Below are 72,089 nucleotides of genomic sequence, written 5' to 3'. Positions count from 1 at the left end.
ATATAATGAGGGCACTCACCGTAGATCGAGAGAGGCACTTGAAAATGTCACTTATAAATCATCTGTACGACCATGCATTATGGCTCAAGGCAGGATCAAAACCGTGTCGATGTGCTATATTAGTGCCCTTTTGTGGGGCAATAATCCTCATTACTGTCATTCACGACTTAAGGGCGTAAGTCCCCTAGTTGATAAGCATAGTAGCATACACATGCTTTAGCAGTCACGCAAAACAAACACTGGCAAATTATTATTCAATAAATCATTGTCAAAATATTTCCATGAATTGAGGTTAAACAAAAATATTCCAACAATATGAGCGACAGTGTACAGGTATATACGCACCCCTATACGCATGCTTTCATAGGTTATTATCTAACTGTAACTTAGTACGCTTTGTCTACAACTCCCTGACTGATCATTCTATGTTATGATCGTTTTCTAGGTTATCTGTTTGATGTCACCCAGTCGTTTACGAAGGTGTTCATCATCGTCGGCTTCATCCACGCCGTCATGACCGTCCATCTCTTCATCGTAGCGATCCTCATCAAGAGACGACGGATAAGAAATAAGCTTTCAGTTTAAAAACAAGTGCGATTTAGGGGAGGGGGTTCAACCTCCCCACCTTCCCCGTTTTGGAAACCCACGATTTAGGACACAAGTTTAAACATTAATTTGTTTCCTTCTAGGTATTTGTTTTTATTCTTTTTTTATTTATTCATTTTTATATTGATTACTCTAGTACCTAGACAATTGTATTTTTTTATTATTCTTTTTGGTTGGCTTTGCTTGCATGTCTTCAAGTTGTTTCAATTCGTCTGCGCCGATCTTTTGCAAAATCCTACATCCGCCTCTGCTTTAAACGTCTTTTTAAAATGTAATTTGCTTTTTTTGTTGGATGAACAATCTTTACTCTGTCATCTTCCAAACAAATCTTAATTTCATTTTATTTACTCTTTTGTCCTGGCACTCTTTGTATTGTATATAATTTCGAAAGTGCATTTTCTATTCGTCATTTAGTGTAGATGTTGGAAACCGGTACCCCTAATCACAATCTTGAGTATCTGTAATGATATCAGGAATCATGCCTCCAACATTTGTACCTGAATGTTGGTTTTTTCCTTCTCATTTGTGATAGAGAATACGGAAATGGCGGGAGGGGTATTTACACTTTGGGATTAACCACCCCCCCTTAAGTTTGTTTATGTGTGTATTATGTGTGTATGTTTTAGCACCCCCCCCCCCCCCTTGTGGATTTTTTTTTTGTTCAAAAGAGTAAACAAAATTATGCCAATGGCTGACCTAAACAAAAGTGACCTTACCTTTCCCTACGTAGCATAATGTCAAATTTTCAAATTTCGAGACCAAAAAAAAAAAATAATAACCACCACCATCAATAGGCATTGTATAATTTATGGTTATTTTCCACTTTATTTTTTTTCTCGATATATATCATGGAATTTAGTTTTGTTCAATTTGAGCGAGAATCAAAGTGTCTAGTAATACTGTTTCCGGTAAATGTTCTTTTGTATTACTGATTAAAATGAAGTTTGTCTGGTTCTGATTAAGTGACAAATTGTTTGAATGGATCTAGTTTTACTGTATTCAGAACGTTTTTGTGTTTTTTATTTGGAAAGAAAAGGTTTGATTCACCGGAAAAAAAAGGAAAAAGACAGATTTTTCGAACAACCTTGAGTCGTTGATGAAAACATTTATCATCACAGACAGTCTTTTAGCTGCTCGTAAGAGGGATGTAACGGTGTTACGGTAAATAGAGTATTTTTGTTTTCATTCGGATTCCGTTTGTTTGAGATTCGCAATAAAGAATTTGTAATCCTTGGAGATGTAAAGACTTTTTTTGTAATTTGTTCGAGTAGATTGTTAAGGGATGAGGATAGTATACATATATAGTATATTGAATGCTACATTAGCACTATTACTGACATTGTTGTACCCCTGGCACCAGTCAGTATGTGCTAAGCATTCTCTGAAACTATCGACATTGTTTTCTGAAAATTGGCGGGTCTTTGTTCAGGCAGAGCGTTCTATAGGAGGGGTAGAAGTGAACATACATATCACATAATATTATCCCTGAGTTAACCTTTTGTTCAAGGAAGTTGGTGAAAATATTGTCAATAAGGGTTGATTAATCAGTGAATATTGGGTCGTTTTTTTTTTGTTTTTTTTTTTTTGGGGGGGGGGGGTACAAATGTTTTTGAGAGCAATAGAGCATGAAATTATTGACATATATTACACGTATTACATTTTCAAATATTTAGGTTGTAGTCTCCCATAATGAAACCAGTTTTATTTACAAGAGAAGGTGCAGATAATATACTTTCCAGTAAATCTAGAAATTTATTAGGATCGGCTCGGGGTGGTTAGTAAATGTCTCCGATAACAATGTTTCTTTTACACATAATACATTTATCATTGTGTCATTGTTTTAACATCGAGACGAAATTCATACTACAGAAAGTATCTTTTTTTTATTATTATTTTACTACAGAAAGTATCTTCCTTTTACCCTCGTTTACTTCACTTCTCACAAATTGATAAATCGGGATGATTTCTGTCAATGACATGACCACATATAACATTTCAGATGTTAAATTTAGTTCATATTAATGACTAAATAACTTTTATGCCAGAATTAGAGTAGCTTTTTGTTTCTCTCAAGAGCCACAAGGCCCTCTTGGCGACGGCGTAAGCTTGCGCCCCATCGTCGGGGTTCCATGGGGCGAAACCTCTAGACGGTCTCAAGCTGTAACAGTTCAGAACCCTCAGGAAGCCTTTCTGAGCGGTAACACCTCTTATACATGCCATTGAAATTTGCACTGCCCCCATTGCATTATTTCGTGAGAAATCAATACTCTCCAACACACGCACTCTCCCTCCTGAAAATAATCTGATATAACAAAGGGTTGTCTTGGATGGGGTTGCTTTAGAACCCCTGTTGAGGTCCAGGGGGGGGGGGGAGAAGTTCCATGACGCTCTCGAGTTATAAGTTATAGCAACTCAGAGCCGTGAGCAGAAGTAAGTCTCATCTATGCTCTGAAAAATTCTCTCCTTCTGTCACGCTCTCGCGTACACACTTTTGTTTTTGTTTTTGGTCAATAGTTGTTGTAAATTGATTCCAAAACAATACAAATCATTTTTTAGAAATAAAGTTGTTTTTCATATTGACATGATTCAATACATTTTCAACACATAGATTGTACGATCGATGAACAAAATAAATGAAATCAGTTGTAACATAAAACAATAACCACATCCAACCAATAACAATACTACCGCCACCATGCGACACACGACACACACAAACACAATTTGGTATTTCAATTTGGGGGCCCCTTTTTATAAGCTCTGCTTTCTCCGGGGTCACCAAACCATTAATGTGTTTTTCTCAAGTATTAATGTAACTTATTTTGATTGTATATATATATATATATATATTGATGGTTGAACAAATAAATGAATTGAACTGAATTGAAACACACACCACCCGACCACACTCCTACACATATACGTGGCACTGTTGCTAGCCACCCCAGAATACCCCCAAATTGGAGCGACAGAATAATATAAATAATCTATTAAAACAAATAATAATAAAACGAGGCTGTAATATGTAACTGCAGTGTTAATAATCCATTAAAATATTCAGTTGTTCCCACTTCTGTACCTCCCTGAAAGATTTCAAAGGAAAGTTAGGGAGATGTTTCTGCCTCCTCCTCTAAATCCTGAATGGTCAAAATGAGAGCTGACATCTTGTCGTCGTTTCTTGATGAGGATCCATACGATGAAGAGATGAACGACCATGACGGCGTGAATGCAGCCGACGATGATGAACACTTTCGTGAATGACTTGGTGACATTAAACAGATAACCTAAGAAATGATCATAACATTATAAGAGGCATTTGTCAAGGATTTGATACAGTTTAGATCATTACCGATGTAAACATTCGTATGGGGGCGTGATCATAACTTATATCATGTAACTCCTATGTATTTCATTGTTTTTTTTAACTTATGCATTTCATTGTTTGTTTTTTTTTATTTTTTTTTAATTTCTTACTACAATTCAATTATTTTGACTCCCATAACAGCCACCTTAACTTTAAACAAGACCCAATAACCCATGTTTGATCTGTTTTTAGGAAAAACGACTTTTCCATATGTTTTGTACACAAATCACGAAAATGAGCGATTTTCGAGCTGACATGCAAAGACAAAAGGTCACGTGACCTTGTAACCGTAGGTCCGATTTTCAAAACAAAAAAATCTAAAGTTGCGCAAGACTCGAAAGAAAAAAAGTCAGCGAGCGGCGGGGCGCCATCCATATGCGTTCCCGAGCAATCGAAAAAATCGTGGAGGGGGGGGGGAGGGGTCTCAATGCCCCCCCCCGGCCTTATTAGGGTTAAAGTGCGAAAATAACGAGTATTAGTTGTCGACTTAAGAGCTAAATACCCAGAAAGTAATAGTATGATTTTTTTCAGACCATTGTACCGAATGGTCGTACGTTGTTTGCTGCGATTCAATCAATATGATTTTGGCCATTACAAAAAGTGGTTTATTGATGTAGAAAAATGTTCATGTACCCTTCACAGCTCATTTTATGTATGTTATTATCAAAGAAGAAAATAGGCCAGTCAGTCACTCAATAGTGTCTGACAATGACGTCTTGCAAATAAACGGTTTCCCTTGCATAATTTGGATATTAGGACACTGCTAATGTTTAAATTTCACAGATAGGACATACATGACAAATTCAAAATACCTGCAAAGTTCTACATATTTTGATGTTGGCTGTAAAAGGGACATAGTATCTTTCCTGTTAAATGATACTTTATGACTAAGCAGCTGCCATTTTTAATATGATTGTTAAAATCACATTGTACAAAGTCGCCCGACCCATTGATTTTATAAAGAAAACGAAATGAAAATAACAGTAAATTTACTTCTTTAAATATGAAAAACGAAAGTAATTCATTATTAATTGTAATTGGTTTGTTTTACTTGAAACACATATTTTTGTCGTATTATACCAGTCAAGCTTGGCAAAATATGTGGTACTTTTAGCAGAATGGAGATGAATGTAACGATAGACGTGTTTTCCCGTCATTCTCCTTAGAACATATTTTGCTAAAAATAAAAGAGGCACTGTCCAGTGACTTAAGTTTTGATAGGGTGCTGAATGATAGTTCTATGGGATGGTGCATAGGCCTATATAATGATAAGTAAATACAACAAAGCGACAACACGATGGTTGATCTTCGGCAGAACGAGTGTTTCAACAGGACCTTATATGTTGACAAATAATGATAGAAGGTACTTAACTAAGAATTACAAATAAGAAAACATATCAGGTATTCACGTGTAAAATTAAACACTGTTTTCAGAATTCCTTGAACTAGGCAGTTGAAGCTGACTTGCAAAGAGGTATATAGCTCATTCCGCAACTTCGCAGCACCCGGCATATTCTCCTGCGTTCAAACTTCCCTTAAAATGATTATCGAACCGATGATAATTTCCGAAATTAGGTTTGCGTTGATTTAACGTTATTCAGTTTTTACAAAGAAAAGAGACGCGTTCCTCTTTCGAAATAGTAGTAGGCAGGAGAGAAGTGTAATAGTATAATTTGGACGGTTCTTCAGATGTATTTTCAGAGCACACAGTCTCGTGGCAAATTAGTTCCTAAATATTTCATGAGCTACCCTTCAAACAGGCCTACATGAAATATCCTCATGTTCCTTTAAATCATTACTAAACAAATTGAAGTATAAATATGAAAGAATATTAGTAGAAAACTAAACAAACAATAAAAGACACTTTCATCTGGAATCCCTCTCAATTTATGACATTAGGGACTTTTTGCACGGCGACGCAAGTTCTACTACGGGGTACTTAAATGAGATGTGACCGTCTCCGTACTGGCTACCGTCGCGATCTAATTTGCTTTAGGGAGCTTTCGCAACTGGTGTCGTGGCGTTATGTGCCTTAGCGAAATCGCGTCTCCACCGGTGATATGTGTCTCCTAGATCGGCGAGATGAGTCTTCGATTGGCGAATAGTGTCCACTCAATTTTAATATTGACAATCATTTTCAGAAAACCTTAAATTAAAATGTTTCTCGCAATATTTGTATGTTTTAATGTTTGAAGTGTTATTTTTTTATGGTGAGGCGTTGCAAGAAAGTTGAGTTTCAATCGATTGCAAATATTATCAGTTGCAAATTTTGCAACTGATTTATCAAACGCATCTTTCTGTTGCAAGAAGCAAACTGATTGGCGTTATTTTTTTTCATGAAAAAGACTGGATGGCCGAGCCTAACGATTTCTCAATTTTAAGAGCAATTCGCAAGCCCTAGCACTTGTCTGTGATCTTTGTGATTATGAGCAGAGTAAGTGGAAAAAATATTCACTTTCGATCGTATTTTCGCTTCATTGCGTATGCTTTATACAAAACTAAAAATATGTTTTGGTTGTTTCTGGAATGAATGTGTCTTGAAACATAGAAGAATATTCTGTATATCGCTGGTCGAATTTCGAAGTCGCGAATACTCTTCTGATACACATTTCCGTAATTATTGTCCCACATTTAGCTATTTGTGTTAAGCTTAGATCAAGTATTTTGTTCTATTGATTCTGAAAGTTTCATTTCATTCTGCCAAATAAACATTCTCTGCTTTCTGAGTTTTTAACAAATGCAACAGCTGTGTCCCTGGCTTTGGCATGTGCAAGTCGCTCCCTATATGGACCTGGCACAACATGACTTGGTTCAATCTCTCCTGCTTCATGGTATTTCTGAGCCATGTTTTTACACTTCTCTTAGGGCACTGAAAGATCTCTCTGCTTGGCAAGAACTTGCTGGTAAAACAAGCAGGAGTCTCAGAAGTTGCTCAACATTTGGGAACATCCCCCTAACTTCCGGAATCATGCCCTGAAATTCCTTCCTGCATTCTTCCACAGAAGAATATTTGAACTGATGTTGGAGGAAGACCATTTCATACCTAAGACCATCCCACAATTCAAACTTGTCAATTAGATCATCCTCTATTGATCCACATAGTAGAATCGATGCCAGTCTTGTTTTTTTCTTCTATGTCAGTTGAGGTGAAGTAGATCCTGAAATTGGAAAGGCACTGTCTATTAGCTTGAAGAACTCTACACGATACTTTTCTTCTTGTGATTCTGAAACATATTGCTGCGATCCCTCAGTATATCTAGCTGGACTTCTTTCTTTGCGTGACATTAGGGGAGCCAGCTTCCACCGCTCGATTTTCTTCATAGCTTCTTCAAACAGTGCGTCCCAGAAAAAACAAAACCGAGAATTATCGATGTTTTATCATAACTTAATCACAATTATAAATAACAAATGACACATATTTGAAAAAACTCCTCTTTCATTTGATGCATTTCTTTGACGCATGAGTGATTACAAACAATTTGAAGAGAGGAAACCAAAAAGTCATATGGCGGACGGTATCTGCATTTCGAAAAGAAAATCACATTTGTATAAGATTCAATTTCTCGCCTTTCATATGACACCTCAATCAGGAAAAATGGGCCAAGAATAACAAAGTTCTGTTTGTTTAAAGTAATGCTTGCCTTTCAATAATTTGGTTAAACGAGTTCGTTTTCACTGGCTCCCTGCCGTAGCAACAAACGGAGTTGACAAAACACTTAACTCCGTTTCGTTGACGATTAGCCATGCACAAACAAGACAATCGAGGAATCAAATGAATTAAAATCCACACTTGACTAGTGTGGTGCATTTTTTCTGATCATTTTTATCCTTATTATCTTTTGCAGCAAAAAAAAATATGTGAATTTTTCTTCGAAATTCAGATACCGCCCGCCAAATGTCTTTTTGGTTTCCTTCCTTCAAATTGCTTTTAATCATTCATGCGTAAAATATGCATCATCTGAGTAGCATCAACTGAAAGAAGAGACTCTAAGCTTTCCAAAGATGTATCATTCATTAATTATGGTTGTGATTAAGTTATGATAAAACATCGATATTTCTCGGTTTCGTTTTTTCTGGGACGCACTGTACAACGTGAAACGAGCAAAAATAGCAAAAATAGCAAATAGAGCAAACAAATTATTTGTTAACAAAGAAATATGACGCGATAGTCACTTTAAAATATTGAGGTCATTGAACGACTCGGAGGTCACTCGAACGAGACTGTAGACATGAACAATCATGATACAGTAATGTATACAATAATAGCAGGCCAGACACAACTCAGTTTACAACATGCATTGTAACCCACGCACGCCTGCTGCCAGAGATCCCTAAGGCAAGATAAAACCCATCATCATAATTTACAGAGCGCAACAAAACATTTCTTTAAATAACAACAATTGAAATTCCGTTCAGGGAGCCTAACAACAAAAGCTGTTTTTGATTCACAGAGCATCGTAGAGACGACGAACAAATAGGAACAGTAATACAACGTTAAGCGTGAGACCGTTTCCTTCTATCTCTAACCGAGGATAATCAACTGTTATAAGATTTTATCATGAGTCCTTGAAAAATTAATTAATACTGCTTCTCATATTATTATTGAATAGCAGCAAAGGCGAACGATTGTTGCTACTATTCAGAAATCGTTGCTTGGTTTGCCTTTTCTTCAAAATTACCATGAGATATCAAGCTACATAGAAATATGATCGACAAAAGAGATTGAGAATTTTCAACCTATCCGCTCCGTAGCTGCAAATATATTATGTACGGTTTTCGTTACGTGGTCCTATCTGGCTTCATCACTTGAACCAGGGAAGTGAAAGAAAGAAGTGGAAACTATTCAAACGCATTCGTGAGTTTGAAAGCGTAACAATGGGTTGTGTAACATTCCACCTGGCTTTGAAGTTCCTTGCACCAGACCGCGCTTCCACTGCGGGGAATTTCGGAGGCCAGGCACCAGTTTTGCATTTATAACAACATATTAAATTACCCGCAAAATTTAAGTGTAAATTATTAACTTAGCTACGGATTCAAATGAAAATGGTACCTAAATGTACTTGGAGGATAACTCTATCAAGACATATCATTAAATCCCTAAATAAATATTCATACTTCAAACAATACAACTTTTAAAAAATGGGACATTCTTTCTCACTCACCCTGTATATATATATATATATATATATATATATATTGATGGTTGAACAAATAAATGCATTGAACTGAATTGAAACACACACCACCCGACCACACTTCCACACATATACCACACACTGTTCCTAGCCACCCCAGAATACCCCAAATTGGAGCGACAGAATAATAGAAATAATCTATTAAAAAAAATGAATAAATAATTAAAACGAGGCTATAATATTTAACTACAGTGTTAACAATTCATTAAATGATTCACTTGTTTCCACTTTTGTATCTCACTGAAAGATTTCAAAAGGAAAGTTAGGGAGACGTTTCTGCCTCCTCTAAATCCTCAGTCGTCAACATCACAGATGGTATCTTGTCGTCGTTTCTTGATGAGGATCGCTACGATGAAGAGATGAACGACCATAACGGCGTGAATGAAGCCGATGATGATGAACACCCTTGTGAACGACTTGGTGACATCAAACAGATAACCTAGGAAATGATCATAACATTATAAGAGGCATTTGTCTAGGATTTGATACAGTTTAGATCATTACCGATGTAAACATTCGTATGGGGTCGTGATCATAACTTATATCATGAAACTCTGTAACTATTTAAGGCTTTATGATATGCCTGACTAAGTAGGAGCAACTTCCATTGACGCATCTTTCTCAGTCTATTGTCTAACAATAATTTATAACGGCAATACATACAATGGGGTATTTAACTTAAGTTGATTTATCAAATGTTCATTATGTTTGAAAAGAAAAAGCTGGCTATGAATTACGCACCTGTAAATGTTCCGGCACATATCGCCCCTAGTCCTCCCGCGAAAACACTGAGAGCCACGGCCATGTTGAAATTCCGATCATCAAAGACTGCATCTTTGTATAAGCTGGACATGATAGCATCCTCGATGAAGAAGGAGAAACCTTGGACAAAAGCCAAGGTAACACGCACCGCGTAAGCAGCACTGATAAAGTCCAGTAGAAATGATGCCGTGCCGATGAGGCCTATAACGATGTAGACGACATAGACATTGATGCCTTTACCGACTAGGATGATGAAGATGGTCCGACCGATGATGCCACCTGTGCCGCCAATTGTAGATAGGAAGATTGCTTTGGAAGAAGGGATTCCCAGATGTTCAGCATGGGGGACCAGAAACAGCATCCACGAATAAATGGAGAAAATTATCAAGAAATGAATCGGGATGGTGAAGAGATAAAGTGGTTCGTTTAATAATCCACAGAACCGTTTGCTGGTTTGAAAAACGGCGCTTGTCGAAGATGAGCGCACATTCCGTGATGTCTCCTGCTTAATTACATTACGTCTCTCGGTTTGAATCAAACGCCTTTCCTCCGAGACGCACTCTTCAATATCCTCTTCTTGTTCCTCCTGCTCCTCTTTTTCCTCATCTTCCTCCTCCTCACGATAACGGTTACCTTCTGTTTGTTTTGCGGACTCTCCTTTAGGAAGACACTTTTGTTTCTCTTTCACTTTATCATGAATGTTGTCTTTATTTGTAGCGGCGTTTAATAGTGTCTTGCGTATCGTTGCACCGCACGCGACAAGGTTAAGAGCGATACCTCCAAGGATAAGAAACGCCCCTGCATAGCCATACGCTTCGAAGGACCATTCCATTACAACAGGGAGCAGCATTGACCCGGCGGTGTAGCCATATGACGCGATTGTGTTCATCAAAACGAATTGTTCTCCAAAGAAATCATTCAGTGCAAGGATGGTTGGCATGAAGGACATTGACAAGCCAACACCTGTGAAAAGAAAAATGATGACAAAGATATTGATTACTACTGCACAAGAAGCGTAGGACGGCACTGCCCCATTTCCATTAAATTTTTGTGTCCATGATCTTTAGGAGTTTCCTGCCCTGGGTATACAAGTTTATGTCTGTTTCTAAGTGCTGTTCAACCTCTGGCACGTTTGTCCGTTGAAGGCTTCCAGAAGAGCATTTGAAGAACTCCGTTTTAAAAGGTACTTCATCCATAAATCCAACTTCAGAGAAAAACACCATTATTTAATTATCAAAGTTAGCCATGTCAGTTTGCAATCAAACTTTGGCTGATTTTACTATTGTATGAACAAATTTGAAACCACTCTTTTAACAAATCTAAATCTGCACAGATATTTGTTATGAAGTTATGAGTTTGTTAATTGTTGTGGAGGTAGTACCTTTTGGAACCGGAACTCATGCATACTGTTTGTAACTTACAATGCAGAACTTGAATGGATATAGTACACTTTGGAACCGAACTGATTTGTAAATTCCATTTTTTCTCTTTTGGGAAGTGTCCGTGTATGAGGCTACTGGAAATGTGTACATTAAAGGTCCTTTGTCCCATTTGCAGGTCAAAAAATGAAAAAGTTAAGTTCCAACGGCATTCGAAAGATAATACTAATTTAGAACTTCCTTAAAAAGGGGGGCTTGAAAATGTCTTTAAGTGCGGAGTATTAGTTGCCGAATGAACTTACGAGCTAAATAGCCAGTAAGTAAAAGTCTGATTTGCTCAGACCATTGTACCGAATGGTCGTACGTTGTACGCTGCGATTCAATCTGTTTAATTTTGGCCATTACAAAAAGTGGATTATTGATGTAGAAAAATGCTCATGTACCCTTTACCGCTCATTTTATGTATGTTATTATCAAAGTAGAAAAAAGCCAGTCAGTCACTCAATAGTGTCTGATAGTGAAGTCTTGCAAATAAACGGTTTTCCTTGCATAATTTGGATATTAGGACACTGCTAACGTTTAAATTTAACAGATAGGGCAAACATGACATATTCAAAAGCTACCGTATGTATGGCTCTCTACCTACACCCTTCAGGACACAACATGAGCTGCATAGCTAAACTACAAGATATTTAGCTTACCTGATAATGCGAGACAGAATCCAACAGTTACTCTGTTTTTGATGAAAGCGCATGCAATAATACCTGATCCACACAACACTCCGCCTAACATAGCGACAACACGATGGTTAATCTTCGGCAAGAAGAGTGCTACAACAGGACCTAATATATTGACAAATAACGAGATAAGATACTAAATTAAAATTGACAAATAAGAAAACACATCAGGTAATCACGTGTAAAAGTAAACACTGTTTTCAGAAACGTTTACGAATTCCCCATTATTGAAATGTCAGAGTTATACTTACATGAAACACGATTATATTCTAGTGCTGCCCGAAAATTAGGGCGACGATTACCCAAACAAATCAGGAGTAATATCAAGGTGGAGGAGAAGGGATACGACGAGGACGACGAGGACGACGAGGACAAAAAATGAGAGGCATGTGGGGGAGGGGAGGTGGGTGGTTGCAGCTCCGACCCCCTGCATTACCCCGGTTATGTTTTTGGCAAGATATCAATTTACATTCGCCACTTTCTAAGCAGGTAAAGTTATTGGGTACCCTGTAGTTTGAGAATTAGAAGAACAAAATTTTTCGTCATGTTTTATTTTACTTGACTTAACCATTAGGTCTATAATTACAGTCCAACCAGAAATCAGGGAACAACAGGAACAGCAATAAAAAATACTACTACTGTTGAGTTGACCTGTGATGATTATGATGTTTATGATGTTGATATTATTACGATTATCATTTGAGTTGTTGAAGTTGTTGTTAGTATTGCCATCGTTTGTATCATTTTATTACCCTTATTATCCTTATTATCATTACTATTATTATCATTATTGTTTAATTAATACTGATACTAAAATTATGGAGATGATGATGATCATTATCATGATAGTTACGTAGAAGTACAATTATCGTTAATACCATTACTTCTACATCTACCACTCGTACTACTACTACCAACAATGTGTATATATATAACATTTTACTTACATCCGAGATACATCAATGCAGCAGGCAAGCTACATATCAATCCGACAGTAGCATAATCTGACTCAAGACGCTCGACCATTGTCGGAATAAAAACACCGAAAGATTTCGCGATGCCAGTTTCAATAAAAAGTACAACGAATTTGCCAACAACAATCCCGTAGCCTGAAGACCACATACTGAATCTTTCTATGACTATTGTACCCTCAATGCAGAAGTGTGATTTCAAGTGTTTCAAAGTTACAAGCAGTATACGCCTGTATTGCGAAAATTGACGATGAACTTGCAATATCAACAACATGCAAATACAAGTCAATACAAAGAGGATGCATGAAAGCATATCGGTCAAATGATATACACTATTGGCTTCATCATTGTAAGGCCCCATTTATTGAATAGTCAGATCATAAATTTGCATCAAAGGTTTTTTGTAACGGTTTCAAGTAGTATTCGACCTCAGAAATAACATACTTAAAAGTATACCCAAATCGAAGGTTCAGAAAGCTGAAGAATTTGCTAACAACAATAACATAGCCCCAAGACCACATCCTGAAGCTAGCTATAACAATTTTACCTTCAATGCAGAAGTATGATTAATCCAATCCAATCCAATCCAAAAAAGTATTTGATTTAGGCCTAGTGCCCTTTTTTTGTAATTACAAAGCGCTGCAAATATCGCTTCACATGCTTGGGCCACTAACACAAGATGTCGCTTTAAAAGCACCAGTTCAGCAAATACAATCCATTGTTTTTTGGCAAAATGAGTAGGACTTCAGAAGCTCCTTGAACTAGGCAGTTGAAGCTGACTTACAAAGAGGTATATACAGTGCGTCCCAAAAAAAACTATACACTTTTGAAATGGCTGCTGAATAAAAAAATATATAATTCTGGGGGGGGGGGAAGTTTTATATGTATGGAAAGCTCATAAACTCAACTTTCATATGACACCAAAAAGTCCGAAAATAATTCATGCTTGAGTGAGCACTGCTCACTTTTGTAAAGTGTATGAAAATTTGGTTGCGCAGGAATTAGCCTTCCAATTTGTGAGAGCTCAATCCTTTGGTGCTTACAAAATGGAGGGTGATATGATACATTCATGATTTGCTGAGTGAATTTCATGGTTTATTAAACCAAAATTTTATGCACGAGTGAACAGGAATTTCATTTTTTTATTGTAGCATTGTAACTTTCTCTGGTAGACTCAGTGGTGTGTTCATGGGAGTCAGGATGGGGTGATGGTACATGTTGTAATTTCCATCTTACACACTCTTATTTTTTTTTTTACATCTGTGGCTTTGAATAAAAACCTTCAACCCACATTTCAGTTATTGTAAGATTAGTTGAACATCTCATTGATTTACCTAATAACCAGCTGGGGATTATGTAAATTGATTATTCAAATACGGTTTGTTGAAAAAGGAATATCACAGATGTTGGCTACTTATTCTTCAGGTTACCCATTTACCATTTACAGAAACTCAAGTGCTAAAATGACTGGTTGGTTGGTTGATAGATTGAGTGATTGACTGAGTTATTGATTAATTATGATTGATTTATTGAATGATTAAATTGATTGAAATACTGAACGGTGATTGAATGCTTGATTGATTAATGGATTGACCGATTGACTGATACCGTACATTGTTGATTAAGTGATGTAAGCTGAATGTTGATTGTCTAATGAATTATCAAGATATGCAAAAGCACACCCAGGCAGAGAGAGAGAGAGAGAGAGGGGTAGGGGCAAACGTGTCCTCTTGACCCTTATCCCATCTACCCAACAAAGTCCTACCCTACATTTCACCTCCCCTGCACCATGTACCATCACCCCGTCCTGACTCCCATTAACACACCACTGAGTCTACGGTAATAACAAATGCAATTCCTGTTCACTCATGCATAAAATGTTAATCCCATTAACCACAAATTTCACCCAAACCCAAAATCACCACAGTTGATCATAAATTGGTCATATCATCCTCAATTCCGTAAGCTCCAAAGGATTTACCTCTCACAAATTGGAAGGCCAATTCCTGCGCAACCTAGTTTTCATATCATTTACAAAAGTGACCAGTGCTCACTCAAGCATAAATTATGTTCAGACTTTTTGGTGTCATATGAAAGTTGAGTTTATGAGCTTTCCATACATATCAAAATCTTCCCCCAGAATCATATATTTTTTTATTCGGCAGCCATTTCAAAAGTGTATAGTTTTTTTTGGGACGCACTGTAGTTCATTCCACAACTTTGCAGCAACCGAGATCAAATTCTCCTGCGTACAAACGTCCGCCAAAAATGATTATCGAACCGATAATTATTTTCAAAATCTGGTTAACATAGTAAGCAGGAGAGAAGTCTGACATTATCATTACGACGGTTCTTCAGATGTATTTTCACAGCACACAGTCTCTTTGCAAAGTAGTTCTTTAATATTTCATCAGCTTCCCTTCAAGCAGGCCTACATGAAATATATACATGTTCCTCTAAATCAATACTAAACAAATTGAAGTATAAATATAAAAGAACATTAGCAGGAAGGTGAATAAAAGAAAACGACATTTGTACTAAATCAGCCCCGAAGTATAAAGCGGTAGGCCTTATTGCGGAAAGGATGGTGAACTTGCCGTGCAGAGCGTAGTATAAAGTGTGCCTAGTTTTACCGTAACGTCAACGAAATGCAAAAAGAAACATAATGCTTGAATGCATTTATTGGACAACTTTTGTGAATCATGAGCAAGCTATCGTAAGTCACAGTAGATATTTCTGTGTTATTTTTTAATCTTAAATAAGAATCAGTGTAATATTGGAGCCAAAGTGGACATATGAAGACGTACAGAGTGAATAACTCGTTGCATTTCTCATTCATCGTGGTCCGGCCGAACCGAACCCTTCCTCCCGTACAGTCCCAATAGGATGATCTTCAGTCTATGTATAGAGGCGGTCAGAGGGGCCAGTCTCAATCTCAGCGGAACAACCACGTATCAGAGATCTTACTTTTGTATACAAGCATTTCTATGTACAAATATTATCATAATCAACTAAAGTTTTCAAGAGAAGGTTGAATTCTGGGAAGAGATGAAAAATAATTTGAAAGCGTTATCATTGTTACATGGATGAACACACTGGAAAACTGGTGGGGGGGGGGGGGGGCAAATAAAATTAAACCATGACTTATTTTCAATTAAAAACAAATGACTTATACATTTTCGTGATATCACACGATTCTTAACAAAATGCGCGTTTCTTAATTTCTGTTGCAAACTGACACATTCCCAAACAGCCTGGAAGAGCATATGTTTTTTTTTAAGTCACTAATGGGCCTTAGTGGCCACTAACAGTAAAGCCATGCCCTGACACTTGCGCGAATTGTTCCCGCATTGCACCGCATTGAGGCGTGCCAGTGCTTGACATTAGAGACTTTTAGATTTACACGGCGAAAACGTGGACCGCCACGTGTGCCATCCTGTAATGTGACATCCTTCCTTAACACAATGTCACACGCGGCAGTCCACGCTCTCGTCGTGTAAATCTAAAAGCCCCTATTTAGTTGCACGAATACCGTGCATCGTTCGTGCAATGTTTAACATCATGAATGACATGTATTGTCCCGTCACGTTTACGACATACTGACGTCATACTTATGCCATAATTACGCCTTACTTTTGTATTGTTCACGCCAATATTCCCCGGCCCCCTACTCGGTGTTATTTAGGGTACGCATATGCATGTTCCCCAGAGGCTGCAGAGCGACTTCCAAAGTGGGGGGACACCAACAAAAACAAAAAAGGGCACTTTCTGGGAAAAAAGGGCACCTACAAAAGGAAATCTCAAAGCGAAAATAAACAATTTTTAGACATTAGTATTTACCCCTCAAATTCGATTACATTATCAGGGATGATTTCAATATTTGTTTCTCTTTATATATCGTATAAAATATTGCTTTTTAAAGCATCATACCTTGCAGTTGGGTGTGATGGTCGAAAAAATCATTTGCGAGCGAGGAAAAATATAAGATTTGTGAGGTCACAGTGCGAAAACTACATCTTATAAAGAGGAAAAAACCAATCCTCTTCGGGTTATAAATAAGCACATTTTCATGACAGCAAACTGAAAAGACCTTTGATAAGTAACATAATTATAACATCTATAAATGTGAGCGAGCGTAGCGAGCGAGCTTTGGGAGAGATTGCTCTTAGTCGCTTGAAATTAGGGGCACGTTTAATGATGAGAGGAAAGGGGGACACTTATCGAAGGGATAAGACACTTATTAGAAAATAAAAGGAGCACGTGTCAAAGTACAAAGGGTTATTATCAGAGGTGAAAATGGGGCACTCACCAGGGATGAAAAGGCACTTATGAGCATGGAAATTGGGCATTTGTCGACGGAAAAGAGGCAGCCATCAGATTTTGATAGGGGCATTTATGAAAAAGGGATAGGTTCCTCATAAGAAATGAAAAGGGGCACGTATCATTGTTAAACAAGGTTAATTATCAGAGGTGAAAAGGAGCAAACACCATATATGAAAGAGGCACTTATGAGAATGAAAAAGGGGCACTAATAATAAAGGGAAATGTGCATTTGTTGAAAGAAAAGGAGCACCGATCAGATTTTGATAGGGGCATTTATTGGAGGTGAAAGGGGGCTGTTATGAAAAGCGGAAATTATGAAGGAAAAAGAGCACTTATAAGGAAGGAAAAGGGGCACGTGTCAAAATAAAAGGGGTGTTATTAGAGATGAAAAGAGCACTAATATTAGGAGGAAGAGGGGACACTTATCAAAATAAAACGATTGTCTCTCAGAATTGAATAGGGTCATTTACGAAACATGAAAAGGAGCACTAGTAGGAGAATGAAAAAGGACTATTTTCATCGGTGAAAAGGAGCATTTATGAAAAGGCGAAGGGCTCTTTGTTAAATGGGGGCACTTATCATAAGGAAAAGGGACACTTATTATAAAGGAAAGGGGGCACATGTGAAAATATAAGGTGCGCTTATCCGAGTTGAAAAATAAATAGTTATTAAAAGGGAAAGGGGCACTTCTTACAAAGGAAAAGGGGCAATTGTCAAAGGAAAAGGGGCAATTGTCAAAGTAAAAGGGGATCCTCTAAGATTTGAATAGGGCAGTTATCAGAGGTGAAGGAAGCGCTTAACAAAAGTGAAAAGGGGCGCTTCTCATATTCGAAAAGAGGCACTTACTAAAGATTAAAAAGGGAAATTAGACACTTATTGCAAAGGAAACTGGGAACTGGTCTGGGAAAAGAGGTACGTGTCAAAATAAAAGGGGCACATATCAGAGGTGGAAAGGAGAGGGGGTACTTTGAAAATTAACAGGGGCACAAATCAAAGTAATAGGGGCACTTTTATGTAAAAAGGGGCGCTTCTTACAAAGTTAAAGGGGCACTTTTTGGGGTACTTGAAAAAGTGGGAGGGGGGCACTGTGCCCCCCTTGCCCCCCCCCCCCCCCCCCCGGGTCCGCCGCTTCTGATGTTCCCTCCTTTTGAAAACATCCCCCTAAGTGTAAAGTCAGTACGGGCCGGATTGTTTGTATACTACGAGCTAGACTGTGGTGCGTGAAAAGTACCCCTTTACTGGACATTTTGGGAACACGCATGGTATCCCTCCGTTCACGGAGTTGGGAGGGGGGGGGGGGCACAACTTATTGGCATGGACTTTGTTATTGAAAACAAGATCAAACACGTCATCATAATATACAGAGCGCGATCAAAAATTTCTTAACAACAGTTGAAATTCCGTTCAGGAAGCCTAACAATAAAAGCTGTTTTTGATTTTAAGAGCTTCGTAGAGACAATGAACACATAAGATTAATAATACAAAATCGTTAAGCATGAGACCGTTCACTTCTATCTCTTCCCGCAAAAATAATCAAAAGAATCAATCGAGGGGAATCAACTGTTAAACGAATTTATCACGACTCCTGGAAAAATTAATTAACACTGCTTGCTTACCAAACTTTGCAGACACTGTTGTCACCTGTATGGATACATGTGTCTGCAAAGTTTCATTGACGTAGGTATAAGGATCCTCATTTGAGGGCAAGTTGAAGTCATTTCGCAATTGTCTTGAAATCTGCATATTTGGAGGACAATTTTCGCAATGTCGGTCAGAGTTAGGTATATTATTTGTTTGCGGGTTGAAAAGGGGAATATCTGTTAGCCTCTATATCCAAAAAAGGGTACGGGTTTGGCCAGAAACGATGAAGATACGGCCTCTGAAAGAAAGTCAATTCCCAGAACTTCAGAGGGCGCTATTTTATTTTTTTGCATAGACATTAGAGCGTTTAATTCAGCATGGCTTTGTGCAATTATAAGATAAAGATACTTCCAGAAATTGAGACAAAATGGAAATTATATGAGAAAGTTATGGCTGTTTTAGAATTTTAGGGGTAAATTTTTCAAGAATTGTAGATTTTTGACGGAATAGGAGTTAAGATTTAGAGGACTGTGTTAGAAGTCTGTGCGATCTAGGATAGTGGAGATAGGAAGGAAGAAAGAAATAAATGCCTTAAAACAGACGAGAAACCTAAAAAATAGCGCATGGACGAAAACGAAGAAATCAGTGACCTTAAAATGATGCTTGAGACTACGCCTACGAAGTTTGAAAGAAATGAGGGACCTACGAAGGGCTCACAGGCACTGCGTGCCAAACCATGCAATGGGATTTGGGTGCATGATGAACACGTCATGACGCGTGCTGTGGAACAAACAGCCGTACGTACTAACACAATCACATCCGCTCATACAAACACAAACACAGAAGTGGGAACAAGTGAAGTTTGAATGAACTTTTAACACTGGGCTTTTGTGTCTATTGTAGCCTCGTTTAAACGATTTTAAACAAATGTTTAAATAGATTGTTTATGTTTGTCTGTCGCTCCAATTAATTTGGGGGTATTCTGAGGAGGCTAGGAACAGTGTGTGGTGGAAGTGCAGTCGGGCGGTGTGTGTGTGTGTGTGTGTGTGTCGCATGGTAGGGAGGGATGGGGGGGGGGGGAGGGATCGAGTAGTAGTGTGTTTGGTTGGATGGCATGCCATGTATTTTATTTCTAAGATTGATTTGTATTGTTTGAAATCAATAAAAAAAAACATTGAAGAAAACAAATCATGCAGAGTATAAAATGGCGTCTAAAATAGCCATCTTGACAGGTTTTAACAATCTGGCTCACTCGGAATCGCACTGCAAGATTTCAAGGGGAAAAAAGAGACACAAAGGGGGTGAATGGCGTTCTGAAAAATGACGTCATAGCTGTTATAATTTTGTGGGAACCAGGCATACAGATGCTCATTACATGTACAAGGTGGCTTAAAAAAGGAATTTGTCAAGGGGGGGGGGGGGGGGGGGGGTTCAATTTTTTTTTTGTCCCGAAATTTTTTAGGTCACCATTAACAGAATTCTAGCCTATGGCCCGGGTTCAAATTCAGTTTGCTTTAATTTATTAGACCCGGCACCTCATATTTATTGGCATGGACTTTGTTATTGAAAACAAGATCAAACACATCATCCTAATATACAGAGTGCAACCAACAGTTGGAATTCCGTTCAGGAAGCCTAATAATAAAAGCTGTGTTTGATTTAAAGAGCTTCGTAGAGACAATGAACACAAAATAATAATAATACAAAGTCGTTAAGCATGAGACCGTTCACTTCTATCTCTCCCCGCAAAATAATCCAAACAAAAGAATCAACCGAGGGGAATCAACTGTAAACGAATCTATAATGAGTCCTGAAAAAATTAATTAATACTGCCTGTCATATCAGTATTTAAGAGCAGCAAAGGCCAATGACTGTCGCTACAGTTGAAAAATTGTTGCTTAGATTGCTTTTTCCTCAAAATCACCGTGAGATATCGAGCTACATAGAAATAGGGTCGACACAAAAGATATTGTTTTGAAAACAGTCAGAAAACATTAGAACTACAATGAATAAAACATAATGCAAATAAAAATAAGACTAGAATAAATAAGAAACAAGTCCTTCTTACCATATTAATCATCCAGTACCAAAATACACAAGCAAAACAAATTCGAGCCAGATGCATATAATGGTAAGCTTAAATACAATTAGTCATGAAAAATTGTCAATCTCTAAATGTATTGCAGAAGATAATCAGGATAATAAGGATCAGAATGATACCGCTACTACTAGGCCTACTTCTACATGTAGCATACTACACTACTGCCATTAATGACGATGCTGATGCTGATAGTAATGATGTAATAATAATTGTAATAATACTATTAATATTAATCATCATCATAACCATGATGTTCATATTCATCATAACGATAATAATAATAATGAAAATAATGTTAATAATATTAACGATTATAATAATGCTAATGATAATGATGAAAATGACGATTATAAAAGTAATGATCATGTTAACAATAACAGTTATAATAATTACAAAAATAACATTAGTATTAAACACCACGAACAATAATAATATTCATAATAATAATTATTAGTGTTTTTTTTTTTCTCTTTACCTCTTCAGAGGGACTTTATTGTTCCATTTCAAAATACATATATATTATTTACAAAACAAGTAAAATGAAACATGAATTATATACAAGATCAACATAATATCTTAAAATAATCATTTTAACATTTCTAATACTTTCTTAACTTCCTCAATATCGAAGTATTTTATATTTTCTTTGTATTTCAAATAACATTTTAATAATGAAATAAAATTATTTATTAACCTCTTTGGATTGGTTGGTACTTCTCCAAAGTTCCGCTTTACGTAGTCTTTGTATATAACTAGTTGAGCATAATTTATCCAAAAATTAAGTAAAGTATATTTTCTGTTATCTATTTTATATCCAATCAATAACATTTTCATATCAATTTCAATTTCTATTTTAAAAATGAAATATATAATTCTTGAGATAACTTTCCAGAAAACTCTTAATTTCTTGCAACGAAATATAAAATGTTCAATAGTTTCTTTTTCACGACAAATTTCACATTCGTTAGACTGTACGATTTTCCATATAAAGAGATTGTCTTTAGATGGCAATATTCTATGAATTAATTTAAAATTATATTGTTTGATCTTATTGTCTCTTATGTTATTAAATTTGAACTGAAATACATCTTTCCAAACAAATGTTTCTGGTAGGCCTAAAATATTTTGCCAAAAATAGAAACCAATTTTTTCTTTTTTCCTTTCTAGCATTAAATTATAATAACTTTTCGCCATAGTAAATTCAACGTTTATAACATCTAAAGTTGTCTCAATGCACATTGTTTCATTGAGACTTGGAGCTTTGTTTAAACGTAAATTTTGTGACCAATATTTTGGGAATGCTTTTTTTAATTTTGACATTTTAAATAAAAACAACAGATTCTTTACATCAAAATGGTTATTGAATAGAGAGTTATCTATCCATGTACCTTGATTTATAACATGTTTGATTAGACAAATTCCTTTTTTTATCCACGACGGGAAATACAGAGGTTTATTATCAATTACAATATTACTATTATTCCACAGTATTTCATTGGGAATATCTTTTACTTCAAATTTATTTACATATCGAATTTCTGACCATGTGCAAAGCAAATCCATATAAAACATTGGTAAATTTCTTTTTTTACATATCATTTTCATGTGTTTAATATGACAATTATACTATAAACATAACGGCATCCCGCCAACTCTTTCAGTCCAAAATGAAAATAATGTCTTCCATATTGCATCATCTGCATTAAAAAACTTATATATCCAAGATAATCTAAGTGAATTAGCTTTCAAAATCAAATCAACCATACCAAGCCCCCCTTCTCTTTCTGACTTGATACAAACATTCCGTTTTACTTTTTCACGTTTAGAATTCCATATAAATGTATATATAGTCCTATGTAAAGCCTTGCATATATGAATAGGCATTGAGACAGCTGTGCCTAAATAGACGAGCTGAGGAATTATCAAACATTTTATAATTATTATTTTTCCATAACAGGTCAGTCGTCTCATTTTCCACGTCTTAAGAATATTATTAATTTTTCAACTTTCCCCTCCCAATTCATACTGCTAACATATTTATCATTTTTACCAACGTAAACACCTAAATGTTTAATTGGTTCTTCTGTAAATTCAATATCATATTTTGTCGTATCTAATTCTTTCATTTTCATTACTTTTGTTTTATTCCAATTAATCTTTGGGCCTGCAAAATATTCAAAATCGTCTAACTCTTTCATAACATTATCTACTGATTCCATTGAATTAACAAATAATGTGGTATCATCTGCGAATTGTGTTATCTTTACTTCACTAACCCTCTGAACTTCTATATCTTTGGTTGTAATATTTATCCCTCTTTATTATTATTAGTGTTATAATGATACTGCTGCTAATACTACTCCCACTACATGTACTAGGAAGAACACGGATGGGAAAGGATAAATCAATTCAGCGGTATTATTGTTTATTTTCTGTAATTACGAGGAATGCAAATGCACAGTGAAGTAAGAGAGGGACAAGTAAGGCGATGAAGAAGAGAGAGAGAGAGAGAGAGAGAGAAAGAGAGACGGAGAGAGAGAGAGAGAGAGAGAGGGGTAGTATATTGCCCGGTTTCAAATTCAGTTTTCTTTAATTTATCAGACCCGTTACTGACTATACCAACAGACCAGTTCACGGTTAGCATATCTCTGCGATGACCTCGAATATCAAAACATGAAAAGGTCCCACTATGTACATTTTGAAATAATAGCTTTTGTTTCCCTTTTTCAAACAATACTTCCATGCACCTGTATATCATGCTACGCACTGTTTGTACATGAATGAATAGTGTTTACATATCTTTCATGAGCACGTATCCAGTATTTCGTTTCCGTGTATATAAAGTTTGTTCTGCAATGGCCTTTATCTAGGCGTTGTGGCGTGCGCCTGTAATCCAGCTAAAAAGTGGAAGTTACAAACTGATTCAGCCGAGGACGCAGGTTCGAAACTGAGTCACGTCTTTCGGATGGTGACGTTTAAAGGTCGGTCCCAGACGTAAATAATCATATCTGATTGATACACGTCTGTAAAAAACCCAATACACACACACACACACACACACACGACCTTTATCTGCTCAGGCTCAGACTGCAACCGTGAACTAGCTTTATTGATTGACACGTGTACGCCGCATCGAATATCACCTCATTGTTATTTATTGTTGTAAATAACTTATTGGCTTGCATTTAGTAAACTATCAGTTTTCATTTTCTTTCACATATGTTGGCTTGTCAATGACCTACATGCCCACAGTCTTTGAACATTAAAATAAATTATTTCTTCAATGAAAACCTTGCTTTGATGAACACAATCGCGACATATACGGCTACACTACCGGATGCATGCTGCTCATTGAGAGGTCATCTCTCCGAGCATGTGGACATGCACTGCAGGAGCATGTATCATCCTAGGTGGTATGGCTCTTAAAGATAAACTTGAGTTCTGGTAAAAAAAGAAAATGAATTCTCACAGAATCTAACGAAGCTTACACTGAATGTTCAAGATTACAAATAAATGTCATGTGCCAAACAATTTTGGAAGAAAATGTTTACTGGCTGAGCAATGAGCATAGAAAAATAAGGAAATCAGGGTAGTACTAGCCCCGACACCATGTGTGTTGTCCCATATACATCTTTCTGTGTAAGTGATTGTTACTTTACCAAGACTCTGCCAAATTTATGATGATGTTGTTGACTCCAGAACCTTGCATTACCCACCATTACTTACTTCCTATATGATCAACTTTTCTGATCCATTCCACACCTTTTCTTTCACAATACAATCGCATTACCAGTACTAAAGTTTATCTTTAATCGTGTGCGGTGTAGCGGTTCGCAGGGCACCGACCATGGTCCTACTAGTAGGTCAATGCACCAACTAACGGCGGTACTAATGAGAGCAAAATTGATTTGAAGTGAAGGGCAAACGGTGTCACTCTGGGGAGGAATCATTAGAGACTTTTAGATTTACACAAGGACAACGTGGATTGTTACGATCGACGTCCTTGTAATGCACTGCCTTGAATGGACGTCACACGTATCAGTCCACGCAAATCTAAAAGTCCCTATTAGAGAAACGGGAAGACAGGTTCTACCAACAGGGGGGCGTTTCACAAAACTTGTCATCAGTGACAAATGACAGATTTGTATTTGTCTTTGTATTAACATTTATTTCCTTCTCAACAGCACAATATAAAACACAATGTATATATACATGATATATGTAACAATTATTTTAACATAGAGTATACAGTAAATAATTCAGATACGGAAGGAGGCGAAAACCCGGAAAGCATAGCTTGAGTTGGGAACGCCCATAATAAATTAACACAGTTACCGAAAGAACTTATTAGATATTATTATGAAAATTACATTGTATATAACAGAACGTTGATAGGAAAGAAAAAATAGTGAAAGGAAGAGAGGAGAGAATTAAGTATAGGTAGGCATGTTCACTTATAAAGAGAAAGTTACATCAATTTGGCTCTATGTGTCTGCGATTACATCATAAAGATAACGAAGTACAATTGTAAAATAGACAGCGGGTACATATCATTAATTACAATAGCTACTGAAATCCTTGCTTCGGATTGGTTATCAACACATTTGTCACTGATTGTTGTCATTTGTCATTGAAAAAAGGCTTTGTGAAACGGGTCCCAGGAATAGGAGGACAAGAAGGAGGAGGAGAAGGAATACGAGGAGAAAGGGAAGGAAGAAGACAGTGAACAAACTTTTACAACACCATGTCTCTCAAAAAAACTGTTTTTCCCTCTTCCTTCACCTTTTGAACATGACAATAAGCCAGGTTATAGTTTCAATCTCATAACAGTAATTGAAGAAAAATTGTGAAATACACGGAGATAAAATACTTGATACGTGCTCATTAACGTTATATAATCATTATTCATTTATGCCCAAGCAGTGCATTCCATGATAAACAGGTGAAAGTATTCTTTGAAAAGAGGAAACAAAGGCTCTCACTATGAACATGAAGGACAAAGAAAGAGGACAAAATATACAGTTCCTCATTCTACCCTCAACAATTGCTGTGGTAGACAAAGGAACGTCCCTTCACTGCTATTATGTAAACATGTGTAGATTAGGTGTAACATGCATATTCACCTGTTCTACACATTTTTACACAATAACAGTGAATATGTTCCTTTGTCTACCACAGCAATTGTTGAGGGTAGAATGAGGAACTGTATTTTTTGTCCTCTTTCTTTGTCCGTCATATTCATAGTGACAGGATGAAGTTCTGCTTGAAGCAGGTGATTGTGATGTCACAAGTGTCGCTTTATAGAAAGGGTTAGGATTTGGCCGCTTGAGGGGATAGTGAAATGTGGGTGTTGCTAGTTCTCAATATACAATAAAAACGGATCAGAATTAAGTCGGCTTGAACAGCTCGAGAGGTTATGCTCAGTAGGTTCTCCTACAGACATGTACACAATTAATAAGCTGAAATAGTTTTTATTATTGTTATGTTCTTTTGGGTTAAAAATACAAACCATCTTTACTCCACTACTGTTTGTTTTTTTTAAGGAAGAGGGATGTTTTTGGTTGGGGGGGGGGGGGGGGGCAACTGCACCCCCTACCACCCCACTTCCGGCGCCTATGAAGGTATTTATTATTGTTTATGTTTTATTTGTTCATAAACAGATTGAACCACACTTGATGTTTACTTCACGTCACTTTGCTTCAGAAGTTCAGTCATTGTGCATTGCTTCGCGCTTTGTGCATTAAACGTCGTGGTATCATAACTCGGCATTGGCAGGACTCCTTTGTTTAAATAGACAATTGGTTGATGAGGGTGTTTGTGCTGAATTAACGTCAACCTTAGTTCAATAACAGGCTTTGTTTGCGAGCTGTGTTAACTGTCACCTGGTCACCAAGCTCCTTAGGTACTGAAATTGCGAGTGAGGCCAAGCCAATTTATTTCAAAATGTACAAGGTGAGACCTCTTCATGTTCTGAAGATCTGTGGATATTCGCGGTCATTTGGGACATGTGCTATCGGTGAACTGGTCTATTGCCTACTCTGAACACGATATCTACGGGATATACAATGGGGTATTAAAATTTCCCTTAATTAATTAATGTCATGGCACCGTGATCATTTTATATATTAAGACAATTTCATTTGACTTCTGGTTCAAACACGCCTCAGGAGTACTTTTTTTCGATAGCGAACAATGGCTGATATGGCTCTACTAGTCTTTTGAAATGACATCTGACATTTGATTTGGTGGCTGTATCACGTGGCGCGATTTCTGCAGCCTCATTCAAATACCTGTTGTTGATTGGATTAGATTAATCATACATTATACTTCTGTTTTGGGTGTAAAATGGCCAAAGAAAGTTCTAGTGGGTGGTCTTGGGGCTGGGTGATTGTTGTTAGCAAATTCGTGGTAGTTTTTCTTGATAGTGGCATCGCGAAATCTTTCGGTGTTCTTATTCCTACAATGGTTGAGCGTCTGGAGTCAGATTATGCTACCGTCGGATTGATATGTAGCCTGCCTGCAACGCTGATGTACCTATTATGTAAGTGAAAACGTGATATATACAAACTATCGGTAGTAATATTAGTAGTGGTAGAAGTAGTTAGCGGTATATGTAGTAGTAATGATGATGATGATGTTAATACTAATGATAACAATAATAACAATAATGATAATAATACTATACATATAAAACAAAATAACAGCGACAATTATTGATCATAGTGATAACAATCATCGTTATTGATGATAATAATAACAATCATTGGCATCATCATTGGTGAACATCAACGGTAGCATCATAGTATTGGTTGATGTTGTATAGAAGTAAGTAGTAGAAGTAGAGGTAGTAGTAGTAGTAGTAGTAGAGTAGTAGTAGTAGTAGTAGTAGTGCGCATGCGCAGGTTTCCCTCGCGAGCTCAATCAGGGCTCGCCGTGGTACGAACAAATAAGACGCATCCAGGCCGGATAGATGTGATAATTGACTAAATATACAGTGCGTCCCCAAAAAACGAAACCGAGAATTATCGATGTTTTATTATAACTTAATCACAATTATAATTAATGAATTACACATATCTGTAAAACTAAGATCCTCCTCTTTCATTTGATGCAACTCATATGCTGCAATTTTCTCCGTTTCGTTGACGATCAGCCATGCATCAAGTCTTTCGTCTTTTTTGTGCATGGCTGGTCGTGAACGGAACGGTCTTTCGTCAACTCTGTTTGTTTGTTCGTACGTGCAGGCAGCCAATGAAAACAAATTAGTTTAACCGAATTATGGATATGCAAGCGTCACTTTATTAAAACAAACAGAACTTTGTTAAATCTAGCTCATTTTTGCTGATTGAGGTGTCATATCAAAGGGCAGAAAATGAACTTTCTAGAAATGTGATTTTCTCTTTGAAATTCAGATACCGTCCACCAAATGACTCTTTTAGTTTCCTCTCTTCAAATTACTTTTAATCACTCATGGGGGAAATATGCATCATATGAGTTGCATCACAAAAAAGAGGAGTATCTAAGCTTTACAAATATGTGCCATTTATTAATTATAATCTTGCTGAAGTAATGGTAAACCATCGATAATTCTCGTTTTCGTTTTTTCTGGGACGCACTGTATATCAATTAGTAGGCGGTTTCCCGGCAAAATTTGTATCATCACGAATTAGTCAAAACCTATAATTTCACATGATTGGTAATACGAGCTTCCATTTCATTTTATGAGAGGGGGGCGTTTCCAAAACTGGTCTATAACTTTAAGGCCACCTAAGGCAAACTAAAAAAGTGGCCACTTTTGAGAGGTGGCCACAAAGACAGGTTTGACTGTAAATTAAAAGAAAAATCAATAAATAATAGTACACTGCGTACAGAAAAGGTGTTGGTAAAACATGTTTTCTCATATTCTTAAGTAGGAACAACTGTTTTTTTTGTTGTTTATTTGACCTACATGTATATATGACCTCACTCCCTTTTTGTTTTGCATTCTAATTTTAAAAAAGAAATAATTTTAAGGTTCTACCATTATAAAGAAATGTAAAATAGCATAACGAAATTGCAATCAGAGCCACAATTTTTCATCTTTTTCAGAGTAAAAAAGGCGTTTACTCTTTGTTAAAAGATACCCCATATGAGGAAACGCGCTTCTGGCTCCAAAAAGTTTTTTTTTTTAAAGAATAGTTGAGAATAGTAACTATAAAATGATATAAAAGAAGAATGCGAAACAAAAAGATAGTCAGGTCATACACACATGTAGGTCAAATAAACAAAACAAGAACAGTTTCTAATAGTATATATATATATATATATACATATATATATATATATCTAGTATTATTATTGATATACTCTTTTTGCAAATATAAGTTTGTATAGAGGGTTGCAATCTACAAGCCCTTGCTTTTCAGCAGTCCCCTTTGCTCCATGGCCAACCTGTTTTATATGCCCTTTGTACACTGTGGAGCAATTATAATTAACTTTTCATTGTTAAGTTTCATTGTTGTATTGTGTACAATGCAATCCCATGTATCATATTTTATTTTGTTGGAAATGGAAATTAACGAAATGAAATGAGAAGCATATAATACATTCCATTTCTTTCCATTTCTGCATGCAAGCTACAAGCTAATTAAGATAGAGAATTGAAAACCTGTAGTGTCTTCTCTACGTCTTCAGTGTTGAGATTTCATTACAGACATTAAGAAGTTTCATTAGTTTTTATGCGGGCTAGTTATTATTTTTTTTTGAAGCATATTTTCTCATATTTTTAAATATGAGAAACTTTTTTTATTTTGTTTATTTGACCTACATATATGTATGACCTCACTTCCCTTTTTCGTATTCTACGTTTTTATCATTTTATAGTTTTACCATTATAAAGAAGTGTAAAATAGCGTAACGAAATTGCAATCAGAGCCACAATTTTCATCTTTTCAGAGTCAAAAAGGCGTTAACTCTTTGTTAAATGATACCCCATATGAGAAAACGCGCTTCTGGCTCCAAAATGATTGTTTTTTAAAAGAATAGTTGAGATGTATAACTATAAAATGATACAAAAGTAGAATATGAAACAAAAAGGTAGTCAGGTCATACACTCATGTAGGTCAAATAAACAAAACAAGAACAGTTTCTAATATTATGTATATATAAGCGTATAATAATAGTGTTGGCTCAGTCAGTAGAGCGTCCGCCTCACAACCGGGAGGTCGTGGGTTCGAACCCCGGCCGCGTCATACCAAAAGACGTTAAAAGATGGGAGTTGTTGCTACCTTGTTTGGCGTTCAACAATAAGGGATAGAGCAACGTCGATCTGGCGCTGCTCAGTGGCTGCCGGGCTCACGATCAATTGGGCAAAAAGAATTTCCGTTTCGGTTTAATAAAATTTGGAGTGGACTATTAGGCTATTATTATTATTATTATTATTATTATTATTATTATTATTATATATCTATTATTATTATTGATATACTCTTTTTGCAAATATAAGCAATTATAATTAACTTTTCATTGTTAAGTTTCAGTGTTGTATTGTGTACAATGCAATCCCATGTATCATATTTTATTTTGTTGGAAATGGAAATTAACGAAATGAAATGAGAAGCATATAATACATTCCATTTCTTTCCATTTCTGCATGCAAGCTACAAGCTAATTAAGATAGAGAATTGAAATCCTGTAGTGTCTTCTCTACGTCTTCAGTGTTGAGATTTCATTACAGAAATTAAGAAGTTTCATTAGTTTTTATGCGGTCTAGTTATTTTTTTTTTTTTTTGAAGCATATTTTCTCATATTTTTAAATAATGAGAAACTTTTTTTATTTTGTTTATTTGACCTACATATATGTATGACCTCACTTCCTCTTTTTCGTATTCTACGTTTTTATTATTTTATATTTTTACAATTATAAAGAAGTGTAAAATAGCGTAACGAAATTGCAATCAGAGCCACAATTTTCATCTTTTCAGAGTCAAAAAGGCGTTAACTCTTTGTTAAATGATACCCCATATGAGAAAACGCGCTTCTGGCTCCAAAATGATTGTTTTTAAAAGAATAGTTGAGATGTATAACTATAAAATTATACAAAAGTAGAATGCGAAACAAAAAGGGAGTCAGGTCATTCAAACATGTAGGTCAAATAAACAAAATAAAAACAGTTTCTCATATTTAAAATATATGAGCATACCCTATATGAGGGAACGCGCTTCTGGCTCCAAAAAAAAATTGTTTTTAAAAGATTAGTTGAGATGTATAACTATAAAATGATGAAAGTATGGAAGGGGGATTGTTGAATATATCTCTTTTTTACCACTTTGTAAGACTATAGTAGAGTAAAGGCCGGAATTATTCTGTTACTCTTCTACTCCTTCCTATTTTTTGTAATATATTGCTTTATTGTTTTTTATTCCTCCTATTATTATGCAATTCAATATTATAGTTATTATCATTATAATCAATATTATTATTGTTAATATTGTTTTATTATTATCATTTTCATCATCATCATCATTATTACTACTACTACTACTACTACTACTAGTAGTAGTATTAGAAGTATATTAGTAATAATAATATATAATTACTACCACTTTAAAGCTGAAGACCAGTTATGGTCATGCAATTGCATAGTGAAAGAAACGTTGTGAAATCGATCAGAAAAGGTTTATCATCTAGCATAGATGTACTGCAAGGTTCTGGAATCATAAAAATTATAAGAAATTTGACCAAGTCTTTATAAAGTTAGAAGCACTGTACACAGAAAGATGTTTATGGGACTACACACACGTGCGTGACACGTGCATTTGTATCTCTCAACAGGCAAGAGATATACTAATTTACCAAATATATCAATTAGTAGGCGGTTTCCCGTTAAAACTTTTATCGTCATGTAATATTCAAAACATATTCTTTCACATGATTGGTAATACGAGCTTCCATTTCATTTTATGACAGGGGGGCGTTTCCAAAACTGGTCTATAACTTTAAGGCCACCTAAGGCAAACTAAAAAAGTGGCCACTTTTGAGAGGTGGCCACAAAGACAGGTTTGACTGTAAATTAAAAAGAAAAATCAATAAATAATAGTACACTGCGTACAGAAAAGGTGTTGGTAAAACATGTTTTCTCATATTCTTAAGTATGAACAACTGTTTTTATTTTGTTTATTTGACCTACATGTATATATGACCTCACTCCCTTTTTGTTTTTGCATTCTAATTTAAAAAAAAAAATCATTTTATAGTTCTACCATTATAAAGAAGTGTAAAATAGCATAACGAAATTGCGATCAGAGCCACAATTTTTCATCTTTTTCAGAGTAAAAAAGGCGTTAACTCTTTGTTAGAAGATACCCCATATGAGGAAACGCGCTTCTGGCTCTAAAAAGTTTTTTTTTAAAGAATAGTTGAGAATAGTAACTATAAAATGATATAAAGTAGAATGCGAAACAAAAAGGTAGTCAGGTCATACACTCATGTAGGTCAAATAAACAAAACAAGAACAGTTTCTAATATTATGTATATATAAGTGTATAATACTAGTGTTGGCTCAGTCAGTAGAGCGTCCGCCTCACAACCGGGAGGTCGTGGGTTCGAACCCCGGCCGCGTCATACCAAAAGACGTTAAAAGATGGGAGTTGTTGCTACCTTGTTTGGCGTTCAACAATAAGGGATAGAGCAACGTCGATCTGGCGCTGCTCAGTGGCTGCCGGGCTCACGATCAATTGGGCAAAAAGAATTTCCGTTTCGGTTTAATAAAATTTGGAGTGGACTATTAGGCTATTATTATTATTATTATTATTATTATTATTATTATTATTATTATATATCTATCTATTATTATTATTGATATACTCTTTTTGCAAATATAAGCAATTATAATTAACTTTTCATTGTTAAGTTTCATTGTTGTATTGTGTACAATGCAATCCCATGTATCATATTTTATTTTGTTGGAAATGGAAATTAACGAAATGAAATGAGAAGCATATAATACATTCCATTTCTTTCCATTTCTGCATGCAAGCTACAAGCTAATTAAGATAGAGAATTGAAATCCTGTAGTGTCTTCTCTACGTCTTCAGTGTTGAGATTTCATTACAGAAATTAAGAAGTTTCATTAGTTTTTATGCAGGCTAGTTATTATTTTTTTTTGAAGCATATTTTCTCATATTTTTAAATATGAGAAACTTTTTTTATTTTGTTTATTTGACCTACATATATGTATGACCTCACTTCCCTTTTTTTCGTATTCTACGTTTTTATTATTTTATATTTTTACAATTATAAAGAAGTGTAAAATAGCATAACGAAATTGCAATCAGAGCCACAATTTTCATCTTTTCAGAGTCAAAAAGGCGTTAACTCTTTGTTAAATGATACCCCATATGAGAAAACGCGCTTCTGGCTCCAAAATGATTGTTTTTAAAAGAATAGTTGAGATATATAACTATAAAATGATACAAAAGTAGAATATGAAACAAAAAGGGAGTCAGGTCATTCAAACATGTAGGTCAAATAAACAAAATAAAAACAGTTTCTCATATTTAAAATATATGAGCATACCCCCATATGAGAAAACGCGCTTCTGGCTCCAAAATGATTGTTTTTTAAAAGACTAGTTGAGATGTATAACTACAAAATGATAACAAGTAGAATATGAAACAAAAAGGGAGTCAGGTCATTCAAACATGTAGGTCAAATAAACAAAATAAAAACAGTTTCTCATATCTAAAATATATGAGCATACCCTATATGAGGAAACGCGCTTCTGGCTCCAAAAAAGATTGTTTTTAAAAGACTAGTTGAGAATAGTTGAGAATAGTAACTATAACATGATATAAAAGTAGAATGCGAAACAAAAAGGTAGTCAGGTCATACACACATGTAGGTCAAATAAACAAAACAAGAACAGTTTCTAATATTATCTATATATATATATATCTATCTAGTATTATTATTGATATACTCTTTTTGCAAATATACGTTTTTATAGGGGGTTGCAATCTACAAGCCCTTGCTTTTCAGCAGTCCCCTTTGCTCCATGACCAACCTGTTTTATATGCATTTTGTACACTGTGGAGCAATTATAATTAACTTTTCATTGTTAAGTTTCATTGTTTTATTGTGTAAAATGCAATCCCATGTATCATATTTTATTTTGTTGGAAATGGAAATTAACGAAATAACGTGATCATAATAAATGATCAGAGTCATTCTGGGAGAGTCAAGGATAGACAAAACAATTGCTGGCATAGGCCAGAAATAGCGCGCGCCTTTTACAGCTGTTTAAGCGGTGCCTTTGTGAGACAGCGACATGTGAAATTTACCTCTGTAAAGAAACCGAAAATGCGCACAGCCAGTGAATCTACAACGGTGGAGTTATGCGCGCAGTAAGCGTGGGAACGCCGTGTGCAAGATTTTCTCACTTTCGACTTTATCTCCGCTCGGAGAAGTCCTTTTTCGAGAAGGCTCTACAATTGAGTATACAGATAAGTCTAAATAACGAGAGGAAATCCCAGTATATCGAAAGATGGGAAAGCGGAAATCAAGCCAGAGCCGGGTGGCCCGCCAACCAAAGATTGCTAGGCCTAGACAGTCTACAAGATTAAGGCAGTCTAGCAACGACACCACTCAAGACGTACTCGGCACCTCAACTCCCCGGCGGGCGGGGCGGCCAAAACGGGCGAGGCACTCGAGCGGTAACCCCAACAGTGGACGCTCAGCCACTACCAGCATAAACCCGGCTCCGGAGACTGACGGACCACAATACAGTGGAAACGAGACAACTGGAGCGAACCAGTCATCAAGCCAGCCGCCTTCACATGCACAGCCAATGCAAGGTGAGGTAGACGTAGCTATGCAATCACATTTACCAGAAATATCACAATTTAGTGAAACAACAAGACATAGATTTAACAATCTTGGAAGCGAGAGGGAAAGCAACTTGGTGGTTTCCTTCCCCTCGATTGTACCAAACACCGGTAGCCTATACGCTGGCTTTCAATTACAAATTACACACAACGAGAGTGACACTAGGCCTAGAGCTAGTCATAATTTGAGGGATAATGAAGCCCATCCTCCCACACGGGCAAGCAGTGTCGGGCAATCGATTCAGTCAGGCGCTATTGCCAGGGGCGGATACAAGACCGCCCCCAAACCCAATAGGGATCGTGGGCAACCAAGCGGGAATGGGCCACACCCCGGGGGTCGAGCACAATAAAGTTCACACCCAATATGAATAAGGGAAGGGCGCCATTTCGGGCACAAAACTTTCGTGGCGGAGAATGCTATGAATTTAATTACCGGTCAGGGCAATGCTCTAGATAGGCATGCCGCTTTACACACAAAAGTTGAACACGACACAAAGTATACAATGTGCAGATCAATTATGTGAAGTGCTCATGTTAATAACCAGAATGGGACTGGAGGATCAACCAGGAGTTACTATCCTGATTAGGCTCCCCCAATCATTAATATTGTCGTAACCCCCATCGCTGGTAGGTTTTACATGTAACACAGAGGAACGATTATTCCTTCCTTTTTCCTTTTAATGGAAACCTACTATCACATATTTTCATAGTAAATTATAAGTGGGAGAATAAGTAGCCCACGTGTATGATGATATGAATATGAATATAGAACACATTACTTTGGGGAGTTTTTCCATCCTGTTTCAGAGACAACCGGCGACAGGATCTGGATCGTAGGCGACAGCTTGGTCAGACGTGCCAAGCAGAGGGCGAACAATCATGCTCAACCACCAAGATTTGGGAAGAGCAAGAGGGACGGTCCAATGGCACGGTCAGGGAGGAGCGACGTTACAAGACCTTCCGCGCCTGGTGGAGAATAGGTTGAGATACAACCAACGAGCACCTGCGCTAGTAATCGTGCATTTAGGAACAAATAACTTGGGCCTGAATGATGCCTGCCAATGCAGAATCGCGATCGATATGGCTCTTCAAATTTTACGGACAGCCATGCCTCGTACGCACATCGCCTGGTCGACCATCATCCCACGTCTATTCTATCATAGCAGTCGTGGTTATCGAACATTACAAGACGCCATGGATGGGGTCAGGAAATCGCTCAACAAGTACGCGAGGAGATTAATAGCCCGGCTGCCGAATGCGTCAGTTATTGCTCATTAGTTGGATCCATCCAATTACAGTTTATTTTTAAGAGATGGGGTACACCTGTCCGACAGAGGATCCGACGCTTTCATCGATAATTTCCAAGAAGGAATAGACTCGGGCTTGGGTATATATGAATAGAATATTTATATTCACGGAAACGGGACAATAACACTAATTCGGCTATTAATGAGCCTTGTGGAATTTCGGACAGACTGGGTTCGATGTGATAATGGAATTATTATAACACAAGAAGTTGAGGAATAGCGTGTTGTAACGTGAGTTACATATTCAGATATATACGCCTTCATTTTTGGGATTCACATTAAATTTGAAATTTATTTAATTGCTGATAAATTAGAACCATATTTAAATTAATGATTGATTTTGATGTACTAGTATACATCATACATAATTGTAAGCTAGCAGAGGGTGGAGTCAGAGTCACTCGGTCGCACAGTAGCTTCAGAACTACAAAGTGGGCCATAGGGGAATTTTCCCCGACAAAGGAAATATAATTATTTTGCTCGTTAAATTAAGCCACAATGGCAATATTGTCGGGTTTTCGCCTCTATCACTGTCTGGCTAGCAGCAAGAATAATAATATAAGATTACAATATGTAACGGATTGAATCCATGAGAAATACATGAAGTATGATACATGTCATATTAATATTTAGTGAAACAGCATGGGTCCATAGATGGTATTAGGAAGCAACCATGGCAAACCACGCCCAACCCCCCCCCCCCCCCCCCCACAAAAAAAAAAAAAAAAAAAAAAAAAATGTGGGTGGAGGATTTCTTTTACTCGTGATTATTCCATGGTTGGTTCCGATTATCACCACTTCTTATATATGCGCTGGTATAGTAGCACCGGGATAACATTGGGGATACTGCAGGAGATACTATCCTGTCGGTGGGTCACGTAAACCCCAGGTATCTGGGGTGATCGGAGGGAGTTACTACCCTTCCGCTGATCGCGTGACTCGAGACCCCACAAATATAGTGTTTCCATAACTATGTTAGTTATGCATTGATGATTTTGTGAGTATTGAAAAGTTGTGGGGATCATCCGTAGGAGATACTATCCTACCGGCAGGTCACGTAAACCCCAGGGACCTGGGGTGATCGGAGGGAATTACTATCCTTCCGCTGATCGCGTGACTCGAGATCCCACAAATATAGTGTTTCCATAACTATGTTAGTTATGCATTGATGATTTTGTGAGTATTGAAAAGTTGTGGGGATCATCCGTAGGAGATACTATCCTACCGGCAGGTCACGTAAACCCCAGGGACCTGGGGTGATCGGAAGGAGTTACTATCCCTCCGCTGATCACGTGACCGGAGATCCCTACAATTGTGAGTTTCACTCATGGTACATGTCCCCTTAAGATTGTTGAATCATATCACGTTTATACATTATTGTCGAATTGTTTATGGTGGACCCTCTTTATTGTGGTTATAAGATTTTGTTATTGCTTTTATGCATGTTACTTGTTTTACTTTGACTTTCCTACTTTACATGTTTTGAGGAAAAGGACTCCTAGTTTCGGAGCGGAATAAATGTCGAGCAAACTGCAAATCAGTCTAAAGTTGTCTTCTTCCTAGAATAACGTGATCATAATAAATGATCAGAGTCATTCTGGGAGAGTCAAGGATAGACAAAACAATTGCTGGCATAGGCCAGAAATAGCGCGCGCCTTTTACAGCTGTTTAAGCGGTGCCTTTGTGAGACAGCGACATGTGAAATTTACCTCTGTAAAGAAACCGAAAATGCGCACAGCCAGTGAATCTACAACGGTGGAGTTATGCGCGCAGTAAGCGTGGGAACGCCGTGTGCAAGATTTTCTCACTTTCGACTTTATCTCCGCTCGGAGAAGTCCTTTTTCCCCGGCCCACCCACCCCTCTTTAGTTTAAGTAGAGTTGAAGAAGTAAACTACTTAAAGTTGATTGAGGATTAACAAATTGGAAGTACAATGTTGTTTTGAGTGATATAACGAATTGTATGTACTTAATATCATGGTAACACGGGGGTTGACTGGGGGAGGATTTCTTTTACTCGTGATTATTCCATGGTTGGTTCCGATTATCACCACTTCTTATATATGCGCTGGTATAGTAGCACCGGGATAACATTGGGGATACTGCAGGAGATACTATCCTGTCGGTGGGTCACGTAAACCCCAGGTATCTGGGGTGATCGGAGGGAGTTACTACCCTTCCGCTGATCGCGTGACTCGAGACCCCACAAATATAGTGTTTCCATAACTATGTTAGTTATGCATTGATGATTTTGTGAGTATTGAAAAGTTGTGGGGATCATCCGTAGGAGATACTATCCTACCGGCAGGTCACGTAAACCCCAGGGACCTGGGGTGATCGGAGGGAATTACTATCCTTCCGCTGATCGCGTGACTCGAGATCCCACAAATATAGTGTTTCCATAACTATGTTAGTTATGCATTGATGATTTTGTGAGTATTGAAAAGTTGTGGGGATCATCCGTAGGAGATACTATCCTACCGGCAGGTCACGTAAACCCCAGGGACCTGGGGTGATCGGAAGGAGTTACTATCCCTCCGCTGATCACGTGACCGGAGATCCCTACAATTGTGAGTTTCACTCATGGTACATGTACCCTTAAGATTGTTGAATCATATCACGTTTATACATTATTGTCGAATTGTTTATGGTGGACCCTCTTTATTGTGGTTATAAGATTTTGTTATTGCTTTTATGCATGTTACTTGTTTTACTTTGACTTTCCTACTTTACATGTTTTGAGGAAAAGGACTCCTAGTTTCGGAGCGGAATAAATGTCGAGCAAACTGCAAATCAGTCTAAAGTTGTCTTCTTCCTAGAATAAAATGAGAAGCATATAATACATTCCATTTCTTTCCATTTCTGCATGCAAGCTACAAGCTAATTAAGATAGAGAATTGAAATCCTGTAGTGTCTTCTCTACGTCTTCAGTGTTGAGATTTCATTACAGAAATTAAGAAGTTTCATTAGTTTTTATGCAGGCTAGTTTTTTTTTTTTTTTGAAGCATATTTTCTCATATTTTTAAATATGAGAAACTTTTTTTATTTTGTTTATTTGACCTACATATATGTATGACCTCACTTCCCTTTTTTTCGTATTCTACGTTTTTATTATTTTATATTTTTACCATTATAAAGAAGTGTAAAATAGCGTAACGAAATTGCATTCAGAGCCACAATTTTCATCTTTTCAGAGTCAAAAAGGATTTAACTCTTTGTTAAATGATACCCCATATGAGAAAACGCGCTTCTGGCTCCAAAAATGATTGTTTTTTAAAAGAATAGTTGAGATGTATAACTATAAAATGATACAAAAGTAGAATATGAAACAAAAAGGGAGTCAGGTCATTCAAACATATAGGTCAAATAAACAAAATAAAAACAGTTTCTCATATTTAAAGTATATGAGCATACCCCCATATGAGAAAACGCGATTCTGGCTCCAAAATGATTGTTTTTTAAAGGACTAGTTGAGATGTATAACTACAAAATGATAACAAGTAGAATATGAAACAAAAAGGGAGTCAGGTCATTCAAACATGTAGGTCAAATAAACAAAAAATAAAAACAATTTCTTATATCTAAAATATATGAGCATACCCTATATGAGGAAACGCGCTTCTGGCTCCAAAAAAGATTGTTTTTAAAAGACTAGTTGAGAATAGTTGAGAATAGTAACTATAACATGATATAAAAGTAGAATGCGAAACAAAAAGGTAGTCAGGTCATACACAAATGTAGGTCAAATAAACAAAACAAGAACAGTTTCTAATATTATATATATATATATATATATCTATCTAGTATTATTATTGATATACTCTTTTTGCAAATATACGTTTTTATAGGGGGTTGCAATCTACAAGCCCTTGCTTTTCAGCAGTCCCCTTTGCTCCATGACCAACCTGTTTTATATGCATTTTGTAAACTGTGGAGCAATTATAATTAACTTTTCATTGTTAAGTTTCATTGTTTTATTGTGTAAAATGCAATCCCATGTATCATATTTTATTTTGTTGGAAATGGAAATTAACGAAATGAAATGAGAAGCATATAATACATTCCATTTCTTTCCATTTCTGCATGCAAGCTACAAGCTAATTAAGATAGAGAATTGAAAACCTGTAGTGTCTTCTTTACGTCTTCAGTTTTGAGATTTCATTACAGAAATTAAGAAGTTTCATTAGTTTGTATGCGGGCTAGTTATTTTTTTTTTTTTGAAGCATATTTTCTCATATTTTTAAATATAAGAAACTTTTTTTATTTTGTTTATTTGACCTACATATATGTATGACCTCACGTCCCTTTTTTCGTATTCTACGTTTTTATCATTTTATAGTTTTACCATTATAAAGAAGTGTAAAATAGCGTAACGAAATTGCAATCAGAGCCACAATTTTCATCTTTTCAGAGTCAAAAAGGCGTTAAATCTTTGTTAAATGATACCCCATATGAGAAAACGCGCTTCTGGCTCCAAAATGATTGTTTTTAAAAGAATAGTTGAGATGTATAACTATAAAATGATATAAAAGTAGAATGCGAAACAAAAAGGTAGTCAGGTCATACACACATGTAGGTCAAATAAACAAAACAAGAACAGTTTCTAATGTTATATATATATCTATCTAGTATTATTATTGATATACTCTTTTTGCAAATATAAGTTTTTATAGGGGGTTGCAATCTACAAGCCCTTGCTTTTCAGCAGTCCCCTTTGCTCCATGACTAACCTGTTTTATATGCCTTTTGTACACCGTGGAGCAATTATAATTAACTTTTCATTGTTAAGTTTCATTGTTTTATTGTGTAAAATGCAATCCCATGTATCATATTTTATTTTGTTGGAAATGGAAATTAACGAAATGAAATGAGAAGCATATAATACATTCCATTTCTTTCCATTTCTGCATGCAAGCTACAAGCTATTTGAGATAGAGAATTGAAAACCTGTAGTGTCTTCTCTACGTATTCAGTGTTGAGATTTCATTACAGAAATTATGAAGTTTCATTAGTTTTTATGCGGGCTAGTTATTTTTTTTTTTTTGAAGCATATTTTCTCATATTTTTTAATATGAGAAACTTTTTTTATTTTGTTTATTTGACCTACATATATGTATGACCTCACTTCCCTTTTTTCGTATTCTACGTTTTTATCATTTTATAGTTTTACCATTATAAAGAAGTGTAAAATAGCGTAACGAATTGCAATCAGAGCCACAATTTTCATCTTTTCAGAGTCAAAAAGGCGTTAACTCTTTGTTAAATGATACCCCATATGAGAAAACGCGCTTCTGGCTCCAAAATAATTGTTTTTAAAAGAATAGTTGAGATGTATAACTATAAAATGATACAAAAGTAGAATATGAAACAAAAAGGGAGTCAGGTCATTCAAACATGTAGGTCAAATAAACAAAATAAAAACAGTTTCTCATATTTAAAATATATGAGCATACCCTATATGAGGAAACGCGCTTCTGGCTCCAAAAAAAAATTGTTTTTAAAAGATTAGTTGAGATGTATAACTATAAAATGATGAAAGTATGGAAGGGGGATTGTTGAATATATCTCTTTTTTACCACTTTGTAAGGCTATAGTAGAGTAGAAGCCGAAATTATTCTTTTACTCTTCTACTCCTTCCTATTTTTTTGTAATATATTGCTTTATTGTTTTTTATTCCTCCTATTATTATGCAATTCAATATTATAGTTATTATCATTATAATCAATATTATTATTGTTAATATTGTTTTATTATTATCATTTTCATCATCATCATCATTATTACTACTACTACTACTACTACTACTACTACTAGTAGTAGTAGTATTAGAAGTATATTAGTAATAATAATATATAATTACTACCACTTTAAAGCTAAAGACCAGTTATGGTCATGCAATTGCATAGTGAAAGAAACGTTGTGAAATCTATCAGAAAAGGTTGATCATCTAGCATAGATGTACTGCAAGGTTCTGGAATCATAAAAATTATAAGAAATTTGACCAAGTCTTCATAAAGTTAGAAGCACTGTACACAGAAAGATTTATATGGGACTACACACACGTGCGTGACACGTGCATTTGTATCTGTCAACAGGCAAGAGATATACTAATTTACCAAATATATCAATTAGTAGGCGGTTTCCCGTCAAAACTTTTATCGTCATGTAATATTCAAAATATATTCTTTCACATGATTGGTAAAAAGAGCTTCCATTTCATTTTTTTTAAATTGGGGTGTTTCCAATACTGGTCTTTACCTTTAACTGTCATGAATTTGATTCTCATTTTGTTTGCTTATTTATTTCTTCGCTTGTTCACTTTCCCAACAGGACTGAATAATTTAGTCTCATGTTGTATACATTCATTTGTTTTCTATTCATTTTTTGCGGTCATTTATATAAATGAATTTAGGCCTATTGTCAGCATCAACATTGTCATCAACATTGTCAACATCAAAATTGTCATTATCAACATTGTCATCATCATCATTGTCATCAACATTGTCACCATCAACATTGTCATCAACAACATTGTCATCATCAACATTGTCATCATCAACATTGTCATCATCAACATTGTCACCATCAACATTGTCATCATCAACATTGCCAACATCAACATTGTCATCATCAACATTGTCATCATCAACATTGCCAACATCAACATTGTCATCATCAACATTGTCATAATCAACATTGTCATCATCAACATTGTCATCATCAACATTGTCATCATCAAAATTGTCACTATCTTTCACATTGCCAACATCATTTTTACCATCATTTTTTTCCATTTTACCATCGTTCTCACTATCATCATCATTGTTATGATCAACATCATAAGTCATCATTAGTTTTAGCATCGTAATCCTCCCCTCGATCCTCATCCTCATAATATTTTTATCATCATAATTATCTTGCAGCGTAAACATTCCCATGATATTAAAGGTCATCCCGGGAGAGGGCGCATGGCAATTAACTTTGGCATTAACAAAATATATTGTATTTATCCATATGGCCACTAACAAATGTTAAGCCTTATTTTCATTTTCAACTAATTGTACCCCACCTTCAACTCCTGGAAAAGTGAATCATTGATCAACAACGGATTTGTATTTCACAAAGGATTGAGGATAATGCTATTTACACTAGCTTAGAAAGCAGTTTTGTAAAGTGTTTACTTAAAAGGCAATCCATGTTGAAAATATTACTTTATTACTTCATAATGCTTTATTTTCAATTTATAATGCGAGTATGGTAAATATATTAAATACAAATGTAGCAACAACAAACAAAATAGGGAAATATTTATTATTTGTGTTAAAAGTTATGTAAGAAGTTTTTAAATAAAGAAAAGGAAGATGTTTGTGTTGAATACTACTAAGTGGATGATGCTGATTAATGACATACAGAAAATGCATTTATAATCCGCTTTCCCAAGTAAATATAGATATATAGAATTTAATCGTATTCAAATATGTGATGACTTGCTTGTTGTAAATAAATATGTATGATGTCATCCGTGATTTTGTATCTGAATAAAGATCATAATGAAAACTGTTGGTCATTTGTTCTTGGAAATTGCGTGCGCATTCCTGTACGTCGCTCCAACGCGTAAACTACTACTACGAATTATGACATTGTTGCATCAATTCGATCAGATCTTAAGTTACCATTAACGTTTTAAATTGGGGCGAGTCGCATTTAAGGCGAAATATTTCTGCTATTTTGTGGAGTAGAAATTATGTCTGGAGACCTGTTAACCCATCTGCATTTTGTTCTGAATGTTGTTACGCATCGTTACGCATTCATTTTCTGAGACAGAAGTCTATGGCAGATGCCCCAATTTTGTGTACCTACTTACACTACAATAGGGACTTTTAGATTCGCAAGAAGACAATGTGGATTGCTACGATCGACGTCCTTTTAATGCACTGCCTTGAATGGACGTCACACGTATCAGTCCACGCAAATCTTAAAGTCCCTAATGACTCAATGCAGGAGTCATGACTGTGGGTGCATGCCGTGTGTTGACGTGAAAATTTGTGCTATGTTTGTGAGTGAAGTGATACGTATCAAACACTATGAACATGACAGACAAAGAAAGCGGACAAAATATACAGTTCCTCAGGTAGACAAAGGAACATCCCTTCACTGCTTTTATGCAAACATGTGTAGAACAGGTGAATATGCATGTGACACCTGTTCTACACATTTTTACATAATAGCAGTGAAGGGATGTTCCTTTGTCTACCTGAGGAACTGTATATTTTGTCCGCTTTCTTTGTCAGTCATTTTCATAGTGAAATTGGGGGCGAGTCGCATTTGAAAGCGGAAAGTTTCTGCTATTTTGAGGAGTATAAATTATGTATGGGGACCTTTTAACCCCTCTGCCTTTTGTTCTTGAATGTTGTTTATACGCATTCACTTCTGCGACAGAGGTCTATGTCAGATGCCCCAATTTTGTGTTAATACGTGTGCACGGTCATGCTCAAACGCCAATAACATCTGAATGCGCCAACGTATTAAATTGGGGCGAGCAGATCTGGATACTTCAAATATTAAGGTTAAGGCTGATTATAAAATGATTGTCATTGGTCGAATTACTTCTCTGCCTTCTTATTATACCCGATTGGTCCCGAGTAGGGCCACGTGAAAGACACATAGTCTCGTCATGATACACTTCCTTTAACACACAACTGGAAAATACGTCTATTTTTCAGTTCTGTTAGCTATAAGCAGCAAGTTACTGGACCACATTGCTAAAGATGACCTGAGATGGCGCTAGGGGGATTTTGCGGCAGCACTTGTAATCAAAATATGGCTTTCATGATAAATATGCACTTACATGTGTCTATAATAATGCATTGTTACAGTACTCTTGAATGCCCCTTACGTAGTAGTATTAAATGTTGCTATGCATGCTTTTCCTAAACGAAAATTACAATAGTAAATATGGAAATGTTTATTATAATAATTGATGTATTATACTACAGATGATTGGGAAAATACAAAATACACACATACGTAGGCAAATAAATAACACATTGTCAAATTACGTACATTTAGTTATATTTCCGTACATAGTATGAATATAGAGAAATGCACAAAGTAAGTACATGTAACTGTACATTTAGTAGGCTATATATCCGATCAAAATGTAATAAAGCAAATCAAAACATTATTTATTGGATACGGCTCCACTATTAAAAACATAGTAACAATATATTTACAAAAACTATAGTGTATAGAAATGTCGCCCACTTCTGGAAAACGGGCCCCAAATTAAATTTACTCAGAATTGTTGTGATAAAAGTTACATCAATTTTTTTAATATAGTATTTGTTCTCATTATTATTTTATCAATATATCAGGTCCAGTTGTAACGCTTGTTTTGCCAAAGATCAACCATCGTTTTGTCGCTACGTTGGGTGGAGTGTTGTGTGGATCATTTATTATTGCCAGCACTTTCTTCAAAAACACAGTTTCTGTAGGAGTCTGTCTCGCTGTTTCAGGTAAGCTAAATATCTTGTAGTTTAGCTATGTAATTGAATATTGATATGCAGCTCATTGTGTGCCATACATGGTAGGTAGAGAGCCAGGGCCCCGTTGCACACAACTACCATTGATGGTAACTTTGCCATCAATGGTAACTATCATTGAAACCTTGATTTTGATTGGCTGTTGAGCCCTGTTACCATGGTAGTTGCCATTGATGGCAAAGTTACCACCAATGGTAATTTTTATGTAAAAGGGCCCAGATCAGTGAACTACCATTATCCTACTTGCCTGAAGTACATTTTTAGAAGTTTTTTTGAGCTAGGAAATATATTTTAACCTTGGACAATAGTCTCATATGTACAATGCATGAAACAATGGACCCATGACGACATAATATCGGCAACTTGATATATGACTTATCAATCAATTTTGTTATACAGTGCACCCCCCCCCCCCAAAAAAAAAAAAAAAAAAAAAAAAAAAAAAAAATCATCAATGTTTTATCATAACCTTATTACAATAATAACTAATAAATTACACATATTTGTAGAGCTAAGATCCTTAGATGATGCATATTTCACGCATGAATGATTAAAAAAAATGAAGAAGGGTACCAGAACGTTATTTTGCGGACGGTATCTGAATTTCAAAGAGAAAATCACATTCCTAGAAGCAGGAAGCTGTAATGAATGGAGATACCGTCTCGAAAGAATTTTCCGAGGGAAAATTATTCAAGATTAACCTGGCTTAAAGGTAAAGACCAGTATTGGTAACGCCCCAATTTCAAAAAATGAAATGGAAGCTCTCATTACCAATCATGTGAAAGAATATGTTTTGACTAATACATGATGATAAAAAATTTGCCGGGAAACCGCCTACTAATTGATATATTTGGTAAATTAGAACTCTCTCGTGGTCCGGTGAGAGAGTTCCGACGGTTAGATTTCGAATTGTTTTAGGCTCTGAAATTTACCGCTCTGCCTCCCTCTCGTGGCCGCTAAATGCGCAGGCAAGCAACATTATTATTATCGATCCACGGTATTTCAGAGTACACACTTTGTTGCCTCCCTATCGTTCGCGTTCATCAGCTGTTGTTCATTGATTATATCGTCGTTGCTCGCACTCTGGTTCTACTTTTGCCATAATTATACTATCTCGATTTATTTAGAGAGTGACATTTTAACGGTTTTAAACGACTGGCTTTGCTAATACTTTTCGATATAAACATGGAAGGGAAGAAACGGGGACCGAAGCCTGCTTCTCCAGCGACGAGGAAGGCTAATATGCACACACCACTACACGTGTGTAAAAACCCAATACAAACACACACTAACACGATCCGCTCCGCTAGCCTCCCTCCGCTCAAGTTGCGATTCTCAGAACGACCTGTACATTGTTTACCTAGCTACCCAAGAACGGCGGAACATAAACTCTAGGCATAAACTCCTTGGAATTAGTGGTCAACCGGTCAAGTACATGAATTGGTCATTTCATAGATGATGGCGATAGCAATCACATTGCGGTCACATTGTTGAAATACTGGTATCTGACCTATTATGTATATCAATGTCAGTCATGTATATCATAATTATAAGTCCTATATTGAATCTATAGACAATGTCCCAACTAACAATCGGACGTTTTCTGAACGTTCTAAAAAGGTTCCAAATTGGTTTCCTAAACGTTTTGTGAAAACGTTCTAAAGACGTCCATTTGTGGTAGGTTTTGGACGTCTTTTGGAACGTTCCAACTGGACGTTTTTTGAACGTTTTCTAAACGTTTTTAGAACCAATAAAAAACCTTTTATAGATTTGCTTTCAAGTGCAAGGACCTGCAGAAAACCTGTCGGACGTTTGGGACGTTTTAAGAACGTTTTAAAAACCTTAAAAACGTCCGGAAAACCTTTTAAAAACGTCTCGAACGTTTAAAGAACGTCTATAACGTCCAAGAGAACCTTTTAAGAACGTGTAGAATGTACTGGAAACGTTTTGAAAACGTTTAGAAAACCTTTTACGAACGTCTAGAACGTCCTGGAAACGTTTTGAGAACGTTCAGAAAACCTTTTAAGAACGTCTAGAATGTCCTGGAAACGTTTTAAGAACGTTCAGAAAAACTTTTGAGAACGTCCAATATACAGTGAATTTTTAATAAACGCTAGGTCACACATGTATTTGATTGATTTTATGAATTTATTATCAAACATATTTACAAAATATGTACAAAGGCTTGGCAATACAGTACATCATGTATATTTGAAAAAGAGTATTGGTATTTCCCGAAGTGCCCCCGAAAGAACATACAATTCTAATATTCAGAATAAATTGTTATTTGATCAATATCGATTCATAAACGGCTGAAATATCCATAAATATATTTGTATTCAAAATATTAAAAATGCTTGAAGACTACTTTGAAGAAAACAAATCTGAACAGTTCTTTAAAAAGCAATTGATATAGATATTTATTTAATTATTATTTTAACAAACATTAAATGCAGAAACTGAAAGTAACGGGTCATTTTGAATAATAACAGGGGCTTTACTTGGCCGTTTGTAATTATTACTTTGCACCGTGATGGTGCAGGTTTTGGTTTTAAAGTTAAGTTTGACCAATACTAAACTATCCCTTTAAAACTATAGATACATAACACATGAACAATCTAAAAATAAAACATAAGAAAATGATAGATGAGTTGAAGATATGCCTCATTAACTGGCAAATATGAATACTCATATAATTCACGGGTCTATGTCTCTATGAATAAACAAGGCAAGATAAAATGAATACTTTGAATAGTGTCAATAATTTGGCAGCACACATATAGCAACTTTGGTAACACACTTTATAAAAGCAATTTGAGTTATTTACAGAACCTGGCAATTCATGCCAAAAAGATGCCCCAGCAAATGATTAAGAAATCTTTCTATAATAAGTCTTGATCTTTGGTAAAACCAAATAGTGGATTGAATTTTTTGTGTACTATATCAAATTCACCAGAACCTTTTAACAAAATGTCACAAATTATCATTAAATACATGTGAATAACCGATTTAGCTATGTGCCTCCACCCAGGATTAGCTTCATCATCCGGTGCAAATTATAACTATTCAAAAGAGTACATGTATTTACTTTCTCATCAACTTCTACAAGTGATAAAAATGTGACTATTTTGAGAAGTCACATTTCAAGTGAAAGTACGGCCAAAAAAAACAAGGAAACTACACTCGTTTCAGCTCTACAAATTGGCAACACTGATGACACCACTGTGAGTAGCTATCCATCAACTTTGTACTCAAAATTTCATATTTTCTAAATTTTCCTTAAAGTTACACATTTCCACAGCTTTTAATCAGAGTATGTTCAGATTACTAATGACGAGTAGCTTTCTACACAACATGCTTTGACTATGGGGGTTAGAAAATGTGAAATTTTGTGCACAAAGTGAATTTAGAGCTACTCAAGATGTCATCAGCATTGTCAATTTGAATAGCCGGGAGTAATTTACTAGAAAATGTTAAAAAAAAGAGTAGTTTCCTTACCGAGTTTGCCCATTTCTTATTTTTAATTTTGTTCAAATTTGTCTCCTTTGATTGAAGCAGTGAAATTTCTAGGGTAGATTTCCCCTTTAAATCCCAGTAAAAAATTGTCCTTTTGATCGACCAAAGATTTAGTGGGCAGGTTAAGATTTCCCAGAAGCCTTACTTCAAATATAAAATCAACACAAAACACATGAACAATCTACAAAAAGCTTTTTACAATAAACTGATAGAATTGAGTTGATATGAATTATTAACAGGCAAATATAAATACTCAAATTTAAGGGTCTATGAATATAGAAGACAAGGTTATAAGAGAGTTTGGCAGCACACACATTGGCCCGAATTCACAAAGCAAGGTTTGAGCTTGTTTACAAACCAGGTTTGTAAAAAACGCGTAAAACGCGTCATATGACGTACGAAAACCAAGGTTTGAGCTCAAACCTCCTTTGTGAATTCGGGCCATCGGTTTCAGCATCCTTACAAAAAGTAGTAAATTTACAGACCTATACAACTTTGTCTTGCATTCTCAACAAGATGATGGCAATTCAATTAAAAAAGATGCACCAACAAAACTGTTATGTCGCTGATAAAGTTTCTCCATTATTAGCTGAAATGGTCAAATTTGGTTTCAATACGAGTTTTAGGATTTTTGCATTGCCCCTGAATGAAGGTATCTTAATCTACCTTGAATGAAAATTTGGTGTTCACTGGTTTGGTAAACGGCTCCCTCAGGTCTTCCACATCAACGGCCGCTCCCGATTTGGACAAAAGCAGTTTTTGTACCAACTGCTTCAGCTGCTGCTGCCCTTCCTCCAGCCTCTGCAGCGTACACAGTACCTGCACTTGAAAATTGCCTGAGAAGAAAAAAACAGACACATAAAATACATTATAATAACAGATCAAGTCATTAAAAAGTTTGACAGCAAATTAATAGGATATTTTGGCGAGATATGTTTGATAGCTGAAAAATTTAGTCACTTCAGGAATATATCACCCAGCTTCAAAGACGACACCTGTGCAGCGCTTCCAACAAAGTATACATACTGTAAGGATTTAAAAGCGACTCTTCTGTAAGAAAACTATACCCATGCCTTGTTGATGAAATAAATTACATGTACGCCGAGATAATCTGCCTCTCTTATCCAATCCAACAGTATTTTAGTGTAGCAACTTAGTACAAATGGCAAATGTTGTTTTGTTAGTTTATACGCTCTACAGTATATGTTCTGATGATAAAAAAACCCTCAGAAACTTTTGTTTGTGAAATGCTATCTGAATTTCTGAAAAAAACTTACTTTCCGAAGCCCGAGCCCTTGCTGGAGTTGTGGGTTGGAACTGAAAAATGTGATGTGGACTTGGACTTCGCATTCAGTTTCGGCATTGGTATCTCTGCTGCCACAGCCTTAATCGTTCCTCCGCGTACATGTTGTTTTCTTTGGTCCTAACCGATTCAAGATCTGAAAAGTAGAGACACATTGCAGATGTTAAAAGGGATATCAAGACATGACAAGAATTCTCATAAACTGAACAAACTTTTGGGTAATGCAAACTTCTTGTCCGAAATTTATGCCTAGATTACAAATTAATTTCCAGTTTTGCCGGAATGGTGCCACATCTATTAATCATCATTTTGCATGGCTGGGACACAAAGCAGGTCTAGCTATCCCAAATAAATTATATTAGGTTTTCATCTGTCGGATTTTGAAGAAAACAAGAAATAAGATGTAAATTATACGTCTCTGGCCGAACCAAGGACTACTAACCATCAAGAGACAAATACTTACCAGCGTCAATTCCGGAATCACTAGAAGATTTGCTAAATCTCTGGGGAAGACGTCTCTTTCGCGTCTACACAGCATCATCTTCCGATACCAGGTTTGACGTGTCCTCTGCCTTCCTGGCGATGCTTTTGCGCTTTCACATAGTTGCCTGTATGTAAATATAAAACAAATCAATCCTTAAGTTATTAATCTACGTTATTGGAAATCAATTTCTTTAAATAATGTGTCATCTGAACTTAAAAGAGGTCGCGATATTTCTAAAAAAACAATTTCCATACAAAAAAGGTGGTTTGGGGAGCCTGTTGTAATAGGGGGTGGGATAATATAAAGTTGCTAAATGGTGGTGGAGGGAAAAGCATGGAATGTTCCACTGGGATTTTAAATGCTATTGAGGGAAGAGTAAATAAGTCGCGAAATGAGCTGGTAGTCGAGGGACTTATTTTCTTCACGAAATAGCATTTTAAATCCCGATGGGAACTTTCCATGATTTTTCCAGACAGCAAAGTTAACAACTCAACTGTTTTAATCATCCGATTACCATGTAATGTAACGAGCCATGCGCACATACCCACTCCAGCAAAAAGTCCATGCTATTATGCGTATTGACCTCTAGCACTGCACTACGTGTTAATACTTTTAGGCAGCATTTGCTCAAAAGGAATAGTCAATATACACATAATACAATCATGCCGATGCGGCTGTAAGCAAATTTTGACAGTAGATCTAGACAAACAATTTGAATTTCTAAATTGTTCTTTCTAACAAAATAACATCGGTAAGTTGAACAAATTGTATTTTATTAGACTAGACTACTGCTAGTGCTATTTAGGTGTCATCAATTGTCACTAAAGTACCGATTTTTAGTGAAAGAGTTTTGTACAGTGGTGTTTGAAATGTTGAGTATCAATAGCACAGCTTTTAATACACACAACCAGGATAGTAATGCAGCTATGTATGCACTAACTCGCAGCTATGTATGCACTAACTCCAAGAAGCTCCGACGCCGTTCGGCATCGGAGCTTCCTGGAGTTATGTGTGCACATACCCTAGCCTACCCAATTACCATACCAGTCAATGCAATGAAAGTTTCAACGACCTGCACATGCAACATAGAGTCTGCCTTACTTTTAGTTTTAATGCAAATAATCAATATTTTATTTCATTTTACATGCTTCAAAATCAATCAAACAAAGCTCAAATTCCTTACAGATATCAAAATGTTAAAATAACGCTTACCTCGGTGTCGCAGTCTAACAGATTATTTGAAATCTCGAAGTCACGTCATTGGTGTAAAAATGAACGCGCTGGATACGATTCACTGACTATTATATACGGTGCGTACGCACTTTGTATACACGTGGTTGAATGGAGCATAATAAATGATGTAGCGCGGTCGGACTGATTGGGCTGGGGGGGGGGGCACAAACATTATGTGAGGGGGAGGGGTCACTCCTTATATATTTCTTTTTTCTTCAAATAATTTCACCTTATGTTTTCTATTTTTTTCCCTCAAAATTATTGGGGGCACGTGCCTCCCTACATCGCTACGCCACAGGAGTGCATCAGTTTGACATACCTCGACCCCCCCCCCCCCCATGCGTATGCATGTGGCCTAATTTCGCCAGCTGGTATTTTTTAAGAAATATTTATTTGGACATAAAAAATAAATTTAACAAAATACGTCTGAATAAAACGTTCTGTAAACGTTTTACAGGACCTATCCAAGAACATTTAATTTGTAACGTCCAAAAAACGTTTTCTGAACGTCTTCAAAAGATCTAGCTCCGCAGCGAATGTAAAGTCCCAACTTAGACGTTATATAAACGTTTTTTAAACGTTTAATATGGACGAAGACGTACGGAACCTGATAAGAACGTTCTGTAAACGTTCTAAAAACGTTTTGTGTTTGCTGGGGTAGACTCTATGTACGTGACTCAGTGCTCTGATTGCACAGCCTCCCTCCCCCCCCCCCCCCCCACCACCACCGCTCTCATCAACGGTAACAATAATTAGGCTATTTTGCTAAATTACTTTTGTAGGCAGAACTGCCTCGATCGGCTCTGTTGATTGACCATAGACTGCATGCTAGAGTAAAAATGCAAGAGAGATGGTAATCACACTCGCACTGAAAAAGGTAAAAATGCACCTAAGCTGTTCATGAAATATAACGTCATCAACATTTCTACTCGGGCAAAGATCGGTCAATATATGGGGAAAATCAACTTTCAGTTTATTGAAGACATGCGTATCACAATTCACATGAATTGCTTGACCATGCATTTATCATGGAGATCTCTTCTTATATATCCATGCATTTATCCTCGTTTAGGATGTTTGGTAACTCATGGAGATATTATATATCCATGCATAGCTGGAGTTGAACGATCGAGAGAGTCTGCCACTTCAAATTAGGGAAAACTTTAACTATATAAACCATAACTATAAAAAAGCAGTACATTCATAAACACTGACAAGTGCAGTCTCTCATATACTTACTAAGCGGAGAAGAAATAAGTGAATACATAACCCAAATCCAACTACAAAAAACACTGTGTAAAATTAAGTTCCCCAATTCGAGATAACAAAAATAAATAACTTCTTACATAATGATACAGCGCCAGGTTTCTAATCATAAACATACAGGCTAACGCCAACGGGATGAAGTAAGAGTAAATTAGTATTTGTAATTGGTCATCTAGTCAAGTCACATCGGATGACATTCATTAGTGAGCAATTAGACATCTATTTCATGGACACAAAATATAAGAACGAACGGCACAACAAAGGCGCAAGCAGCATATTGGATTTCATTATAGATGCTAAAGCGCAGTGGATGAACGTTGATGATTGCAATCAACATGTAGTTCAAGTTGTATACACTATACCTCTCTCACATGGCGATCGTATGCCTCGTCAACGTCGGTTCCCTCGTCTGAAGAGAAGGTATATACATAATCTGAATCCATGATGGGTCAGAAAGTATAACGATATGTCAGTGAATTAGCGTAAAAACGAACGGCAATATTATGCAATAATAATATAAGTACAGGTGTCAGTGATAAAAGGGATGGTGATGAACATGTGGCATCTAGTCTAGTTCATGGTCAGCATGCCCCTTCAGTCATCAGACCCATTTCACCACTTTGCTCGTATGATATGTTATATAATTATATATTATAGGCCTATTTCATGTATTAGTGCGATCTCACCTAGTTGTATTCATTTGTATAAAACCATCAACATGGCACATAATAAATATTGTGCGTTTTATTGCAGTATTAGGAGTAAAAAATAAAGACACAGCCAAAAGGGGACTAAAGTATAGAAGACTAGTCTCACCAAGCATGGACCCTCGATGAAGTGACCTTCAGCGAATGGTCGAATCGCTCGGTTACGTAACGAAACTCCAATGAGGGTTCGCGGTTTCACCCCATCCCAGATGAACGTTCTTGCAATATTCGTGTACACAGTCATGACAGTGTATGGTCTTCCTGGGCATACAATACTTTCAACATTACGCTAGATGTCATCGTTGAAAAAACAAGGAAAAAAACAGGTATAAATGACATCTCCCTGAACAATCTAACACACGACCGCTGTGCCATTCATACCATTACTGGATGAAGGGGCTCGTAATCTTTTCACCTCATACATACGTTTTGTGATCGGTCAGGGGAGGGCATGGACCCTGATAGCAGAGACTGGTAAATATCACGTCATATTTACGTCTTGTACTACGTCTTTAAGACGACATAACACGACGTCAAAAAGACATGATTTTGCACCCGCGCACGTCGTCATGAGGACGTCATATTTTGACGTGATTTTTACGTCTTATTAGTCAAAGAAAGACGTCTTTAAGACGTCAACTTGTACCATAGGAAGACGTCATATGGACGTCATATTCACGTCTTTTAGTTAAAGAAAGACGTCTTTAAGACGACATAACACGACGTCAAAAAGACATGATTTTGCACCCGCGCACGTCGTCATGAGGACGTCATATTTTGACGTGATTTTTACGTCTTATTAGTCAAAGAAAGACGTCTTTAAGACGTCAACTTGTACCATAGGAAGACGTCATATGGACGTCATATTCACGTCTTTTAGTTAAAGAAAGACGTCTTTAAGACGACATAACACGACGTCAAAAAGACATGATTTTGCACCCGCGCACGTCGTCATGAGGACGTCATATTTTGACGTGATTTTTACATCTTATTAGTCAAAGAAAGACGTCTTTAAGACGTCAACTTTTACCATAGGAAGACGTCGTATGGATGTCATATTTTGTCGTGATTTTAACGTCTTATTAGTCAAAGAAAGACGTCTTTAAGACGTCAACTTGTACCATAGAAAGACGTTGTATGGACGTCATATTTTCTCTTTAGGTCCTATTGGTTAAATAAAGACGTCTTTAAGACGTCAACTTTCACCCAAGAAAGACCTGTATACGTTGTATGGACATCAAATTTTGACGTGATATTTACATTTTACTGGTCATTTCGATGTACCTTTTATCCTTACATGATCTTTACGTCTTTGTTGTCCTCTAAATAACATCTATAAGACCACCTAATCAAGGAAGAAAGTGTCAAAGTACACATTCTGAACAATCACACAGTAAAATCAAAGCAAAAGAAAAAACATCACATAATATATATATACATGCCAGACAGAAAGTAATTTTCATATTTTTAATGTACACGTATATGGTATGAAAATGGATAACAAAAATATAAAATACGTATTTCTATACCTTCTTATTCTATCTAACTTGGCTTCCATTGGTACAAAATCTTTTCATCACTATCCTGACACTTCTTCCAAAACATGCTGTATAAATACCTAGTGTATTTCTGTCAGTCTCATAATTTATTTAAGAAAGTTAACAGGCCATCCCAAAGATATCTGTTTCGTTATAAATTGTGCTACAAGAAACTATGACATATTGGCTAAACTTATAAGTCTTACGGTTGTTGGAAGCAGGTTAGCAGCATAGAGACTAGGTAAAGCTACACTGATACCCGCAGTATTTTAGTAGACAAGCAAACAGCACACTGGGGAAGTTCCTCATATTCAGCAAAACAGCATAGTGGAAAGCTAGGCATTCATCAGTGCAGCTCTACCTCGTCTCCTTGCTGCAAAACCGCTCCTGACAACCCCAAGACTTTAATGCAGATAAAGACTATCATATAAAACAAAAGGTTGTTGGAAAGAATTTCTGTGCATGAAAGATCAATTCTTGTTACATACATGGGGAATATCTAAGTTCATGGCAAGAATTCAGTATAAAGTATAAAACTATACAATCTAAATCACACACAGGAGAAAAATGGCACAAATGATAAACACATGGCTTAGCTAAGTTATTTCTCACACTCAAAAGGAACAAGTTGGCAGCAAGGGGAACAGGGAGAGCTTCACTGATACCTGCAGAGTTTTCTGATGATGGTTGCTTGCCCGTTGAAACCACGATGTTCACATTTGGCGATACAGCATATTAGAAAACTGTGCAGAAATCAGCTCAACTGTACCTATTCTCTGTGCTAGAAACCTGCTTCTTACGGGCACATGACTTAAATATAGTGGCAACATTCATATTTATAAATAACAAAAAATTAGTTTTGTTGCAAATACAGAAGCTGAAGTTTAAGTATAAAAATACAATTTATATCAGATAACATTCCCGCCAGTACGATTGGCTCAGTTGGGCAATTCCAAGGTGACTGTGGAATAATTATTCAGAAGATATTTTCCAGTTTAAGATAAAATAGCAAACATGCTGAAAAAGTTTAGCACAAAGAGATATATTCCATTGCTAATGTCACAACATTCATTTGGCAAGTCCCAGGAGTTTCACAAAAGAATTAAAATTTAACTTAAATTTTAACAGCGAATTCAATATACATGTAGGTAAGCCATATTGTGCTTTCAAAATCACAGATACAATCCAAGAATTTTATACTTTTAACTACCAATTGTTTTTCAAACCACAAGATATTTATGGTTTTCATTGAAAGCGCTACTGTGTGTCACTCTTTAACAGTTAATTCTCCCAACAAATTTTGAATTTTCCCCAACCGTTTTTCCATGAAAATAAGATATAAAACAGGCCTTTAAAAATCTTTCAACGCCTAAATTTGGAAAAGGTATTGGAGCTAATTCTTTGCTTTGTGATGATTTACACTCACTTCAATTTATAAAAATAAAGTTGGGAGAATTAAGGAATGGATCTGATCAGTTTTCCCAATTTTTATCATCAATAGTGGTCTATGTTTAACTCAAATGTTCAGATTATCTTTCAGTGTACATACAGTATAGCATTGAAGTCAATACCTTAGCACCATTTTCTCTCATCTGAACAATGTTACCAAGTCCCTTTAAGGCTCCTTCAGATATGCTGCTGCAAAACAGTCAAAATCGCAGAGTTTTTTTAATGTTGACATAGAGTTCAATATGCTTTACATTTCTGTATATTATTAAAAAAAGAGCTCACTGAATATGCGCAATCCAAAACATACAAAGACTTGTTGCCATTCGCTTTACACATAAAACCAAACTGCATCATTTTCGAAAATTGTTGGCGGTTCACGTTCCGTATCTGAACAAGTCTTAGTTGCCTAATAATGGAATCGATTTGTATTGTATTTACATTACTCAATTTTTCTCTATTACCAACTTACATGTATATATAATTTGCAACAGGTTTTAAGAACTGATACAAAGCGGATGGGGGGTGGGGGTGAGCATGAGACTGAGCATATCAAGTCTACTACATAAGCATTATGAAACAGGTCAACTTCATAAATAGTAATTACAAATATATGCAAAATACTGGAATCTTTTACTCAAACTGTTATGTCAGTTCGTACACCCTGTAATTCATTAAAATTGTAAGTGACATGAATGGGAATTTCAGTTCCACAGCTTAGCCATTCAGGTTTGTGGCTACACCTCACCTCTCCCCTCCCCCAATCTCTCTTACTCTATAAATTTTAATGAAGTAAAAAAATAACCTTTTTTCTAGCAGTTAAACTATCGGGTGAGTGTAGATCTACATGTAATCTTGGAAATATTCCTCTTCAGCTTGGACTCATGGGTTAGCTTTTGGGTGGAATCTCTGGCATTATGCACTGCTTTCAGATCCAGGGAACATAGACGCAAGGAATTCTAGTGCATGAATAAAGCAAAAAGAAAGGAATACAATTTAAGACAAACTTTTATATATTTTAAAACTGGAACGTAAACAATGAATTAAATAATGTGAATTATGTCAGAAAAATACTGCTTGGTAAGATTTATCAGAAATAATTTCTTATTGCTCACAAACATAAAGTCAACACACCTTTGGATTTTAAACATTTGTGGGCAATGCAAAACGTGATTCAGGATTTTGTTTGGTAAATTATCAATACAATTGTAGTTTGCTGATGAGGACCATGACTCACCAATCAGATTAGTGGAGCCATCGATTTGGAAATATTCCTCTTCAGCTTGGACTCATGGGTTGGCTTTTGGGTGGAATCTCTGGCATTATGCACTGCTTTCAGATCCAGGGAACATAGACGCAAGGAATTCTAGTGCATGAATAAAGCAAAAAGAAAGGAATACAATTTAAGACAAACTTTTATATATTTTAAAACTGGAACGTAAACAATGAATTAAATAATGTGAATTATGTCAGAAAAATACTGCTTGGTAAGATTTATCAGAAATAATTTCTTATTGCTCACAAACATAAAATCAACACACCTTTGGATTTTAAACATCTGTGGGCAATGCAAAACGTGATTCAGGATTTTGTTTGGTAAATTATCAATACAATTCTAGTTTCAGGGATGCCAGTTAGAATTGATCAGAGGGCCTAAAAAATCACCTAGAATGAGCTAGCTTGTACACAAAAAACCTAAACTATGGTATGAAAATAACTCGCCAGGACCTGAATTCAGGCTATTGCCTGAAAACTGGCATTCCTGTAGTTTGCTGATGAGGGTAGAATGAAAGCTCCTTGACCTATGCTGAAGGGTAAAAAAACACTGTTTGAAACACACATAATATTGTCGGTTATTGCAACATACCTGCAGGTTTTAGTGATCTAAAATTAATAGAATTATAAATATATTTGAAACTTAGGACAAATAACTGAAATAAGCCTTTCAAATGAAATGAACCATTATGAAGTGTCTAATTGGTGAATGTCTCAGTGATCATGCACAATATGACAAATAAATGTACAGAAATAATACAAGTACATGTACACATTTACCGATAATGGCTTCAACTGTTTCAAGAGGCTGCTGATCCTTAGGGAAGTAGGGAACATCCACAAGGTTGAGAGAGAGTAGCATTTTCTGCATGGTTTCACATCAATATACTGAGGCGACAATGTGCTTTGAATCCACTTCTTTGACGAAAGATGTTAAAAAAGGATGCCTACAAATAAATGAGAAAATGAATAAAATTAAAACAAAATGAATGGTTGATAATGTATGCATGTGCAACACATATACTACAAACTTCTTTGAACAGCCTTTGGGGAAAGAATTTTGTTTACCATTTACAGGTCTAACCGATTATTTCCAGATAAACATTTCTGTATCCGGTAGCCTATAAGATAAATTTGCTGTCTAAAGACTATAGAAACGACTTGTTTAAGGTTACATGTTTGTGACACAAGTCACTGCTTTATTCCTCTACGTATCGACACGTAATGCTCAATTTCCAGACATCTGGGCCCGGGCCGGTAGCGTCTTATTTTTTCGTACCACGGCGAGCCCGGATTCCTGTTTTATCATGAATATTCATTAGGCAGGGCCGGGGAAAGTCTCGATTCTCTTGAATATTCATGTATGATCGAGGCATGCGCAGCATCGAATATCGTGTGTAACAAGTACGTTGGATTAATGGCAGGCCTATAATATGACATAGAAAAGCGCTGTCATGGTCATTTAGATAATACAGTCATAAATGCTGTGTTTAATTACTAGTAAATGCCAAAATGTCAGTACCGGTAGACAAGATATATAGCATATATTTCAAGTAAGAGTCTTGATAGGCAATTTGTGAGTAGCCTAGGCCTACTTTTCTGAGATTAATGGGAGTCTAGTTCTTTTCATGAATTGGTAAATAATCAGTTCTAGGTTTGCTTTTTAAATATTACAAGCAGAGGTTGCATTATGGTATTGAATATGTGATACAGTATTATAAACTGTATAAAATAGATAACAAGAATAGGCCTACATACAGACATTTATCAAAAATAAAATACTTGTGTATTGCACTTAAATTATTTCTATGATCTATGCTCACTTAACTGCATAAGGAAGAAAAGGAAGAAAGAAAAATGGGATTAGAAAGAAGAATAACAAAATTATTAAAGTAAAATATATATAAATAATAAATGAATGGAAGAAATAAAGAATACGGAATAGATACCAAGGAAGAAAGAAATAAATTGCAAGAAAATTGAAATGAAAAGAAGACAAAAGAAAAAGGGAAAGGAGCAAGATAATATTGATACCATATCTTCAATCTTGTTTTCTTTTATCTTGCCTCTTGTTTTTGTTTAGGCCTAGCTACCATTTTTTCCTTTCCTTTCTCTTTTTCTCTTAAAAGTTCTCTTTGGTTTCTTTCTAAAATAATGAGGGAAGGGGGGGGGGGTGGGGGACTCGATGATAATTCATCATTTGAAGGTTTACAATGTGAAGTCCACGAGTTATATGCACCCACTGAAGAAAATCCATGTACAGGGTTGCTGCAGGAACCCCAGCACCCACAGATCCCACGCATGATGAGACAAACTCGAGAGAAAACTACACATTCTTTCACATACATTGAAGAAAAAAAAGAAGAAAAAAATCCAAGATCGGTTAAACTCTTTTTGACCCCTCCCCAGGACGTCGATCAATTACATGTATGTGCCCCCCCCCCCCAAACTCTGGCTACGGCCCTGGCGATAATTACCCACTATTCAAATCTGACAGGTGCCCCTTTTTCTACAACAAATGCCCCTTTAACTTCATAATAAGTGCCACTGTTCCATTTTCATAAGTGCCCCTTGTGATATCTGATAAAATCCCTTTCATTTTTTTACTTTGACACGCGTCCCCTTAAAATTTCTAACAAGTGCCCTTTTACCTTTTGATATGTGCCCCTTTCCCTGTTTAATAGGAGCCCCAACCCCAACCCTTTCTCATAAATGCCCCTTTGACACATGCCCCCTTTTCCTTTTTTTATAATTCCCCTTTTCTCTCTTTCTCTGTCTTTCGAAAACTATCTTCTGCAAGGTTTGTTCTCTTGACTGAGCAACCTGTTGCAATTCCTTTCTGTCTCACTTTCAGTCGTACTTGTTGCCACTCATTTGCATTCACTCGTTATCAACTACCATCAACCATTCCATATTCACTCCATTACTGTCCACATTTCAATTTCATTCTCTTCACTCTCCCTTTTTGCAGCCTTTCCAGGAGCTTTGCTAGAAGTAGAACATTTTTAATGTAGAGGCCAGAGAAACCGGAAAGTATGTTAATCATTTTATTCAAATATCTAACTTGAAAAAAAGGAAAGTGAAACATTGTTTAATTAAAATATATTGACATAATTTTGTTAAAGAAAAAATTTGAATTTAACACTGGAAATTTGTAATTGGTTTGCCAGCCCCCCCCCCCCCCCCAAAAAAAAAACACTCAAAACACAACAGTGGTACCAGGGTTTTTGTTAGGAGGCCCATGTACTGTATAATTTTTATTATTAAGAATAGTTTTCTCTTTTTTATTAATTTGACATTGGCATACCGTAAATTTCACCAGGAACCCCCCCCCCCCCCTCCCGACACTGCCATTACTTCTACCAACAGTAATGCTATAATTCAAAATTTCACTTTCTAAATCCTTCTAATATAAACATATAATCATATTTGTACAGAGGATAAGATAAGAGGATAGCAAGCCCCCCCCCCCCCCCACTCCCTGTTTTCTTTAGTTGGGAAGCATCGAAACATGATTCTATGAAAGCTACCAGTTTGGATACGAAAGGCAATGAGGATTAGCAGTTTCCATATTTAATGCATTTAGAGTGTTGTCTTTCAAACCTTCTTACATACAATACTTGAAGTAGCAATAATTTCATAATCTACAAAACTTCCCATACAGAAGTCCATAGAGGTAAATGAATTTTAACATGTATAATTATAATCAAAATATCATTGATTAATTCAATCTTTGATAAAGACTGATAGACCTTTATCAATCAAATTTGAAGGAGAATCTTTCTGCCCAGTCCTCAGTTTCATCCTATAAGATGGTAGTTGACATTTATTGGGGGTACCTTCATGTATATTAGCACACTTGCTCGTATGAAGTGTAGTAGGCCCGCATCTCTAGATATGATCCCGTCAACATCTGTTCTTTGTTCCTCTCCTGAGTTTGCAAACCAGAATGCCTTCATCATCCACTGTAGAGAGGCATCATCCTACATGAGAGAAAACAAAGTAGGTACATGTACTTCAATTAAAAATTGATACTGATGGATACATATCAACCATAATACATCCTATAAACAGACTTTTATCAATCTTATTTTGTGTTTTTCTTCATCTTCATTGCTCAAGAAGTGAAAGTACCCCTTACAAAAAAAAAATGAGGGGTCCTGTGTATACCCTACATGTAGTGCTTACAATGTGCATTTGATATGGCTCTTCTAAACACAGGACCTCCTGTAAATAAGGACAAATTTTCCTTTGTAAACATAGAAAGAAAAGACATCAATATTTGTATACTAGGTGCAGAACTAGAATAAAATATACCCTCCACTATATATGCTTGCAATGTCAACTTAGTTCCATTTCCTTTTGAGTGAATTAATAGGTGGTCGTTTAATATGTGTGTGCTAAATAACCTGATAACTGTACCTGCATGGGACTTTCTGCTTCATCTTGCAAATATAAGAGATGTTGTAATGTCCTCCTTCCAGCTCTTCAGTTTCAATCTTTTGGAACAAAAAGAAGAAGAAAATCAATACGACAATCAAGGCATCCCTTCCTCCTTAACAAAATAAAATAGATCTAGCATAATTCAAATCAATAGATATTTTTATGTCATGGTTGGCCTTAATTTTAATATGGTGTGGAAATCAACATTCCTATTTAATGAACCACAGTACAAAGTAAAACTAAATGGAAGATTTAACTTGTGCATCAAACAGTGGTTTCTATGGCCTATGAACACGAAGCAGTACTAAGTAGAATTTGTTTGTTATAACAAGAAGAGGTGGACTACATACCATATAAGCAGAGGCGGCGCTCCGTTAGGGGGGGCAGAGTGCCCTCCCATTTGGTCAAGTACCCTAAAAGTGCCCCTTTTTACATAGGAAAGTGCCCCTTTTACTCTGACAAGTGCCCCTATTAAGTTTTTAAAGTGCCCCTTCCCTTTTTAATAACTACCCCTTTTAACTTGGATAAGCGCACCTTATATCTTCACATGTGCTCCCTTTCATTTTTAATAAGTGCCCCCATTTAAAAATAGGCCCTTTCCCTTCTCATAAATGCCCCTTTTCATCTATGAAAATAGTTCCTTTTCATCTCTTGTAAATGACCCTATTCACTTCTGAGAGATACTTGTTTTACTTTGACAAGCACCCCTTCCCCTCCTAGTCAGTACTCTTTTCATCTCTTATAAATGCCCCTTTTATTTTGACACGTCCTCCTTTTCCTTCCTATATAATGCCTTTTTTCCTTATAAGCACCCTTACCCCTTATCATAATTACCGGTATTACTTTTCGTCTTTGATAAGTGCCCCGTTTATTTAAACATGTGCCACTTTTTCTTTTTAATAAGAGCCACTTCCCCTTCTCATTACCCTTTTAACAATGATATGTACCCTATTTCCTTTCTTATAAAGAACCTATCCCTTTTTCATAAATGCCCCTTTTCACTGATTATAAATGCCCCCTATCAAAATCTGATGGGTGCCTCTTTTCCGTCGACAAATGCCCATGTTCTTATCATCCCTGGTGCATGCCTCTTTGTTTAGGTGTAAGAAGTGCCCCATTTTCACCTCTGATAATTAGCCTTTGTACTTTGACACATGCTTCTTTTCTTTTCTGATAAGTGTCTTAACCCTTTCGATAAGTGTCCCCTTTTCCTCTCATCATTAAACGTGTCCCTAATTTCAAGCGACTAAAAGCAATTTCCCACAAAGCTCGCTCGCCACGCTTGCCCATAGTTATAGATGTTATAATTATGTAACTTATCACAGATCTATTCAGTCTTCCGTTATGAGATTGTGCTTATATAACCCCATCAGGATTGGGTTTTCCTCTTTATAAGATGTAATTTTTCGCACTGCAAGCCAAAAACTGCAAAGTATGATACTTAAGCAATATCTTAAATGCTGTATTAAGAGAAACAAATATTGAAATCATCCCTGATAATGTAATCACAAAATAGGGGTATATACCAATGTCAAAAAATGGTATATTTTCCCTCTGAAGGTGCCCTTTTTTTTTAAGAAAGTGCCCTTTTTGTTGGTGCCCCCCCCCCCCCACTTTGGAAGTTGCTTCGCCCAAAGGCTCCTCCGCCGCCTCTGCGTATAAGTAAACATAATTGTCGACTACCCTAGGGGTCTTCTCTTATACAACGTCCAACAAAAAATAGATTTATCAAATGAACTGCACACTTTGGAGAAGAAAAAATCTTTAATATAGGCCTAGATCTAGAAAAGTTATGACAACTTGACAAGCACACTGGACACACACAACATCTGAACATTAAATAAATGAATCCTAGGTCTAGTTTGTTTGTTTTTGAATATTTTTATTAATAAGTTCCAGGTTTACGTCTAAATGAAATATGGTTTGGAGCCGTTTGATTATCCATGGTCACAAACAATTTTGGTCTAAAAGTTGACACGCACCAATGATGCAACTGAGCGAACGGATAGCACTTAGTCTTAGTAATACTAGTATAGCCAACAGAGTCGACATCTACTAAAGATATAAACAAGAATTAACCCTCTTGGATTATTAAAGAAATCATACTTCATAGATTATTTTAAGGTGTAACGTTAAATCTAGATTTAAATTCAATGGATGATTGGTGAATTAGATTCACGATGACGATCAAATTTGGAATAAAACCTGATCAGAAAGTTTTATCTTAATGCAGATGAGCACCGACATTCCCCAACGTGGGCCTGCCGGAACCCCGGGGCTCTAAAGGGTGACATGAAGGCAAACCGCAGTCAAACTACTTCACGACGATGAAAATCAAAGTGCAATTTCAAGAGAAATATTTTCCTAGCCTTTTCCCCACAAATCTGTTGAGAACAGTCTCAAAATGTAAAGAAATTACAGTAGATCACGAATTACAGCTTTTTCAAATTAATGACTAAATTCTCTTAATCTACTGATATTTCAATCAATTACTCACCCATATGCATTCTCCGTGAACTAAATCTTCTCACTTTGTGCGAGTATCGCGCGCGTCGTGCATTCCCACCTCGATATGAATATTTAAGAGAATCTAGACTTTCCCCGACCCTGCCTAATGAATATTCATGATAAAACAGGAATCCGGCCTCGCCGTGGTACGAAAAAATAAGACGCTTCCCGGAGTTATCTCCACGCCAGAGTTATGGGTCACTGGTAAAAAAGTCTGGAAATGATTCTGAACTAGTAGTAGATCATGTAGATCTACAGTATTGCTTGGAATAAAGTAGACACTCTCACACTGTGTCACACGTGACTGAATGTATTATCCTTCTTTGACTTCTTCTTCTTCTTCTTCAAGATAATCTGCCTCCTTCAATACTGAAGATTCTTACAGATGCCGTATACTCGGCCTGATTTGGGTGTGCAGGTGGACCATTACACCGGGTTTTCCCCTACTCTTATACGAAAAGTGCAATGGGTTCTTAACGTGCAAGGGTGGTGACTCTCCTGTACACGGGGCCTCCATTTAACGTCCTATCCGAGGGACAGAGTGTTTTCCACTTGACATAGCCTGCGTCTATGAACAAGGTCAAGCCAAGGGAAGGGCAGTAAATTCTAGACCTAGTGCCAAAACTTTCATCAGTTTGCTTCTCTTATTTTTCTGCTTTCTTTTAGTTTTAGAGCAGTTGTATATTCGAGTTAGATTTCCCTTTAAAGCCATGCAGCCCATGTGTAGGCAAATGAGTAATTTTTTTTGCTTTAAATGATGCCCCATGCCATGCATACCTTCAATCAAGACCCTACATAAAAATACATATATGGGATCATACATCCAAATCTTGTCAGCAAGTGTTGAAAGTCCGAGCTCACTATCACTGACATAAGATCATACATTACCAGGCGCGTACGCAGGGGGGGGGGGGGGGGGGGGGGGGGGGGGGGGGGGGGGGGGGGGGGGGGGGGGGGGTTTGGGGGTTAAACCCCCCCCCCCTTTGGAAATTTTTTGTGTGTAAACCCCCCTACAAAAAACCTAAAATCCCCCCCTTTTGGATTTTTTTTTTTTTTTTTTTTTTGTTTTTTTTTTTTTAATTATTAAAAAAAAAAAAAAAAAAAAAAAAATTATTCCCATGGCCGACCTAAAAAAGGTGACCTTACCCCCCCCAACGGAGCAAAATGTCAAATTTCCAAATTTCGAGACCAAAAAAAAAAAAAAAAAAGTGTCCTCTTACCCCCCCCCCCCCCCCCCCCCCCCCCCCCCCCCCCCCCCCCCCCCCCCCCCCCCCCCCCCCCGCTTATTCAGCGGTCGGCTGAGTCGTTGCGATTTTTTTTGGGACCAAAAAAAAAAAAAATGTGTCCTCTTACCCCCCCCCCCCCCCCCCCCCCCCCCCCCCCCCCCCCGCTTATTCAGCGGCTGGCTGAGTCGTTGCGAAATTTTCGGACCGATTTATAAATGTTAAAACCCCCCCCTTGAAAAAATCCTGCGTACGCGCCTGTACATTACAGTAACATAGAGACTACATATCAACTTTTCAGAACGAAAAACACTAACTATAGATTTATGTACTTTTTGTAAATAAATTAGGTAATTCTAGGACTTACCCATATTGTAAATTTGCAGGAGAAAACAAGAGTATTTAGGAGGATGTACTTCATGCAACGGCTTTTTTCACTCTGAATTCAAATACATTACATACACATCGCATGCATAGTGCATGTAGTCCCTACGCCTTGCCTTGAGTATAACTGTATATGCATATATCTGTACACACACACGTACTTGTACTTACACACTCCCGTTTGTACTAGATGCGAGCATGTTTAGTCTTGATCGATATTGCAGACCTTGGTGCGTGTTAAGATGGTGCAAAATCTGTAAATTGGTCCACTATATAATGACTAATGACATTTGAGGGGGGGGGGGGGGGGGGGGGGGGGGAGTTGTTCCCTATTTTCAATTCTGATAATTGCCCTATTTACTTTGGCTTATGCTCATATTAGATGTTGTAGTCTTTACCCGATTATTATCTTGGAAAAAAATAGGTTATTAGAGACGTCATAATGGCGTCGTTATAACGTCGTCCTTACGACAAAAAATATCTTGGAAAAATAGTCTTTAAAAGAGGTCATAATGACGTCGTAATGACGTCGTCAATACGACAACAAATATATTGGAAAAGATAGTCTTTTAAAGACGTCGTAATGACGTCGTCGATACGACAACAATTATCTTGGAATAAATAGTCTTTAAAAGAGGTCATAATGAAGTCGTAATTACGTCGTCAATACGACAACAATTATCTTGGAAAAAATAGTATTTTAAAGACGTCATAATGACGTCATCGATACGACAAAAATCAGCTTGGAAAAAATAGTCTTTTAAAGACGTCATAATGACGTCGTTATCACGTCGTCGATACGACAACATTACATTGGAAAAATAAGTCTTTTAAAGTTGTCATAATGACGTCGTTATCACGTCGTCAATACGACAACATTACATTGGAAAAATTAGTCTTTTAAAGACGTCATAATGACGTCGTCGGTACGACAAAAATTAGCTTGGAAAAAATAGTCTTTTAAAGACGTCATAATGACGTCGTTATCACGTCGTCAATACGACAACATCACATTGGAAAAATAAGTCTTTTAAAGTCGTCATAATGACGTCGTTATCACGTCGTCAATACGACAACATTACATTGGAAAAAATAGTCTTTTAAAGACGTCATAATGACGTCGTCGATTCGACAAAAATTAGCTTGGAAAAAATAGTCTTTTAAAGACGTCATAATCACGTCGTCAATACGACAAAAATAAGCTTGGAAAAAATAGTCTTTTAAAGACGTCAAAATGACGTCTTAATGACGTCGTTAATACGACAAAAATTATCTTGGAAAAAATAGTCTTTTAAAGACGTCATAATGACGTCGTCGAGAAGACAAAAAATATCTTGAAAAAATTAGTCCTTTAAAGACGTCATTATGACGTCGTAATGACGTCGTCAATGCGACAAAAATTATCTTGGAAAAAATAGTCTTTTGAAGACGTCATAATGACGTCGTAATTACGTCGTCCATACGACGTACGACGTGTTTACCACTTTACGACCAATTTATGACGTCTTTAAGACGTCAGTCTGCTATCAGGGGAGGGGCTGCAGATAGCCCCAAACAAATTACCGTCTTCCTCATTTTCTAACTAGATTTCAATCGCCTTGAACAAAAATAGATGCATACAGTCATGAATACATATATTTGTGTGAATCACAAACAAGACAAAGTTTTATCCCTCTTTAGGAGTTTGTCTGAACATGCCATTTTTCGGCAAGGGCTGCAAATGAAGAATAAAGAGAAGAAGGAACTTGAGAGAAGGAGAAAAGAGGAGGAAAAGAAGAAGAAAAAGAAGAAGGAAAAAGTCAGAACATGATGAAGAAGAAGGTGGAAATGAACAAGAAGAAGAATTAGGAGAAGTAGAAGAAGAAGGCTGGAGGACAAAAAGAACAAGAAGAAAAAAGTAGGAGGAAGAGGAGAAGAAGAAGAAGAAAAAACAAAAGGAGAACAAGAAAAAGAGGGCATAACTAGTCCCGATAAAGACCTTCGATGGTGACGACAAGTTGACATTTCCCTTGAAATATTATTGTAAATGTATACATAAAAGAAACGACGCAGCACGATTCGAGCGTTTTTTAATTCTGTGATCATGTTGTTGTTCTACTCACATACATGTTTATCCCGTCATGTTTCTAATTCCCGTTGAATTTGTCAAAATTATCTAAACGCCCCGCCCCCCCCCCCAACTTCCTTATACAAGCCTGACCCCGTGTACGCACTACAAAAAATGAGAATAATCAAGATGGGCTCGTCTATAATTATTATACGCCCAGTATACAACCACTGTCTTCATACTTTGTAGGAGATTGTTCTAAACTGGGAATACGCGAGTCTTGAAACACGTCATCACAGGATGGAAACAAATATAAAAAAAAATAATTCATGATCAACAGTATTTGCCCTAAACAGGAAATTATATATGGAAACCCCTCACAAAAAGTACCGCAATTCAAGTTTGCAATGAGCGTTCATTAAAAATGTTATTACTTTATAACCGTTCATTAATTTGGTACAGCTTGTTTTCTCCCCTTTTCATTGATATTTTATCGTAGAATTACATCTAAATAAATTATGTAGTAAAGTCAAACGCAACATGTTGTAAAATTCATAGATTATTGTGAACAGAATATCCTCCTTTTGTTTGGAGAATATAAAGTGTTCTGAACGATATTCAGTCTGTCATCTCATTTGGAAGATGACATGCGGGATGACAGTGGTGTAGCGTGGTCGGACTAATTGGGGGCACCTTATGTATTTATTTGTTGTTTTCCAAAAATATCCCCTATGGTCTCTATTTTTTTTTATTGGTGGGGGGGGGGGGGTCCCTCTCGCTAGCCACTGCGGGATGACATGTGTTTTTTCTCTGATTTTGAGGTGTTGCAGTAGCATTTTTGTATGTTGTTATAAGAATATTTTGTGTTTTATTGACTCATTGAGAAATTATCGCTACATTTTGACTCGTACACAAAAAAGTCACAGATTATTGCAAAAACTTTCGCAATTCAAATTTTAGCTTTCACATCTCTCCTATATACTTTATTATTGTTCACACAGTTGGTATCATTGCAAAGCTTACATAAAAAATGAAATAATCTGTTGTTTGGACAATAAAAAATGCTGTTGTACTTTGTACTGTAATTGGAGTGGATATTGTGTGAACTTTCTTTGCTTTTCCTTTCAATGTAATTCCCCTCTTTTGCTTTTATAAAATGGAGAAATGGTTTGTTCGGGCTTTATGTTTTTAGTACACAAAGAATTTGATATTTTGAATCTCAAATATCATAATAATGTACACCATAAGCGTACCATTACGGATTATCCAGAGGAAGGGGGGGGGTTGCGCTGAGGTCTTTTCGCCTGGGCCAATTCTCCATTTTATAATGATATTGCAATCAACCTGAACAACAATGAATACAAATTTAATACATAATGCATGAAGAAAAGAGTTTTGCCAGTAAATCGTTAAAAAAAATTCTACTTGTAGCGGTTGTTTCTGAATAATGTCAGTTTTCAGTTTTCGGCACTCTTCAACACCAAAGTGACAACGCAGCACAATTTAATCGTTTTTTCATGCAGTTATAGTTCGTCTAGCTGAGAGCAAGGTGCTACTCACATGTCACTTTTTCATTTGCGATTGAATATGACAAAATTACCTCTCCCCCCCCCCCCCCACCAACAGGCTCAATCATGCACCCAAAAAAAAAGAATTATAAAAATGGGCTCTATATCACCTGATAGCTGGTTTGTTAAGAGGGTGATCTACTTGAAACGCGTCATCACAATTTATAATCACATCACATCACATCCATAATTAGCATTATTTTCCAAATTATTATAGTAAAAAAAGAAAAACACAGGAAAAATACCATTACGGCTTGTCGGGGGGGGGGGGAGGTGCTGCGCTCTATTACGACGGGCAAATTATCGTCTACTAGATTTCAAACGCCTTGAACAAAATATAGAAGAAGAAGAAGGAGGAAATGAACAAGAAGAACAAAAGTAGGAGCAGGAGGAGGAGAAGAAGAAGAAACAAAATGAGAAAAAGAAAATGAGGGCATAATGGGTCCCGATAATGACCTTCGATGGTGACGACAATATGACGTCATAAAGTAACAACCCAGCACGATTCGAGCGTTTTTTAATTCTGTGATCATGTTGTTGGTTCTCCTCACATAAGTCATGTTTATCCCGCCATGTTTCTAATTCCCGTTGAATTTGTCAAAATTATCTAAACGCCCCCCCCCCCCAACTTCCTTATAATCGCCAGACTCCGTGTACGCACTAAAAAAAAAAGTGAATAATCAAAATGGGCTCGTCTATAATTATCATACGCCCAGTATACAACTACTGTCTTCAAAGTTTGTTTGTAGGAGATGGATCTAAACTTTAAAAAATGGAAGTTTGTCTTATAATCCTGTTTTATAATGTTGTAAATGGTGTAAATTTCCTTTTCGTGAGGTTTTGATCTGCGTTTTACTGATTTTTTGTAATGTTTTTATAATAACTTGTAAATATTGTGATTTAAAAAAAAATATTATTGTTCAATAAAACACATAAAGAAAAAAAAAACTGGGAATACGCGAGCCTTGGAACACGTCAGCACATGATAGAAAAAAAATTTAAAAAAAATCCATGATCAACAGTATTTGCCCAAAACAGGAAAGAAACCCCTAACAAAGGTACCACAATTCAAGTTTGTTATTTCGTAAAGCTTGTTTTCTCCCCTTTTCATTGATATTTTATCGTGGAATTACATCTAAATATGTTGTATAAAGTTAGTCATACGCAACATGTTGCAAAATTCATCGATATTGTCAACAGAATATCCTCCTTTTGTTGGGAGAATAAAAAGTGTTCTGAACGATATTCAGTCTGTCATGCATTATTGCCAATGGCGTAATCATCTCATTTGGAAGGTGACATGCGGGATGACAGTGGCGGAGCGTGGTCGGACTGATTGAGGGGGCACGCCAAATTATGTATTTCTTTGTTGTTTCGAAAAATATATCCTGATGGTTTCTTTTGGTTTTTCGAAATTATC

At 36.4% G+C, this 72,089-nt stretch overlaps 3 protein-coding genes and 3 long non-coding RNA genes across 7 annotated transcripts in view; 2 read left to right on the top strand and 4 right to left on the bottom strand.

Annotated features, from left to right (window-relative positions):
* Window positions 1-738, top strand: part of LOC105440041 — a 1,512-nt gene extending 774 nt beyond the window's left edge. The window contains exon 2 of the mRNA XM_011669742.2: window positions 446-738. Coding sequence (XP_011668044.1) covers window positions 446-585 — 140 coding nt within the window. The 3' untranslated portion in view covers window positions 586-738. The remainder of the gene's footprint in view (window positions 1-445) is intronic.
* An 8,720-nt stretch (window positions 739-9,458) lies between these two features.
* Window positions 9,459-13,069, bottom strand: LOC105440043 (monocarboxylate transporter 3-like). Its single transcript, XM_030993839.1, has 4 exons — window positions 12,991-13,069; window positions 12,008-12,148; window positions 9,907-10,890; window positions 9,459-9,604 (listed from the first exon to the last, which is right to left on the bottom strand). The coding sequence occupies exons 1-4, from the start codon at window positions 13,067-13,069 to the stop codon at window positions 9,459-9,461; spliced, it is 1,350 nt and encodes a 449-aa protein (XP_030849699.1).
* A 21,129-nt stretch (window positions 13,070-34,198) lies between these two features.
* Window positions 34,199-35,861, top strand: LOC115927677. The gene is made up of 2 exons (XM_030993838.1): window positions 34,199-34,851; window positions 35,689-35,861. The coding sequence occupies exons 1-2, from the start codon at window positions 34,542-34,544 to the stop codon at window positions 35,859-35,861; spliced, it is 483 nt and encodes a 160-aa protein (XP_030849698.1). The 5' UTR covers window positions 34,199-34,541.
* A 13,738-nt stretch (window positions 35,862-49,599) lies between these two features.
* Window positions 49,600-52,295, bottom strand: LOC115927370. The gene is made up of 4 exons (XR_004065594.1): window positions 52,244-52,295; window positions 51,011-51,155; window positions 50,522-50,683; window positions 49,600-50,080 (listed from the first exon to the last, which is right to left on the bottom strand). It is a non-coding gene; the product is annotated as an uncharacterized LOC115927370 (long non-coding RNA).
* A 4,304-nt stretch (window positions 52,296-56,599) lies between these two features.
* Window positions 56,600-67,149, bottom strand: LOC115927368. 2 transcript variants are annotated; one of them, XR_004065592.1, is made up of 5 exons: window positions 67,038-67,149; window positions 59,277-59,443; window positions 58,459-58,587; window positions 58,027-58,180; window positions 56,600-57,413 (listed from the first exon to the last, which is right to left on the bottom strand). It is a non-coding gene; the product is annotated as an uncharacterized LOC115927368 (long non-coding RNA). The 2 variants fall into 2 exon arrangements; XR_004065591.1 differs by lacking the exon at window positions 56,600-57,413 and having other exon boundaries at window positions 57,884-58,180.
* Window positions 62,333-65,503, bottom strand: LOC115927369. Its single transcript, XR_004065593.1, has 3 exons — window positions 65,437-65,503; window positions 62,919-62,995; window positions 62,333-62,479 (listed from the first exon to the last, which is right to left on the bottom strand). It is a non-coding gene; the product is annotated as an uncharacterized LOC115927369 (long non-coding RNA).
* Window positions 67,150-72,089: the final 4,940 nt, after the last annotated feature.

This window comes from Strongylocentrotus purpuratus, unplaced genomic scaffold (assembly GCF_000002235.5).
Source record: "Strongylocentrotus purpuratus isolate Spur 01 unplaced genomic scaffold, Spur_5.0 spur5_scaffold_20, whole genome shotgun sequence".
Taxonomy (NCBI): domain Eukaryota; kingdom Metazoa; phylum Echinodermata; class Echinoidea; order Camarodonta; family Strongylocentrotidae; genus Strongylocentrotus; species Strongylocentrotus purpuratus.
Note: the sequence above shows the minus strand (reverse complement) of the source record. Positions and strands in the feature narration are given on the sequence as shown.

What these genes read in the sequence shown, in the direction of transcription:
- LOC105440043 (XM_030993839.1), bottom strand. Translation starts at nt 13,069, where the DNA reads ATGGTCGAGCGTCTTGAGTCAGATTATGCTACTGTCGGATTGATATGT. An exon ending in ATTCTGTCTCGCATTATCAG is followed by an intron (nt 10,891 to 12,007) that starts GTAAGCTAAATA and finishes TTCTTTTCACAG; the next exon opens with GTGTTGGCTTGTCAATGTCC. An exon ending in ATGTGCCGGAACATTTACAG is followed by an intron (nt 9,605 to 9,906) that starts GTGCGTAATTCA and finishes ATCATTTCCTAG; the next exon opens with GTTATCTGTTTGATGTCACC.
- LOC115927677 (XM_030993838.1), top strand. Translation starts at nt 34,542, where the DNA reads ATGGGAAAGCGGAAATCAAGCCAGAGCCGGGTGGCCCGCCAACCAAAG. An exon ending in ACATGCACAGCCAATGCAAG is followed by an intron (nt 34,852 to 35,688) that starts GTGAGGTAGACG and finishes ATCCTGTTTCAG; the next exon opens with AGACAACCGGCGACAGGATC.